We start from the raw sequence: 55,426 nt of genomic DNA, 5'->3' as shown, positions 1-55,426 counted from the left end.
GTCTTCCTCATCTTCATTGAACCTAAAAGAATTTAAAACTATAAAAATCATACGAAATAGGCAACAACACTAACACAGTAACACTCTTAACAAATTCTAATTAAATTGAGGGGAAAAGGGTTTTCAGCATAATAGCAAAGGGGAAAATATTAAAACAATTAAAAGAAAACATTCATTAAAATATTAGTAACAAAAAAGAAGTGTTAATTTACCTTTTGAAGAACTAAAATAAAAAGAGAGATTGAAGACGCAAGGAGCCAAGGAGAGATTGAAGAACCAATGATGCGGTGCAGGTGTTGTTATGAAATAAGAATCAATGACGAATTGATGATTATTGATTGACGTGGTGCAAGCTGTGAATTGTGATGCTAACTAGTCAATAGTCACTACCCAATCCTATTCCTATTGCCAGTGTTACTTGAGAATTGAGAAGGCAAGAATTGGAATGATCAAATGAGGCGCTACATTTTTTTAAAAAAAAAAAAATTCCAAAGTGATACCACATAGCAGGCCGTACCAGAAGTCCAAAAGTTGAATAAAAAAATAAATTTGGGTTATTCATTTAATTATACATATGAGTTTATATTAAAAATAGGGGGTGCCATATAGTAATATATATGTATATAAAAAAAAATTAAAATTGTTGGGGGGGGCCGTGGCACCCGTAGGTCCCCCCTTGGCTCCGTCCTTGAATATATGTGCGTGATGGATGATTTAAAAGACGTTTTTATAAAAAGACAAAGACGAAAGGACAAGCATTCGCAAAGAAAGCTGGTTGAAGCTGTCCGATCCAATGAAAGTGTGCAAATTGGGAATTATATAGTGCCATGATTCAGCATTCAACACATTAAACTAATTGTGTACAGAAAAAGAAAGGGGTAACCGGTTCAAGCTCCCTTCATCATCAAACTCAATCACTTTGTTCTTAGTCGCATTATCAACTTTCCTCCTTTTAATTTAATATTTCAATTTTATTTTTGTTTATAAAATAAATTATATTAAAAATATATATATTCACTTTATATGAAATTATAATTTTCGATACAGATTACTTTCTATTTTTAATGAAATACTCTGCATGAATACCATAATTAAAATAAAATAAAATAATTTATAATATTTTACTCGCAAAATTAATAATTTCAATGAACTCAAAACACTCCACCAGTAATATATGTCGAAACTAGTATTTTTAGTAACATTCTTTTTTCAATCACCTTTTTTTTATCAATGATTTGAAATCGAAAATTTGTTAGAAAATCAAGTTTTGTGTGACTACAACAACTTATTAATATATTATTCTATTTGATATATCATTACAAGAAAATTATCATATATTGACACGCATCCTATAGTGATACGATATGTATCACTAAAAATTACTTTTACCTACACAATAAATATAATATATGTTAGTATATTGTTAAAAAATGTGAGTATGAGATATAGTGACACAAAATATGTTGTTAAATCTTTACTATTAAAAAAATGTCATTTTCTTGCAAATTTTCCTGCAAAAAATATTCACAGAAATTTTTACGAATTTTCTTGCAAAAAAATATTCGCATAAATTTTTTGCGAATTTTCCTGTAAAAAATTATTCGTAGAAATTTTTTACAAATTTATTTACAAGAAATAATTTACAGATATTTCTTACAAACTTTGCTACAATTTTAATAATCATAGAAATTTTTTTCCATGGTAAAAATTTGCAGAAAATATTGTAAGAATTTTATTTTGTTTCTTGCAGATTTTCTTGCAAAAATAAATTCGCAAGTAATGTTTACTAAATGGTAGAAAAATTTTGCAGGTAACTTTTCCTGCAGATTTTCTTGCAAATTTTAATCCACAGGAAAAATTAAAAAAATATATATTTAAATTTATAAGTTTAATATTTAAAAAAAACTTCAAGTCCCACATTGATTGAAAAAGTAATTAAAGAGTATATAAGTTGAGACAACACTTACCTTATAAGTTGATTTGTATGGTTGAGTGTTAGACTTATAATTTACAATTTTAGAATTTAAAAGATTATGTATCACATGTTGGAGGCATGAAAATAAATGCTTCGGATGAATTCATTGTGAGCATTTGAAAGTTGAAAAATTATTGATAGATTTATAGTAATTTCTTTAATTTTTTTCGTAAAAAATATTCTTTTGCAGGAAACTTTCCTACAAATTTTTTTTGCAAGAAATTTTTTTCACAAGAAATTTCGCAGGAAAATTTCCTGCGAATTTTAAAATTCGCAAAAAAATATTATCCACGAAGGTATTACCTGCAGATAAAATTTTGTAGAAAAATTCGCAGAAAAAGTCGCATGTAATAAGAGAAATTTTAGTATAGTGCTTGTTCAAAATCAATACTAAAATTGTATGTAGTCACATGTCAAATAGATATATACCTACATATATTGTACCTATATGTTACTGTATGTAACATTTCTTGTAGTAGTGTATATTTAATATATTTGATATATTTAAATCAAATTCAGTTATATTTACATTTAATGTTTTTTATAAATCTTATATTAAAAATAAATAATTTAATGTATTGTGAATATAAAATGAATTTAATATTTATATCATATAAAATAATAATAATGTAATAAGTAAATTTATTCTTATATTTATCTGTGGACAAATAGATATTATAGTTTTTGTCATTCCATATTTTTAATCTTTTGTAATTGTCCAATTGATGTGACTTTTTCTTATAAATACTACTTATATGAGAAATTGAAATTTGATAATAAAGTGATTTGTAATAATAACCGTGTTGGTACAGTAGTGAGTGGTTTTGTAGGTTGGTTAAATAGGGTGGATGAGTTCTTTTATAGTGAGTGATTTTCTTATTAAATGATCTTCATTTATGATAAAATGCATGAAAACATGACTAGAGAGTGTAGTTGGTTAAATAGGGTGGATGAGTTGTTTTAAATCTTTTAGTATAAAATTAAAATTTGATGGATAAAAAAAATTATAAAAACCTGAATTTTTATAGCCAAGATTAATATTTTGTTTAAGAGAGATGATTTAGTAGGAATTTGAGAGAAAAAATGAAAGGATTAACTAAAACTTGAAAACATGTTTAAAAGAGAGAAGCTAAGTAACTTAAAAGAATATATGATTGCACGCTCTAATGAGATTTAATTCCCTTCTCTTCATGTTGAATTTGTTAGAAATAACTTAACTAAAGCTTCTTAAGACACTTGTTCTTTAGACTCTTATGTCTATAATTTTCTTCTCTATATGTCAAATTTGCGTGGAATTATTTTACAAAAGGTTCTTGAGACAAATTTTCTTTTGTGATTGTTTTGTTTTTATTTTCTTTTTTACATGTCAAATTTTGTGAAAGTTTCTGAAAATAAACTGTTTTAATGACCGTTTTATCTGTGACAGCAATAAAGGATGAAACACTTATATTTGACTATGAATTTTTTTAGTTTTGAATCATAACCAATTACAGAAAAAATACCAACTTTTTTGAACAATTAGATCTATATTAAAATATATTTTATGTAAATTTTAATTATAATTTTTGAATAAATATTTATACAATTATTAATAAAATAGTTATTTTAAATAATTAATTATATAAGCACATGATTACATATTATGATAAAGCATAATTATACAATTGCTTACATATTATCTATATTTAACTATTTTTAAATATAATTTCTATGAGAATATCTCGATAAAAAAAAAAAGCTATGATTTATTATTAATGTGAAGTGAAATATTAGTAATTCTATCTACTTTTTTTATTATTAAAATTCATAGTAAAATTTCTATTACTAAATTTTAAAAAATTATTAAAATGAGACATGAGACTTATTAAAATTTATAATTTATAAAAAATATTTAATAATTAAAAAAATACTAACATTTTTTTACTTGTAAAATTTATAAGTATGAGAACTTAAAATTATATAAATAATATTCACTTACTACTAACATTTCTTATCACGTGAATTATTTATATTTATTATAAAAAAAATATTAATATGTGTAAATATGTGTAACTATTTTTTATCTTTATACTTTTGTGGATTATAACATCCTTTAAATATAAGAAGGTAACAATTATGGTATTCTCTTCTTTTTAGATAATTGCTCACAGTGGTCTATTTTATTTTATAAGAATTTAAGAGACATGACTTGTGTACATAAAAGAAATTATGTTTTTGGAGGAAAGAAGCGAGTGTGGTTGTATCGTAGTTAATATATGTTATGTGTCACGTTGTGATTCCATCACGTGTAGTGTGAGTTGATTGACACGTGTGCATGGAAACTCGCAAAAGCATGCTTCCGAATCCCATCCCATCTCCAAAAGCAAAACAAGAGAAACGCATAAACAGAGAGCGCCACGTGTCCCTACATTCTCCCTCCTCCCTCCACGTGTCGCCCCCTTATCCCGCAGCCCAGTCTCGTCATTTCCACCCCCATTCTCGCCCTTTTATTATCTGAAAAATCCCCTTTTCCCTTTTTTCTCTCTCCACCCTCTGCAACAAAACTACCTCATGTGGAACTAAAATAAAACCTATGGGTTTCTTGAGCAACTGCCAAGTCATGACCACCAAATATCTTCCCTTACTCCCACCACCCTGACCCTCCCAATCTCTTTATTACTACTTCCTTCCAATGGCACAAGTTCAAGACACAGACAATCACCGCATTTCCTCGCCAACGCAAGTTCCCATGGCCGATTTCCCGCGAGATCTGTTGAGAACCTTCATGGGAGTCAACAGGCATCACAATTTGCCTCTTCCCGTCGACGATCACCACGTCCACGAGGAACTCGAGCTCAGCCTGGGGCTCTCTCTCAACGGTCGATTCGGGGTGGACCCCACCGCCAAGAAGATAAAGCGAACCACCTCCATTCCCGAGTTCGTTAGAGACGAGGATCCCGGGTACGCTGCCGTGGGGTGCACGCCGCCTCTCGTGAGGACGTGCTCCCTGCCCACCGAGACCGAGGAGGAGTGGCGCAAGCGGAAGGAGCTGCAGACGCTGCGCCGGATGGAGGCGCGCCGGAAGCGCTCCGAGAAGCAGAGGAACTTGAAGGCTATGAGGGAACAACAACAACAACAACAACCACCACCCAATCCGGTGGAGCAAGGTGCAGGGGGATTCGGTGAGGCTCCCTTGGGTAGAACCGTCTCGTTGACCACGCGGGTCAGTGGACTCGGCTTGAACGGGGATAACGACAGAGAGAAGATGGTGTTGGCAGTCACACCTCCCTCGCCTTCGCAGGCTTCCGTTGCTTCTTCCGCAACCTCAGAAGCTGAGTCTCACCAAGGTCAAGGTAAATAAATTATAATTACTATTTTACTATTTTATTTTACCCTTTTCCCTTTTTCCTTTTTAGCCCCTTATTTATTTGCTTTTTAGTCCTTTTCATTCTTTTTTTCATTTTAGGATATTATATTAGTCATCAATCAATTCCCAATATTCCCTTTTTTTCTTTTTCAATTTGGAGTTTTTTATTTAAAAGAAAATAAGTGTTAATTTGTTGCATGAGTCGATAAAGATAAGTTTTTGGAATATGTAGATGCTAATTTGTTGCATGAATTGATGAAGATGGGTTTTTGGATTTTATTGTATGGGTCACATGGGAGCAATCACCGACCCTGGGATTCACTGTCGAGGGTGTCAGATCATGTCTGCGCCTCTCAAAATTAATCAGAATTTTGTCATGGATCAATTTGGCAATTACTCGGTCATTTCATTTTTCAAGCAACCCGATGATTCACCTAAGAGTATTATTTGAGCTGAATTTGCTGTTTAATTTGAGATGAAGATCTTGGATTGGTAATTGTTTACGTTCTTGGTGTTGTCATAGGATGCCTAAGAAAACTGTTTGCAGATTCCTAAGACGCTATAGAACCTTTTATACGGCTTTGAGTTTCTGGCATTTTATTAGGTAATTGGTATTAAATGCTACTGGTATGTCTCACGTGAAAAAATAAGATAAAAAAAAATAAAAGCCTCATTCCCGGCAGATTCTTATTATGTTGAAGAAGTCTAAAAGCTGGACCTAGAATATATTGATAAACATAATACTGGAGTTGAACACACTTATTCCTTTGCTAACAGGATTAGTATACTGATGTTTAGAACATTATTTGTCATTTAGGGTCCAATGTTAACTAGTACAATAATCAAAATAATTTTGAAGGAGAACTAGTTTACAGAATCTATTATTTACATGATTGAGAGTTAGGAATTCTCACTAAGCTTGTTGGTATTAACTAGAGCTAGGTTGAGACTGAGAGTAGTTTCAACTCAATAGTTATCACGGATACTTACTTTTGCATAGTTGTGTCAAAGAAAGTAAGAGAAAATAATGTTAAAAAATTTGTTTAAATTTACCTTTTCTTTGTTCTGTAATGTTCATTGAAACAAGTTTTATTTTTAATTTTTTTTTGGCTGGATTTGGGCCTCAAAATCATTGTTAAATGAGCAGATTTTTTTATACTAATGACTATAGGCAAACAAACTTATGAATATTCCTTTGGAAAGTAATGATGCAAGTTTATTGAAGAGTTCTTTAAATTGTATTTATTTTGAAGGGCACAACAATATCTTCTAAGTATTTCTAGAGAAGATTTCAAAAAGGTTTGTTCCAATTAGAAAAATATTATAATTCATAAAATGCTTTGTCCTCAAGTAACTATGCTATAGAGGTTGATTAATCTAGATTGTTATGCTCTAATTACTATTCTGCCTCCAAATTTCTAACAACTACTTTCTACCTAGTATATATGTATGTATTTTATGGTATTTTTTGCCAACCTGTTTATGCAGGAACAACACCAGCGGATGCTAGAAGCCCTACTAGTGTTAACTTGTTGACAGATAGTGAAATGAAATCACCAATCATCTCAAGAGCCATGGTTAGAGAGAACAGAGAGATTGCTGCAGTCTCAATGACGAGAAGTCAGTCTAACAAGCATTCACCACCACACAACAGAACCAAAGACATTGTGAGGAACTTGTTGGAAGACATGCCCTCTGTATCCACAAAAGGAGAGGGCCCTAATGGAAAAAGAATTGAAGGTTTTCTTTATAGGTATGGGAAAGGTGAGGAAGTGAGAATAGTGTGTGTTTGCCATGGCAGTTTTCTCACCCCTTCTGAGTTTGTTAAGCATGCTGGTGGTGGTGACGTGGCAAACCCATTGAAGCATATTGTTGTTAGTCCAACCTTTTTGTGAGGCTAGAGAAAGAACCAATCATGAGTGATCTAATTTTTACTCTATTGATTCCTATGTTCACTCTTATACTCACATTTACTTCTAATCTGTCTGTTATGTTCAAGTTCTGTTTTCATTTGAAATCATAGATAATATATTATTATGGAAGAATCTGATTTCTTATTCAAGTATTCCTCCTCTTTGTTCTTATGAGGCATTAGAATATGAGAGGACAATGATACTTTGTTACTTAGTTTTTTTGGTTAGATGTTAGATTTCTTGAAGTTAATTTAGGTCTTCATTTTTTGTTTCTTCCGTTGTAGTAAAGTGATGTTACATATATTATTTTAAGCTAAAATTAGTGCATGCACTTTAACAAAATCTAGTAAAAGACCTGTTTTATAGTGATTTTTTTTTTTTTTTGTTTAAAGATAGAAGACAATCCAATTTAGGGAAAAAAGACTTATTCCCAAGTTTGTAATAGGCCCTATTCAGAATAATTAGAATTTTCGTGAGATGATGATCATACTCAACGCATAATCTCTTTAACATTTATGGCACTACTTGTACATTACTTTTTTAATACAATTAAACAATATAAATTCATGTTACTCCAACTTTGATCTAAAGTTATATATGTTGATGTACACTCACGCACGTACAAATCATAAATTAATAAACTTATGATAAAAAAAATTATATAAAAAATTAAATATTAATAATTTATTTTTTATAAACTTATTTATTTATTTATATTCTTCATTATATATATATATATATATATATATATATTAATTTTTTATTGTATTATACAAATAAATAAGTTACTCTTTAAGTCTAATAAATTTTTTTATAAATCTAAACTTATCTTTTTTATACAAATAAACTTTTTTAAAAATTTAAATTTAATTTTTTAATTAAACAGGTTAGATCATATCAAACTTAAAAAAAAAACTGAATCATAAACTTTTATTTAAGGTATAACTTATTTCTATCTCTAATCAAAATAAGTCGAGTACATTAAAATTGAAATGTGTATGCAGTTAAAAATAAAAATATAATTGGTCGAGTTCATCAAATAATGCTATGTGCATTCAGTTGGGAACAAAAATTTAATGGATAAAAAAGTCTTACATTTAGAAATAAAAACCTAATGGATAATGTTTGTCTATTATTGTTGCAACATACCAATTTGCTAAAATAAACTCGCCCCTAAAATTTTGTTTCTCGTGCATGGCATAAACTAAGGTAAAGCATAGAAGACAAGACAGAATAAGATGTGAAGTGTAAACACCTATGTTGGTCCTAAATTGTTGTATTAGTTTTTAAAATTAATTTGTCAAATAAATTTTGAAAATATTAAAAAAATAATATTTAATTACTTATCATTATTATTATTTTCAAATATATATCAATATTATTATTTTAATTAATTTTAAATTTTAAATTAATGTCATTATCAATTTGTTTTATTAAGAACTTATTTTATAATTTCTTTATTTTAAGAATTAATATGATAATATAGTTTGAAATTAAAATGAATGTTTACTTAAATGGGTATATTATTCATAGCAATGACTTGGGCTACGATTAATTTTTACTGTCTTTTTCTGACAAAGAAGATAATTAAAGAGAAAGCAATGGCTGATGGCCAACATACATCTGCTGTTGAAGTATGTCTTGCCAATTTCCTCTTCTGATGCAGTCTTCAATTGGGATAAAACAACCATACGATCGAAGGTATATCAAAGTATATTATGATCTCATTCAAATAGTTTTATATCACCAAAATCCTTTTGTTCTACTTCTTTGCTCATACATCATGTTTGTGGTTACTAATATTCTAGAATTTAGAAATGTTTGTTGTCACTTTAACTGAAGTGTCTGATGATGCATGTTTGGTTTTTTACTTCAGGTTGGGAATTGTGTATGAGCTAGTAATATTTTGGCCATATTCACATCCCTGGATTTTCAGGGAAAAGGTTGCTGAGATTGGGAACTCTGTTGATGGTGCCAAAATATCTAGAACTATATATTTTAGCCTTAAATATGTTTTTCCCATGGAGAATGCCTCTGCTTATAAATAGTCATGTAGATGCTTAGGCTATGCCTTAAAATATGTTGTTCCCATGCATATTTGGAGTGGTTGTGAGTTGAGTTAGAATCGATTAGGATAAGTTTTTTTCAAAAATACTTATAGATGATAAATTTTTTTTTAAAAAAATCATAAATTAAAATTAACTTATGGATAAATATATTTTTTTTAAAAAGCTAATCAAAGAAAAATTGGACAAATTAAATAATTTAAAAAAAAAACTAATCAAAGAAAATTTTGACAAATCAGTTTATATTTAAATTAGTTTTAACTTATAAAAATATTTATTTCATTTTTATTTTTAAATTTTTTAACTTGAAAGTATTTTTGAAAAAATTTACCCAAATTAGTGTACTCTTATTCTCTCAGTAGAAGTAGTTGGTTTGTGAATATTCTTCCAGTGGAAGTAGTGGCCTTATGAATACTGTGACTACAATTTTCATAATATGCCAAGCTTCATGATATATACACCTCTTTTTATTTTATTTTATAAGTACACTTCTTTTTTTAAAAAAAAATAATTAAATTTCTAAAATATTTTTAATTTTTAATTTTTTAATTTTATATCCACAATATTTAATTTAGTACTTTTTTTCGCACACCTTCTCTCATTTTTTAAATTTTTATATACACTTTTTTACCTTTCCTTCATCCACTTATTTTGGTAGAATGTAAAAACTAAAATAAAAAAAATAAAAAATAAAAAAAAAAAAAAAAAAAATAAAAAACATGTGAAAAAAGAGAAAAAAGTAACGAATTGAAAGTTGGAGGTATAAAATTAAAAAAAATTAAAAAAATCTACAATATTTTATAATTTTGTTTAAAACATAAAAGAGGTGTACCTATAAAAAAAAGAAATGTATATATCATGAGCCATATGCCAATGTGATAATGTTTAATGGGCATGTACGTATAGTTGTGGGGCTCATTCAGGTTTTAGGCCCACATTCGATGTATTTGAACATTTGACACTTATTAGAAATGGCCCAATGAAAATATATTGATGAGTAGAACTACCCTCAAATAATTCTAGAAGCATCAGTTAGTCTACTTAGTTAATATATAAAGAAATATTAATGATACACATTATTATAACAACATATATTTTAACAAAATACTCTTAATTAAAAGAATTAGAAAGTAAATATAATTTCATTTAGGTATTTAGGTCAGACACCAATGAATGAGAATATTATTAAAAATGATATTTTTTACTTCCTAAAATAAAAAACATTTTTAAAGTTGAAGTATACTTTTCATTACTTATTTTATTTTTTATATTTATTTAAATATTTATTTTAATTTTTTATATTTTATATTTTGATCAATTTTCCTTTTAAAATAATTATCATTTTCAAATTTTTGATGCAATTTTAAAATAATTTTTGACTGTTTTAAGACATGAAACTTATTATATTAAATTTACTTATATAAAAATCATGAAATACATTAACATTCAAATTTTGAAAAGATTATAAACATAGTAAAAGTTATATAAAAAAATATATCACACAAACAATTAAAACATAGTATGAAATTATATTATTTTTTTTAAATTCAATTTTTATCCTGTATGTAACACTTTTGATTTTAACTTTAATTATATTCAATTATTTTCATATAATTAAATCTAATGAAACAAAATTGAAGTCATGAATTAATTAAAAAATGATTCAAAGAGACTAAATTAACCTAAATTTAGAAAATAAATGATCAAAATGTATATTTTAAAAAATAAATAATTAAAATAAATATAAAAATAAGATAATGAACCAAAAGTATAATTTAATTTATCTTTAAATAAATTAAAACACTTAAAGTGACATATAACATATAAAATGAAGCAAGTAAAAACTTATATAACTCATCTTAGTCTTTAATTAACATGAGTATCTCACAAATATAAAAATAACTCATCTAAAATAATAATGATTAAACCAAAGCATTTTTAATTCGTTGGTTTAGTATGAAGAGTTTGTATAACTCATCTTAGTCTTTGATTAACATAAGTATCTGATAAATATAAAAGTCACTCATATAGAATAATGATTAAATCAAAGCATTTTTAATTCGTTGATTTAGTATGAAGAGTTTAGATAATTTGCACATCTTAGAATTTATTCTTGTTGTTATTATTTTACATAAAAGTTCAATACTATTTAAATATTTTAAAAGTAAAATTCAATTAAATTATTTAGTAATTTTAAAATTTTAAAATTAGCTTAATGAAAATAAATTATATTGTAAAAATATTTTCTTTAAATTTCTTATAAATACCTCCTTAATTGTTTGAATTAAAAAGAACCTAACATTAGTTGTTGCTTGTAATTGTATAATACCTTATTTATTCTTTTGACAATTTTGCATGTTCAAAATAAAGCCCTCAATTATAATATTTTAAGATTTCAATTTTTTATATTTTCTAAACGTAAAAGTTTAATATTATAAATTAATTAAATTATATTAAATGTGATTTTAAAAATAATTATTAAAATAATATATTTAATACTTTTTAATTAAATAATAACTATGTAAAAATAATTCCAAACAATAAATTTTAATTAATTTTTTTTTTATATATTATTCTCCCTCTCTCTCATTTCATATCCCTTTCCTCTTTATCATCCTATTACTTCTTCATATTAAAATTAGGAATGACAAAACGAGTCTATACTAGCCAATTGACCTAAGAAAATTGACATATCAAATTAAGTATATTTAGCCACTAGCTCACCTAGCATATCTTGCCTAACTTGTTAACCCATCGGATCAAATGGTGCATTAGGACAAATTGGTTCATTAACCCGTCTAATTATTATTATTATTATTATTATTATTGTTGTTGTTGTTGTTGTTGTTGTTGTTGTTTTTGTTGTTATTATTTTAATGTTAAATTGTTAAGTATTTGATTTATTTTATTATATATATTTTAGTATTTTTTTATAACAAATTTGTTGAAAGAGTTATTATTATAATAATTACATATTTATTTTATTATACAACAAATATAAAATTTGTTATGCGTTAAATTTAAATCAAGTTTGTTATAATTTAAGATTTATTTTATTATTTAAGTATACTAATTTGTATGAAAAAAATATGTTGAAGAAAATATAAAAATAAATATAATTTTTGTTCTTTTTTATTTTTTGACGAGTTGACCCATCAACTCATCCTTAATCAAGATGAATTAAGATAGAACATTGTTACAACGTTTGAAATGAAGGCCAAATTTTTGTACAAATTTTTAAAAAATTATTATTTTTAATAAATTTATTATAAAATAATTATTTTATAATAAATATATTAAAAAATAATAATTTTTTAAAAATTCGGACGAAATTTCAGCTTTCATTTCGAAAAATACAACATTTTTCATTAAAATATCTAACTCGTTTTTACTTGACACATCAATTCAATGTAACTTGATTTTAATTAATTAGCTGTATGGATCGGCTCAGTCAATCCATTTTGTCGTGTTTACTTAAAATCTACTTACAAGAAGAAAATCATATATTTTACTCTAATTAAAAAGACAACTTTTTAAAAAGAAAATTTCTTTTGTTTTAATACTTTCTTTAAACTTTTAAACTTTTTGACCTCTTCCTTAACGCGTAAAGTGTCCAAACGCAGCAACGATATAAACAAATCTCACACACACCACATTGCAACTTAACATTTCCAGTATCTGCACCTTAAATCAAAGAAGACTCAAATCAAAATTATCAAGGTGAATTTCTTTTTATTTACTTTCAATTGATATGCATTTCGTAATACGCAATAGAATGAGAGTGAATTTTATTTTAATTTAATTTTTAGTTGGCGGTTCTGTTGATTTTAAGGTTCTGGTTTGTTTGGTCAGGAAGTGTTGGGCAATGGATTTTGGGTTTTTGATTTGGGAGTTTCTGAGTTTAGTAGCACGGCTTCGAGTGCTTAGAGATGCCATGTAGCACGGTAAAAAGAATTTCTGTGTGTAAAATTTCTCCGCATAATTTTCTGCAAAACAAGGAGAAAGATATTGAGGGGAAAAAGATAAATGTCTGATGAGATAAATGATGTGATAGAGGCAACATATCATTAAAAAAATGTATGACTGAAGAAATGCGTGATTGGGGAAGGAAAATGTTAAATGTGGCGTGCTATTAGGTGCCTTGGTTGGGAATGTGTCTTGTGGTGATGTTGAGGCAACGAAGTGGAATGCATAGTATACTGTATACAGTAGTATTTCTCTCTGCAAGTGTGTTTTATGCAACAGTTTTGAACTGTGAACACAAAAAAGAAAATACTTTTTCTTCTTCTAATTATGTTCCATATACAGATAGTTTTCTGTTAAAGAAGTGGACAGAAAGTGTAATATGCTAGATACTTCTGGTACTATTCTTAAATCAAAAGTGGAGTTTTACTTTGATTTCAATAACTTATATAATATAAGCTAACAATAATTGTGTGTTTGGTTTAGCATCAGATCCATCTGATCCACGTCAATCTTAACATTTACAATCGTTGCTTCTACGTCTTTTCAAAACTTGGACATGGAAATTCAATGATACGTGTGTTACCAATGCAAAACCAAACACGTGCTAGGTATCATGATAAAATTCTAATTTTGAGTGACAAGATATTACACTTATGGTATGTTTGGATGAGGAATTTATATAGGGTAATTCATTTATTTGAAGAATTTCAAATTCTTTGAGGTGAAATGCTTTGTTTGGATGAGGAATTTACAAAGAATTTGAAATTCAAGTATTTGTAAAATTCCTTAAAATAGTATAATTTCAAATTCTCCCAAAAATGGGAGAATTTGAAATTTCTCATATTTATTTTTCTTATTTCACCTATATATTTTATCTTATCTCTTCATTCTTTTGATTATTTGATATTTAAAAATATTTTTAAAATTATTAAATATTATCTTATATTAATTTTTAAAATTATTAAATATTATCTAATATTAATTTTTAAAATTTTTAAATATTTAAAAATGGATTAATATTTATTTTTATAAAATTTAATTTAAAAATCTCAACATATATATATATTTTTAAAATCAATTTTACTATGATGGAATCAAATTATCATATTCAACCTAACAATTTAAAATTTAAGAAATTTGAATTGACTCATCCAAACAAAATATTTTAAGAATGATAGAAATTGAAATCAAAGTAATTCAAATACCAAGAATTTAAAATTCCTTAAATTTGTAAAATTCCTCGTCCAAACCTTTATTCTCTTAATTTTTTCATGCAACAAGTTAATTTCAACACAATCTTATTTCTTTTTGTTCATTTGTGGTTCATCTTTCTTATCTCGTGTATCAATGATCCAACTTTGTGTTCTGTTGTATTGTACTTGGACTGAGACCAAAAAATTGTCTTACAATCATTTGATTCATTTCTTTAATGTATATTATTGGAAGCAGGCTTAAGTTGCTTTTGAAATCTATTCCTTGTTCATTGAATCTCAGTTCTGCAATCTCACCCAGATGAAGTGGCCGTGCAGGAACAATTCAATGTATTAGGCTCTCTACCACTGTTAGTGAATGAGCCAAATTCCGAAGAAATTGTTAATGTCTTTTGCTTCTACCTCGGTAATTACTCTTGCAATTTCTTCTGAAATTGAATTGAGATCAATATTACTAAATATAAATATTTTGTTTCAGTAGTTATTTTCTCAAACTCAATACCGAGTCAAGTGTTGTCTAGTGAACCTCAAAGGATCTGTGAAGAATTTTCTATGAATTGTTTAAGTTTGAGTCGAATGTTGCTTTTCTGAATACATTATTATCAGAGTTTCAGATCCTTCTAGTCACAGTGAAACCGAACGTCAAATCAATTTGGAGTTTTTAGTCAGAATAACTTACAGCAGTTTGTGTTGTACTGTTGATGTCCCTTGTTTTCTTGGGGCATCTCTGATTCCAAAAGAAAGGTCCTAATCATACTATATAGTAAACAGACAGGTACCTGACCAAAAAACAAAAGGATAGGTCATGGCAAGTTTTCTTCATAGATCCTAATGAAAAGCGGGTAAGAGTTCTTAGGGTATTTCCAATGAAAATAACTTATTTGAGTTACTTCATGCATTGGAAAATAAAAAAAGTGGTTCCAGTATGTCATATCAGCATTAAGCAACTCAAACAGAAATTTACTCCAATAATAAGAAATTTTGAGAAACTTAACTTCTAGAATTTTTTTTCAAATCATTTATGAATCAAATTAAAATTTTTATTAAAAAAGACAATTGCACTACAATAAAAGATAATAAATTATGAGAAAAAATACACAATAAGTAAATATTAAAAATAAAATAAAACAATAATAAATACATAAACATTATACGAAATTAATTTTCATCATTATTATTTCTGAAACGTTCTGAAATATGTTCAATAAGATCTGTTTGAAATTGGCAGTGTATTCGTTTGTCATGAACGTCTGCTCTCCTTTGAAGGTATGTTGTTCTAAAATTGGGATGAACACCTATAGATATTTCAGATCTTGACATGTCATCATCTACACCATCATAATCAATATAATTTTGATAGGTGTCTCGCTCGTCCTCGACAATCATTTTATGCAATATGATACATGCATAAATTATATTTTTCATTATTGCAGCATCCCAAAAACGTGTCGGACCTCGTATGATTGCGAATCAAGATTGAAGCACTCCAAATGCACGTTCTACATCCTTTCTCGTTGATTCCTGTTGTTGGGCAAATAATTTCCTTTTTTCCCCCTGTGGCATAGAGATGGTCTTGACAAATGTAGCAAAGTCTGGATATATGCCATCTGCTAGATAGTAACCCATATTATATTGGGTTCTATTCACGGTGTATTGCACTGTCGGAGCAATTCCTAAAAGAACTTTGTTAAATACATTAGATGCATTTAACACAGTAATATCATTATTCGAACCTGTAGTCCCAAAAAATGCATGCCAAATCCACAAGTCTTGCGATGCAACAGCTTCAAGAATGATTGTTGCGTTGGCATGATCACCTCGACAAAATTGACCTTTCCACGCAACTGGACAATTCTTCCATTCTCAATGCATACAGTCAATTGAACCTAGCATTCCAGGAAACCCATGTGCCTCTCCCATCTGTAGTAGTCGTTAAATGTCTTCGTTATTAGGGCGTCTCAGATACTCACCCCTAAATATTTCACAAATTCCTTTCACAAATCTTTGTAAGTATTCCACTGCAGTGGTTTCACCAATTCTAATATACTTGTCCACAAAGTCAGCAGGTGTCCCATAAGCCAGCATACGAAGAGCAGTTGTGCACTTTTGCAACGGTGATAGGCCCCTTCTACGTGTTGCATCGAGTCTCATTCGAAAGTACTCATCATGATTGCTTATGGAATCTACAACTCGGAGAAATACATGTCGTCGCATGTGAAACCGTCTTCAGAACTGAGTTGTGTATACTGGATTTTCAGAGAAATAGTCATTAAACAATCGTTCATGACCTTCCTCACGATTTCGATGAACTACCCTCCTTGTTTGGTTTGACCTTATGGTGTTGGGAAGTTGTTGTTGATAGGTTTGTATCATCAACTGGATCAATTCTTCGTCGGTGTTGTCGTGTAGTTCCTCATCTATGAATTGATCCAAAAGATCATCTAAATTGATGTTTGGATCATCTAAATTGTTGTTTCGATCCATCACGTATCAATCTAAAAATCGAAGAAAAATAGATGGAGATTTTGTGTGAGAGAAGATGTGAGAATGAGTAGGATTAGATGACAAAGTCTACATATAAATAATTTTATAACGGCTAGTTTTATAACAGCTAGTTTTACAACGGCTAGTTTTATAACGACTAGTTTTACAACGACTAGTTTTATTTTTTATTTTTTATTTCTTTAAAACGTCTCTTTTTCTTCTTCTTCCTAAGAGGTTTTTTTCATTTTTCTTCACCCTTCCTTTTCTTCCAACTGCACCTTCAAACTCCGTCTACCGCCACCGTCCCCGCCGTGCGCAGGTCCAGCCAGAACGTCCACTCGCGCAAAGCTCAGGAACGTCCACCTGCACGCCTCCGTTGTCCAACCGCGCGCCTCAGCCATCCAACCGCGCGCCTCCGCCGTCCACCCGCGCGCCTTCGCTGTCCAACCGCGTGCCTCTGCCGTCCAACTGCGCGCCTCCGCCGTCCAAACCCTCACCTCCGCCATCCAACCACCGCCTCACCACCGCGCCTCCTTCAATTCACAAAAGTAAGCAATCGTTGCTTCACTAAGCAACCCTCTCTCCTCTACAAGAAACTCTTGCTGTCATGTCACATCTCTCCAATAGTAAGAAACTGATGTTGAAGTTGCTTGATGAGTCAAGCAACTCCCATTAAAGTTGCTCTTAGAACACTTATGCTTCTAAGGCCCATTTTATATTTGATATAAATCTTCTCACAGGTCACAACCCACAAGGATTCTGCTTTTCTTGTAGAAAGGTGAAACTTACATGGATATAGGCTTGGATTTTGGTTTTCAGGTTATCTTGTCATTTCATAATTCATAGCCTTTCTCAATCAACCCTTTTTGACATATTATTGTTGGTTAATAAAACTCAAGTGAAATCGATTAAATGAGATGAGTCACAGTTTATATAGTGAGTTCTAATTCTAATTTAGTGGATCTCACTTAATTCGTTATTTATAAGTGTTATTATGATGTTGGCTTATCATTCATATTGGCCTACTAAATTAACCTAGAAAACTCTTGCAAAAATAATATCGTAAACTACTCATTTCTCATTACAAAACGTGTGTTATGAAACCACTTACGCTTGGGTAGTTTTGTACCTTCGTTATTTCAATAAGCTTGAGCATCATTTGTTGATCTGATTTCACTTGTCTCTAACACCGCTTGACAACAAACATAAACAAAGCAAGTTTTGTTTGCGCTAGAAACGTTGTAAAATTACAGGGAATTGAACTTCTAAATTCAAATACAGTAGAAACTAGAAAATCTGTTAAACTGCAAAATTTATTAATTTTTTACAAAAAATCCCAAATTTACCCCCCCCCCCCCCCCCCCACCACATTCATTAACAATAACTGATAGACGTAGAATTTCATAAATTACAAAAAATAAAAAACGATGATATGGATCAAATTGAAAACTAAGATTGCAAGAACATGTCCTAAATCTTATTTGCACCACACCTCATCTACTGTGAATCCACCATAGGAGATTACTGAACGAGTTTCCATCATCAAAACCTTTCAACATTCTTATCTTCTTCAATGCTGTATTTTTATCATAAATCCCTTGCAAGGCATAGGTAAATCCCTTCCAGCCTTCTACATTTGTTTTATTCTTCAAAGAAGGCAGTGTCCACTCCACAAGCTCCTTCGCATAGACAGCATCAGAGAACAAGGTCTCAGTAACAGGCAACAAGGGTAGAACTTGGATACTAAGCCTACATTCTCTACACTCAGCAGGAGCCCACCATAGCTTACTGTCCCTCTTGTTAGCCCACAGAACACCGACTATCCTGTTATCTTTTGCAAAATCTTCTTCGTACAAGTTGTCTCCAACTTTTACATGCCACCATGTTTGTGCAGCACGAATTTCCAATGCTAAGAGGGTTGATCCAGTGGCAACAAGATCGGTATCACGATAAGCTAGACCCATCAACCCTGCTGCATAGTATGCATTCACAGCTTCACTTGTACTTTCCTGATTCCTTCCGTCTTCAAACTCAGTCACCCCTGATGCCCAAGAGTGTAACTTGTAAAGGTCAAAATTCCTTAGGCGTGGATAATCTGAGTTATATCTTTGGTCCAAGTTCATAAAATCTGTCACAAGTGAATAAGCTTGTGATTTGTATTTTTGGCCCCAGACAGGGTCAATCTTTGCAAGAACTGCAATTCCATAAAGGAAGTACCCCAAATGAAAATGGTGATCGTTATAAATTCCAAACCCAAAATCAGCAGTTGAATCCGTAGAGCCTTGTTCAGTAACAAGTCCACGCCATTTACTTTCATATAGAAAACCATTCCCTTTGAAAGTTCCATCCAACCAGGGCTCAATAGTCTCCTTCAGAAACTTCCTAACCTTGGGAATCACTTTTGGAAAAGACACTTCTTCTGCTATCAATGCCAACCTTGCAGCCCTTCCAACAAGCTTCCCATAGAAATAAGATGAATTTGTTGTTATTGCAGAAGAATTTAGCTCCTTTACATCTTTAACAAGCGCTGAGACAATCTCACCATATGACTCCTTTTTGATACCTTTGTTAGAATGCCATGTTACAGGAATAGGATCTGTTTCCAACACCCATGAATCTCCAACAACACCAATAAGATCACCATCGACACTTCTATACTTAAAATCGTGCAGAACAGTAACCTCACGATCATATGATAGAAGCTTAGCATGAAGAGGGTGAGCTAGCATGAGCAAGTCCCCAGACTGCTTCTTTTGCCATTTGTACACCACACGGAATGGTTTCTTGAGTGTTGCATCACCCGACACGGGGTAACAAGAGCTGAACTTGTCAAGAATTTCCACATTCTTGGGGTTGGAATCAGGCAACGCTGCTATACGAATTATGCCAGAAAATGGCTTGGATGTGACCTCAGAAGGAACATGATTCAAATAAATTGGTGAGGAGGTGTATATGAGCCATGTCTGAGTGTTGTTGAGCTGAAGGGTGTGCTTAGTGTTGTCATTAGTGGAAGTCAAAGAAACAATGGTTTGATTTGTTGTGATGGATAGAGATGTTGGCTTTGTCACAGAAGCAGTTATGAAAGGGCTTCCTCTGACAAGAAAGAACCTTAAGTTGGAAGAGGGAATGTCCAAAGTGACACCAAGGTCACTATAGGATGAAACTACACGGTTTTGTTTATTTGAATATGTCCGAGAGGCAGAGATTGTGAGATCAGGCACAAAAACCTGGTACAATATTGCTGCAGTGAAGAATAGAAATGGGTAGGAGGCAGAGAGGGAGGTGTTTGAGGATTTGATGAGGTAAGGGTGAATGTACTCAGGCTGTGACCCATTTGGAATAACAAAGTTTTGGAAGAAAGAGTTTGTGGGGAGTGGAGAAGAAAGAAGGTTTGGGGAGAAGTAGGTTGAAGGGTCAGGGAGGACTGTGGATTGTGTTTGAGGGAAGAGAAAAGAAGGAGACATTGTTTATGACGGCTGCCAAAGGGGAAGAAGAGAAGGGGGATGGCAGTTGTGGTGTGGTTGCTTAATGCAATGTTTGTGCCCTCTTAAATGAACTAAGAGATTTTTTGGCCCTGCAAGTTGACTTTAGAATAATGCTTCCTCATATTGTATCTTCCCTCACAATCCTTGCATTTGATGGTTAGGTAGCGAAGGAATATTTATCTTCTCACACGTTTCTTATACTCCTTTGGTAGTGAAAATGAGAATACTAAATGGTGCAATCAATTGAATCAAGTGTTTACTAATTAAATGTTTATTATACATTGTTTTTCATTTATTAACTTTGTTATTGCTGGCAGTTAAAAACTCGGGGATATCGAAGATTGATTGCTTATATATTTTAGATTTAAATGTTTTTTTTATAATAACTGTATTACCTTTTAGTTTTTTAATAGTTAAAAACAAAAGGTAATAAATCTCTAAATATCATTTTGTTAGTCTATGTCGTTTATTATTTTAGAACTAAAAGAAAATAAAAATAGTATATATAAAAATTGAAATAGTATATTTTTAATAAGAATTGAAAAATATAGTTTATAAAATTATAAAGAAAAAGTATTTAAATCTATACTTTATTACCAAAACTTCTTATACGAAGGAGACAGTCTGGCGGAGCATGTGAATTGTAGACTTCCGAGGCATGTCAGGAACTTTTTCGTTGTTTTGCCGATGTCTTCTTTTTCCAGTGATTTGTATAACGTTTAAAAATAGTATCCTTTGAAGAGCTTTTGTTGGATTGCACGATAAATTCTTATCTGACACGTGATATCATGTTGCCATATAGAATGATTATTAATTTATTATGGTAAATTAAAATTTATTATATCTAAAAATTAACATGAATCCAATTTGTTGAGAATATTGCCGTTGCACACAAGTATTTTTTGGATTATATGTAGACAAATTATGCCAGCTTCCGTTATGTTCTAATTTAATTTGGAAGGGGAAAGGTACGTTAGTGCTTGCAAGTCATGATCTCTGTAGTGTAGCACTACAGCTTGAGGAATGATAAATGTACAATAAATTGTAGAACATCATCTTTTTCTATCTCTCTAATAAGTAAATTCACATATATTGATTGGTATTGTGAAAATAAAAAAGTCAGGTGGGCTGAAATCTCAGACTAAAAGTTATATGTTGAATTAGATAATACGAATAAAAACAAATGATTGTCTAATTTTGCAACTGCATATCTCTTTCTAATTTGAAAACAGGTAGGATGCATTAAGTAAATGGTGTTTATCTATGTTTAATTTGAGGACTCTAGTTCTAGTTTTAATAATAAATATGTAATTGTATTAAATACTTTAAAAAAAATTCGTAACCATAATAAGATTGTCTCATCAAAAATAGTTGTGATCTATAATATAAAAAAAATCAAAATTTTATATGTTTTTTAATGTTATGCATTGTATAACAGGTTTTATTAAGCAAAGTCTTGGATTTAAATATTGTATATGAAAAAAAAGTGATTGGAATGAGAAACTTCATTAAAGGTTGTAACATTATAAGTCGTGAAGTGTTATAATTATTCTAAGTTGTTTCATGTCGATAAGTTGAACAGTTAATCAATGTTGAGAGGCTTTGTAGTTTGAGGATCCCTTGAGAGTTTCAGTGTTGGGAGTTTATTTCAGCAAAGAGTTGGTTGATCCTAAGAGAAAAAGTATATTATATTTTTGTTTTAAATAAAGTCTTATAAACTCTTTTTCTCATAAGTCTAGAGAAAGGATTCTAGAGAGAAAGACTTTAGTCCATGAGCATCTCTTTTCTCTCAATCTTTTTCTCCTCCTTCTTTGATTCTCATTGTGTAGTCTTGTTGGTGAATTCAGGTGCTTAGGAGCCTTGAATTGAGTTGTAGATTCATTGTTAGAGTTGTGTTGTGGGTCGTTCAAGATTTCCTTCTTCTCCTTCCCCAATTCTCTCCGATTCTGAGGTAAGGGAAGCTAGAAAATTTTTAGTATAGTAAAGTTGTTGCATTGTCATGGTTGATGTTAATTCGAGTTACTAATGAGTTCCATATTTTAAGTACAATGACCTAAGTTGGGATTGGGGTTTTCGAAGCATGTTGGTTTGAATATGGCAAAATAAATTAGTTATTGCATGTTGAATTGAAGTACATTTTTTTGTTGGTTGTCATGTATATAGTTGGTTTATAGTGTTGCATGTGTTGAATCTTTGTTGAGTTTTAGGTTGTTACTTAAAATTGGTTTCTCCAAGTGAAGAATTCTGATATCATGTCGAGCGTCATTCTTATTTGAGGCTCTCTATCTCGACCAGGTTAGGTGCAATATCTGTAACGTGGTTAAAAAAAATAGCTAATTTAGTAGCCCGGAACGGGCCGTTCCCAATCTGGAACGGGCCGTTCTGGGCGTGGTTTTTGTGCGTGAATTAGGAGTTCGGAACGGGCCGTTCCGAACTCGGTACGGGCCGTTCTGGGGAAGTCCGAAAATCTATAAATAGGGGTTAGGGGCCTTCAGGAAAATGTGAGTTTTTAGAGAGAAGTTTTAGAGAGAAGGTCTCTGGGTCAGTGAGCTTCTTTCTCTCCCAAATTTCTCTATTTGACTCCTTTTCTCCTCTAGACCACTAATGCCTTCTGGCTTTTCTTGAAATTCAGATTAGAAAGCTTGTTTTGGGATGATTGAAGTTCCGGGTTGAGCTTTGGAAGGGGATTCTATTTCGTCACAGTTGTTGGCTATTCTGAGCCAACCTTCAGGTAAGGGAAGCTAGAATGTTTGTTGTGTAGGTTGCATGTGAGCTTAGAAACTCAATAGGTGCATGAATGTTGAGAATCCATAGATGGATTGAAGAAAATCTCATCTTTTGGGGTTTTGAGAAAAAAGAGGATTTTGATGATTTTGATGCATAGGTTGGATGCATGTGAGATTTGAGTTTATTTTGAGTCGTATGGAGCCTATGTATTGTGTTTTGTGTTTGTATGTGGCTGGGTTTGTTGGTTTGGATGAGAGTTTCTGAACTCTCTGACTGGGATTAGGCTAGGCGCAGGTTGAACGCGCTGGGCGTGGATGAGTTTTAGGACTCTCAGGTTGGGATTAGGCTGGACGAGCTCAGGCTACGCCGAGCGTAAATATGTTTATAAATGATTATTTTAAATTGATGTTTATGCATGTTTAAAGTTGAAATGTTAGATCATATATGTGTGATATATGATGTATGGTGCGGTGTGATTCATATGTATACTTTGTGATGATACGTATGAATGTTCGAATATGAGTATGCTTATTGATCATAATGGTGGGTAGACCATGTATGATGTATGATGCATTATTGCATGTGATGTCTTATGACATATGTATGATTGTTGATCATAATGGTGGGCAGACCATATATGATGTATGATGCATGATTGCATGTGATGCCTTATGGCATGAGTCTAGCCTAGGACTTAAGGAGAGGAAAAATATTTTCGAACTGGAAGAGCTCACATAGAGTCTCTTGAGAGTGGTGCTTGGATAGGCCACTGATATATGAGAGTGGTGCTCTAGGAGGCCACTGGATTTGGGAGAGTGGTGCTCAGATAGGCCATTGGGTTGGGTGAGTCTCCTCTAATTCTTTAGCTAGTGTTGGAGCGGGGTATGAGGTCGAGGTTTATTCCCTTAACCAAGTACTCGGGAAGGTGCGTGGATCCTTGCGGATAGTCGGTGGGCGAACTCCACAATTGACTTGGTTAATGCATGCCAAGGTCGTGGTAAGCCCGTACCCAGCTGTGCTATACCTGACGGTGGATCTGGACTTCCAATTGTGTAAGTGACATCATCCGAGTAAACCCGAGTGAGGATTATATATCCTGTTTAGATGTGACCGAGCGGGCGCATTGGGCGTGAAAACGGTTGGGGTGGTTTCGGTAGGATGGAATGTCACTTATGCAACTCTATTGTTGTGGAGATCTCCTAGGTGTATGCGTGAGGACGCATTAGATGATTGATATGCATTGATATCTGCTATGAGATGCATTTATTACATGATTATTAATATGATGAAGTGTAGTGTTTGACTTCATGATCGGTGCATTGTATGTTATGCATGAGTAGTATTGGATAGAGTGTATGGTGAGACTCTATGAATATGATTGATGGTTGGATGATTGTGTAGTATAGATTATAGTTCTATACTTGTATGATTGATTCGTGAATTCTAGCTTACCCTTCTGTTTTCATGTGGTGGAACTGCGATGATCATACTTGGTATGGGAGCAGGTTAGGGCTAGCTTGGAGTTGAGGTGTCCGCTGCGGGATAGGGAGTTTTGATCCTCGTGTTGGAGTTACCATTTTGGGTAACAGTTTTGTCTGTGCTTGACCGACACTAGGGAATATTATTTTTGGGATGACTGTACATATATGGAATTTTATTTTATAACCAAAAATTTAGATAATTTATTTTTATTTGTACATGTATGTATGAGTTATCTAGCTTAATATTTCTCTTAGTTCACTAGCAGTAGTGCGATTCCACTAAGTGTAGAGACCATGGCGGGTCGTTACACTTTTATGGTATCAGAGCCGGTTGAGTCTTTTGGAATGCTCTGTGGGGAGTGATCCTTCTAGGTTTCTGTTGTGTCATATCTTTGATATGTGTTAATTTTGGTGAGTTGTAGTGGTAAAGTGTTAGTAAAAGAATGTTTGAATTCTTTTAGTATGGTGAGGCCTCAGTTTGATCAGATCACTAGGGCTATGGAGATGATGGCTATGGTGATGCAGCAGCAAAATGCTCATTTTGCTTAGATGGAGGCGGGTAGAGCTGCGGTTGAGGCAGCTAGATCGGTGGTCTCTCAGGATGAGAGAGATTTATCAGAGTTCAGGAGATGTTAGCCTCTTCAGTTCAAAGGGGGACTCAGATCCCGATGTGACAGATTTGTGATTGTGTGAGATGAGAAGATCTTCAGTGTTTTGAGATTTTCTTAGGAGAGGAAGTTGGCCTATGCAGTATACATGCTGGCGACGAGATTGTGTATTGGTGGAGAGACACCAGGAAGATGATAGAGAGCAGAGATGTGGTTGTAGATTGGGATTGCTTCAAGAGAGTTTTATTGGAGAAGTATTTCTCGGACAGCGTTAGATATGCTAAGGAAGCTGAGTTCATGAAACTGCAACAGGGGAGCATGTCTGTTCCAGATTATGCTACGAGGTTTGAGCATCTGGCTTGTTTCTACTCTCAGGCCGTATCTGAGGCTTGGAGATGTAGGAAGTTGCAGAGGGGTTGAGGCATGAGCTGAAGAAGGTCATAGTCCTTATGTTCATAATGGAGTTTTCTGCCTTGGTTAAAAAGGCAAAGACTGTTGAGAGATTGAAGGGTGGTGGTAGCAACGGTAAGGCTGCTAGAGTTCAAGAGGGGAGGTCAGCAGAGAGGGCCCTATGATAGACCTGCACAGTCTTAGAGAGGAGCTATTAGTAGGGGACCTCGTTCTGCTACTCCTTAAGGTGGAGCATAGTTGGTACAATGTTACAGATGTGGAGGAGCACATGTGGTCAAAGATTGTTCCCATCCGAGGAATGTTTGCTTTAGATGTGGTAGGTCAGGCCACATCTCTAGAGATTGTTAGACACCGCCGACTTCATCTAGGAGTGCCCCGAGGCCACCCAGACCTACAGCTGCGGGGAGAGTGTTTACATTGTCAGGTGTAGAGGCTTCCACTTCATCAGACTTGGTGAAGGGGAAGGGGAAGGCAACAAGTGAGGATGTTTTATTTTTGTTTGATTCTGGTGCCACGCATTCTTTCATTTCTGTTGATTGTGTGGAGAGATTGGGTTGTCGGTGTCTGCATGGCACGTTGATTTGTATGTATCTATTATGACTTCAATTTCTTTGGTGAAGTCGGAGATATATGTGAGATCCCCGATAGAGGTGTTTGGTAGGAGGTTCTGAGTGAACCTGATTGTGCTGCTCATGGTAGATGTTAACATAATCTTAGGGATGGATTGGTTATCTACCTATCACATCCTTATAGATTGTGCTCGAAGAGAGTTGGTATTTCCTTAGTTAGAGGATGAGGTGTTGTTGTCAGCGGGTCAGGCTGAGTAGTTGATGAGAGATGGAGTTGAGTGCTTCATGTTGTTTGTCGTTTTGAATGATTGAGACGGAGAGGGCCATCACTGGGATTGAGATTGTCAGTGAGTTTCCTGAGGTGTTTCCAGATGATGTGCCGGGATTGTCACCTATGTGTGATGTTGTATTTAGCATTGACCTGGTATTGGGTGCAAGATCGGTATCAGTGGCTTCTTATAGGATGGTTCAAGCTGAGTTGGTAAAGCTGAAGAAACAGATTGAGGATTTGTTGGAGAAATAGTAGTGAGGTCCAATGTTTCTCCTAGGGTGCCCTGGTACTGTTAGTAGAGAAAGATGGTGGGGCCGTTGTGTGATTATCGGCAACTAAATAAGTTGACAATAAGGAATGAGTATCCGCTTTTAAGAATTGATGATTTGATGGATCAGCTGAGGGAAGCTTCGATGTTTTTGATGATTGATTTGAAATCTGGATACCATCAGATCAGGGTAAAGGAGAGTGACATACCGAAGATTACTTTTAGGACTAGGTATGGTCGCTATGAGCATGTAGTGATGCGTTTCGGTGTCACTAATGTTCCAACAGTGTTCATGAATTACATGAACATGATTTTCAGGTCATTCTTGGACAGGTTTGTGGTGGTCTTCATTGATGATATATTGGTGTATTCTAGATCTTTGGAGGATCACAGTGAGCATCTGAGGTTGGTTTTAGAGGTGCTGAGGGAGAGGTAGTTGTATGCCAAGCTGTCCAAGTGTGAGTTTTGGTTGTCTGAGGTGAGATTTGGGGCATGTGATATCGACAGAGGGGATTGCAGTGGATCCAGCCAAGGTGGAGGCTGTGATTCAGTGGGAGCGTCCGAGGACTGTTACAGGGATTAGGAGTTTTGCTGGGTTAACGGGTTACTATCAGAGATTCATGAAGAGTTTCTCTCGAATAGTAATGCCTTTGACTTAACTGACTCGGAAAGATCAGTTTTTAGTTTGGATGGACGCTTGTGAGCAGAGTTTTCAGGAATTGAAGGGGTGATTGACTATTTCTCCAGCTTTGGTGTTACATGACACTGGTGAGTATTTTGATGTGTGTTGTGATGCTTCTCACCAGGGGTTGGGCTGTATGTTGATGCAGGAAGGGAGAGTAGTAGCGTATGCTTCGAGGCAACTTAAGACTCATGAGAGGAATTATCCTACTCATGATTTGGGAGCTTGTAGCTGCGGTGTTTGCCTTGAAGTCATGGAGGCACTATCTATATGGTGCGAGATTCAGTGTATTTAGTTATCTGAAGGAGTTGAATATGAGGCAGAGAAGGTGGATGGAATTTCTAAAGGACTTTGATTTTTAGTTGATGTATCATCTTAGGAAGGTAAGTGTGGTAGCATATGTATTGATTAAAAAATTCATTCACATGTCGGTTATGATAATTAGGAAGTCGGAGCTGATTGAGCAGTTCAGAGATTTGAGACTACATGTGGAGGTTGTTCAAGATCACATTAGTTGTGGTATGATCACCATAACTAATTAGTTCTTGAGATAGGTGGGAACTAAGCAATTACATGATTTTGAGCTTAGTGTTGATGGAGATTCTCGAGTGGAAGTGTGATAATGTCACTAAGGACTTTGTGGTTGGGTTTCCAAAGACAGCTAGGAACAGTGACTCTATCTGAGTGATTGTTGATAGGTTGACAAAGTGTGCGCACTTTCTTCCTGTCAAGAGGTGGTCATTAGAGAGGCTTGCACAGTTGTATATCAGAGAGATAGTACGGTTGCATGGAGTGCCTTCCAGTATTATCTCTGACAAAGATCCAAGGTTTACTTCCAGGTTGGCAGACTCTACATCAGGCTTTGGGGACAAGGTTGAGGTTGAGCTCCGTTTATCATCCACAGACAGATGGTCAGTCGGAGAGCACAATTCAGTCAATGGAGGATCTCTTGAGAGCTTGTGTGTTGGATCATCTAGGTAGCTGGGAAGAGGTGTTACCATTGGTAAAGTTTATTTATAATAACAATTATCACTTGATTATTGGCATGACACCTTTTAAGGCTTTGTATGGTAGGAGGTGTAGGACTCCATTATGTTGGTATCAGGAGGGTGAGTCAGTAGTGGTTGGTCCAGAGTTAGTTCTTCAGACTATTGAGATGGTGAGATAGATTCAGGAAAGGTTGAGGGCTACCCAGAGTTGATGAAAGTCCTATGCTGATAGGAGGAGGAGACCTCTAGAATTTGAAGAGGGAGAGCATGTGTTTCACGTTTCACAGTTGAGGAACTACACCAGAGACCCGAGTCAAGTAGTAGAGATGGATGAGGTGCAAGTTAGACAAAACTTGACCTATGAGAAGAGACTAGTAGCTGTGGTTGATCACAAGTTGAAGAAGTTTCGTGGCAAGTCCATCAGCTTGGTGAGGATTGTTTGGGATGCAGCTACTGGTGAGGTTACCTAGGAGGTGGAGAGTCAGTTCAAGAAACAGTATCCATTCCTCTTTTCAGGTAGATCTATTTTCGGGGACGAAAATTCTTGTTGTTGGGGAGTATTGTAACGTGGTTAAAAAAATGGCTAATTTAGTAGCCCGGAACGGGCCGTTCCCAATCTGGAACGGGCCGTTCCAAGCTATTAAATTAAACTGAAATTTGTGGTTGGGAACGGGCAGTTCCGGAGGGGAGAACGGGTCGTTCCAAATTCCAGAACGGGCCGTTCTGGTTGGAGAACGGGCCGTTCCGGAAGGAGAACAGGCCGTTCTGGAGGGAGAAGCGGGCCGTTCATGATGAGTCCCGGAACGGGCCGTTCTGATTTCAGAATGGGCCGTTCTAGGCGTGGTTTTTGAGCGTGAATTGGGAGTTCGGAACGGACCATTCCGAACTCGGTACGGGTCATTCTAGGGAAGTCCGAAAATCTATAAATAGGGGTTAGGGGCCTTCAGGAAAATGTGAGTTTTTAGAGAGAAGTTTTAGAGAGAAGGTCTCTGGGTCAGTGAGCTCCTTTCTCTCCCAAATTTCTCTGTTTGACTCCTTTTCTCCTCTAGACCACTAATGCCTTCTGGCTTTTCTTGAAATTCAGATTAGAAAGCTTTCTTTGGGATGATTGAAGTTCCAGGTTGAGCTTTGGAAGGGGATTCTATTTCGTCACAGTTGTTGGCTATTCTGAGCCAACCTTCAGGTAAGGGAAGCTAGAATGTTTGTTGTGTAGGTTGCATATGAGCTTAGAAACTCAATAGGTGCATGAATGTTGAGAATCCATAGATGGATTGAAGAAAATCTCATCTTTTGGGGTTTTGAGAAAAAAAGGGATTTTGATGATTTTGATGCATAGGTTGGATGCATGTGAGATTTGAGTTTATTTTGAGTCGTATGGAGCCTATGTATTGTGTTTTGTGTTTGCATGTGGCTGGGTTTGTTGGTTTGGATGAGAGTTTCTGAACTCTCTGACTGGGATTAGGCTAGGCGCAGGTTGAACGCACTGGGCGTGGATGAGTTTTAGGACTCTTAGGTTGGGATTAGGCTGGGCGAGCTCAGGCTACGCCGAGCGTAAATATGTTTATAAATAATTATTTTAAATTGATGCTTATGCATGTTTAAAGTTGAAATGTTAGATCATATATGTGTGATATATGGTGTATGGTGCGGTGTGATTCATATGTATGCTTTGTGATGATACGTATGAATGTTCGAATATGAGTATGCTTATTGATCATAATGGTGGGTAGACCATGTATGATGTATGATGCATTATTGCATGTGATGTCTTATGACATATGTATGACTGTTGATCATGATGGTGGGCAGACCATATATGATGTATGATGCATGATTGCATGTGATGCCTTATGGCATGAGTCTAGCCTAGGACTTGAGGAGAGGAAAAATATTTTCGAACTGGAAGAGCTCACATAGAGTCTCTTGAGAGTGGTGCTTGGATAGACCACTGATATATGAGAGTGGTGCTCTGGGAGGCCACTGGATTTGGGAGAGTCGTGCTCAGATAGGCCACTGGGTTGGGTGAGTCTCCTCTAAGTCCTTAGCTAGTGTTGGAGCGGGGTATGAGGTCGAGGGTTATTCCCTTAACCAAGTACTCGGGAAGGTGCGTGGATCCTTGCGGATAGTCGATGGGCGAACTCCACAATTGACTTGGTTAATGCATGCCAAGGTCGTGGTAAGCCCGTACCCAGCTGTGCTATACCTGACGGTGGATCTGGACTTCCAATTGTGTAAGTGACATCATCCGAGTAAACCCGAGTGAGGATTATATATCCTGTTTAGCTGTGACCGAGCGGGCGCATTGGGCGTGAAAACGGTTGGGGTGGTTTCGGTAGGATGGAATGTCACTTATACAGCTCTATTGTTGTGGAGATCTCCTAGGTGTATGCGTGAGGACGCATTAGATGATTAATATGCATTGATATCTGCCATGAGATGCATTTATTGCATGATTATTAATATGATGAAGTGTAGTGTTTGACTTCATGATCGGTGCATTGTATGTTATGCATGAGTAGTATTGGATAGAGTGTATGGTGAGACTCTATGAATATGATTGATGGTTGGATGATTGTGTAGTATAGATTATAGTTCTATACTTGTATGATTGATTCGTGAATTCTAGCTTACCCTTCTGTTTTCATGTGGTGGAACTGCGATGATCATACTTGGTATGGGAGCAGGTTAGGGCTAGCTTGGAGTTGAGGTGTCCGCTGCGAGATGGAGAGTTTTGATCCTCATGTTGGAGTTACCATTTTGGGTAACGATTTTGTCTGTGCTTGACCGGCACTAAGAAATATTATTTTTGGGATGACTGTACATATATGGAATTTTATTTTATAACCAAAAATTTAGATAATTTATTTTTATTTGTACATGTATGTATGAGTTATCCAGCTTAATATTTCTCTTAGTTCACTAGCAGTAGTGCGATTCCACTAAGTTTAGAGACCATGGCGGGTCGTTACAATATCGATGGCATTGGGCATGAGGAAAGAAACTCATCTCAAGTTGGAATGTAATCGGGCATGAGAATGTTGGGAGGTCTCTATCTTGGTGACGTCAGACCCAAAGTTGAGTGGTGTCCTGCGTGGCCAAGCTATATCTACCTAGATGACATTGGGTGTAAGTAAGGTGAAGACTCTATGCCTAAAATGAGGTCAGGCGTGGGACTTTTCCATGTCGGGCGCGAGGTCTCAAGGGCCTTTGCCTTAGCCATGTTAGGCACAGGTTGTATAGCATCAGACATGAACGAGGCGAGAAAGCTTCTTGCCTAGAGGGCACCGAGTGTTGATGGCTAAAAGAAAATGTGTTGTTTGATTAAATGAATTGTTGCATATTATTGATTGAGTTGTTAGTTGAAAGTTTAGATGAGTAACAAGTTGTTTAGTTGTGTTGGAATTTTTATATGCATGATGTTGTTGTGTTGTTGAGATGAATGACGGTTGAGAAGTAGAATATGAGTAGTGATGATTATGTTATGAGATGTAGAGTTGTATGTTGATTATGTTGCTGTGTTGAATATGTAAGAGTTTTTTATGTTGTTGAGTTGTGATAACTAGCCTAGGATTAGATGAGAGATTTTTTTAAGTTGCATATTCTATTGTGTGGATATCGTGCTATGGTGTTTTGAGAGCACAACCTTATTGAAAATCCTTTTTGGGAAGTTGACCCTTGAAGTGGATAATTGTCTTGAATTTCCTTTAGGACTTTGCTGGTATTGTGTGTGGGAAGATCCAGTCACACATGTATAAAGCGACTACAGTATAAGGGGCAGGTTAAGTTATGCTAAATACAAATGACCAATCAAATAAAGTATGAAGTCGAAAACTTAGTTTCTAATTGATTATTGGAGGGACGTAGTATTTGGAGGTAGTCAATGGATTAATCTAATAGAAGACTTAATTAAGCTAGCTAATGTCGTGGTAGACCCTTATCTAGTTATTTTACCCAAATAATAGCACTAAACTTCCTTGTTTAAGTGACGACATCTAAGAAACCAAGTTATTGTGTTATGAATTTATATTCAATTTGTTGTCGATATATCAAGCTCCAAAAAGATCGCCCTATGTTGTTGGTTTGGTAACTCATCTTATGTTGTAGGAGATCTCCTAGTTGAAATGGGTGATGACGTATGTAATTGTTATGTCGTAAATATTGTGTTGTTGTGATGATCAATTTGTGTTGAAAATACTATAATATTGAGTTCGTATTATGTTGTAGTAGAATGAGTTGTTTGTGTTAGACGTGTTGAAACTAGGTCGTTATGTTGATATATGTTGTTATAGTGTGATTTCTTATGTTATTAGCAGTGTTTAAAAACCCGGATCGAACTGGTCGGTCGGACCGGTTGGACCGGGAACCGGTGGTCCAGCCAGTCCGAACCTTAAGTTGAATCGGTTATGCAGTCGACCCGTTTCAAACCGGATTGAACCAGTCAATTTTCCGGTTCAACCGGTGAACCGGTGGGTCAAACCGGTTCAACCACTTTTTTTTCTTATTTTTTTTTAATTTTTTTAAGGGACCATAAACCATAAAAATAATAATGAAAATTGAATCTCTTAATGGAAGAACAAAGATTCTTATTAAATATAACAATGATTACTTGTTCTAATGTATTTGTTTATATAATATACAACTTAAATAACTTTTATAGTATATTATTAATTTTATATTATATATTTAATAATATAATATATATGTAGATATTACATATATTATTTTGTGATATCAATTGTAAGCATATTATATATGTACATATTATTTATATTTTTAATTTGTATTAATATACAGTTTAATATGTAATTTTTTTTTTATATTTTGTTACAAAATAAAAATAAAAATAATTTAAATAAGATAGAAAAATTGAAATTTAAAATAAGATATGAATTTATTAAAATTTATAAGTATAAAATATATTTAATATGAATATTTTTTAATAAAAATAAATAAAAATCGAGTCATGCGGTTCAACTAGTGACCCACCGGTTCAACCTTTGACCCACTGACCCAGAACCTTAACCGATTCAATGACCGATCCAGTTTTTAAAACTATGGTTATTAGTATTGAAGATGAGATGATGATGTAATGATGTATTTACGGTTGTTCATGTTTTTATATTGTATATACGTTATTATTTATATTATCATTTTATTGAATTTTTATTGTAATATTTTAAACTATATATTTGTTAACTTATTCAAAAGTTCACTTTTATGATTTCTTTTGACTACAGTCTACATTGGATAAATTTTTTTTACATATACTTAAAAAATTATAAAACAATAAATAAGGAGTGAAAATAAAAAGAATGATGTTATTTTCTCCAAAGATTATAATTGAAATATTTTCCGAACAGTAAAAAATAATTTATATTTAAATTATTAATTAATATATTGGGTCAAAATATATTTCGAATAATCCTTTGGAAGGATGTATCATTTTTCAAATAAAAATTACTTCTTGACAACACGATTTGATTGAACTTCTTTTCTATTTTATCCTTTTGAAGAATTTTAAGAATTTTTTGATTCAACTCTTTTGGTTAATAAATTCGATTTGACTTTTTTTTCAATGAACTCTGTTGTCAGCGGAGTTGCAGCAACATCTAGATGATGACCGTTGAAATAATTGAATCTAATTTCATATAATCATGAACGTTATATAAATTGTTAAATTATAATATAGTAGTAATATCTAAAATTTAAATAAATAAATAAAAAAGTACTTTTACTTTACGAAATCAAATCTGAATGGAATCCGTTATGTGATCGGCTACACGCTCCCGCATAGATGACGTAGCATCTGACCGTTACACAGTGCATCTTGCAATTTCAACATTTCTAAAGCAAAATAAAAAGGAGAAAAAAGAAAAATTCGTCGTTGGACTTGCTTTATTTTTTTTTTTTAGGGGAATAAACTTAACTGATATCATTCAAAATAAGAGGTGTAATATATGTTGGGATAAAATCATAAACGTGAGAGCTAGCATAATATCTTGACGCCCTAGCTAAGGAATGAGCGACATGATTTGCTTGTCTCCGGATGAACCTGACCAATAGATTTGGATTAGAGTTGAGTAGAGAACGACATCTATGTAGAGTGTGACCATATTCTGAATAATAGATGTTGGAGTTTTGGATCAACTTGTTTGAAATCTAATTCTAGTATGACGTGGGTATAACCTTGATCACACACCCACCGGATGGATTCTAGGAGAGCCATGGCTTCTGCTTCGTGGGACGGGACTACTCCGAAGAACCAGCCTGACTTGCTTTATTATTAAAACACTATCTTTATTATTATTTTTTATTATTATTTAAAGATAAGTAATATCTTTAAAAAACATTGAAATCGACCGATTTAACCAAAGATTCACATGATTGATTCAGAAATTAATTGTACAAACTGGTGGTGCCCATGAAGTTTTAAGGCTAAAATTTTAAACTTGTGACTTGAATATAATACATCTGTTTCTATTATTATTATTATTACTACCAAGTACCAACAATTTAATTATGTATTTATTAGTTAACCTAATGACATAATAGATGATACGGTACTTTGATCGAAATGAATTTAATAACAATGCAAAAACATGAGGGGGTTTATTAATTATTATGGAGTGAACTAGCAGAACAGGTTTCTTATAATATATAAAAATGATTCTATTATTATTTTTAAATTTATATAAACAATAGTGTCAATTCCTTTCGTGGCTTAGTAGTTTGTAGTTTTGTACACGTCTTCTCAAACCACTGAAACGTTGAGTTTGAACGTGACATCAAATAAAACTAAATTTTTATATACTATTTATTTTAAGAGTTTAATTTCTATATGTTAAAAATATATTAAAAAAATTATATTATCAATTAATAAAAAATAGTAAGTGTAACTTTTAAGTTTATTATTATAAAAATAAACTTGCCATAATAATTTATAAATTTTTTTATATAAACTATGTATATCATTCATAAGAGAAAATCTTGTTTAAATTCAATAGGATCACAAAGATCTTATGTCATATATTAAGACTTGAATTCAAAATCATTAATTAATTAAGTCAAAATAATTATGTACTAGTTGATTCATGTATTTTATAATCAATGACAATTTGTATTTGAATGATCTTATAAATTTTCTTTATATTATTGATGCATAAGTTATTTATTCTTATTTTAAAAGTTATTATTCTTAAATTGCTTGTAATTATGTCCTTTGATATATGTTTATTAATTTATTTTATTTTAATCCATTGGATAGACATTTCGATAAAAGAAAAACAATAAGTCTTGCTATTTAATAAACATTGATATGTAAAGAGAAAAGTTTTTTTTTCCGTTTAATATATATATAAAAGAAGAGACATGTTTACTCTAAGAGAAAATTTAGTTAGATTTATTTCGTTCAATAACTCATATTTTATATCAAATTTCAATGATTCAACCGTTGAATTTAAAGTTCTTAATGCATAGATAAAATTTATAAATTTTTTAAAAATTTGAAAATTACTTGATATTTCGTTTTATTAATTCAAGTTGACGAATAATTATAAAAGTATTTTATATATTGATTTGAATTAATGAAATGAAGTATCAAATGATTTTCAATTTTTTTTAAAACTTTGTAGACTTAATCTATGCATTAAAAACTTTAAATTTAATGATTAAATTATTAAAATTTGGTATAGAATATGAATTATTAAATGAAATAAGTATATATATAAATACAAATATAAATATAAATATAAGTTCTTGGGATTCACGAAAAGGTGGACATAAGTCAAGGTTAATTAACAATACATTCATCAGCCATTTTTTACCTAACAATAGATTATATACCAATAGGAGATTTATAAGAGAAACAACTATGGGAATAGAATGATCCAACCATGTGGTTATGGAATTAAATACTTATGTTGTTAATGACTTATGTCGTGTCTTTTAGATGATTGATTATGTTTTGGGATCTCTTGCACATTGTGTACTTAAATTCCTGTATGCTTATTTTTCCGTCCTCGTGTAAGGGATGGTCAGAGTTAGATCTATTCTTATCAATTAATTGTGTTCGGATCTCTTAAAATATTTTAACACAATTTCTCTCATGTTAATATAGAAATTTAATTATAGACAGATGATTGTTCTATGGATCTTGCACTATAATGTGTTCACTTTGGTCGGGTTTCATTTCAGGAATGCTATCATCAAAATAGGAAGAAGAAAATATTAATTGTTTATGATAATGGACCATAATCGGGTGAAGTTAATCTCATATAGCTGGCCTATCATAATAAGCCCGACTAAGCAATTAAAAGGCTCCATGAATCTACCCATAATATATGAGGGCAACTCTATTAATTTAGTTTACCTTAATTCATTACATATGTTGTTTATCTCTTTGCCTCCATCAATGACAAATTAATTGACTCTAAACAACTTATTAAAGGCAAGCTTATGTTTTTATTGATTGTTGATGAAATAAATTAAAACAAACTAAATTTAATTGTGCTAATTTTGTATCTCAAGAAAAAAATTCTTAAATTGTGCTAATTTTGAATCTCAAGAATTTTGTATCTCTATGTCTTTAAATTGTGCTAATTTTGAATCTCAAGAAAAAAATTCTTACAAGATCTTCACAAACAAAATTCAAATTAATAAGTAAAAAATCTTATTACAATAACAACCAAAATTATACCTTTTTTTTCAACTTAATTTAAAAATTTTAAAAATCTTTAATTAAAACAATACATTTTAAGAATTGTCATTTAAAGGTGAATTTATCACGTGCTATGTAATACAAGAGACAAGACAAACACAATACAAAAATTAAGTCACATGTATTAATAGTAAATGTGTCTCATGTTTCTTCTTACTCGAGCATTTGAGAAATTGTTATGCAATATATAGTGTAACATCTTTCTTTGGTCAATAAAAAGGAAGTCGTCACATGTTAATGCATACATCTTATTACAATTTAAAATAATTTTATGCAATTATCATGTATTTTGTTAGTGTATGACACCTTTTTCACTTAAGTTCATAAAAAGAAAAAAAAATAATGTGTTAATGTATTTTTTTGTGTAGTTAGCCGTTAAAAATATAATACTTTTTCTTTAAAATCATTGTGGATACAATGAAAGTGCAGTTTAAGGGTGTGGATTAGGTATAGAAATAATAGACCACACTCTCTTTAGAATAATCCTTTAAGTAGGTTCTTTTATTCTCTTTCAAGATAGATGTTAAACCCAAAGGATTACATGGGTAATGTCTAACACATTAGGGGTGAAGTAGTAGCAATGGAAATAGGGGTTTCAAGAATGAAAATTGGTCTTGGAAGCAATCATGTGGATTCTTTGTTCATGATGCACATTATGTTGTTATTTAGACTTTTTAAATGTAATTAATTCCAAATAGTTGGTCATCTTTTTACAAAACATAAATTCAATATTCATTAGTACAAAAATTACTTTTAAAATTGGTTAAGAGGAAACCAATTTTAAAAGTAATATGATAACATTCATGATAACATTTTTGTAAATAATGCCATCACTTTTAAAATTGATTAAAATTTAACCATTTTAAATGTGTTTTTTTAAAATTGATTAACCTTTAATCGATTTTAAAAGGTTTATCTAATACTACTTTTAAGATTGGTTATTTAAGAACCAATTTTGTATGTAGTATATAAAATTGGTCATACAAAGTCAATTCTTAAATACCCAATCTTAAAAGGTTTGTTTCCTTGTGTATTTCACAATCTCCTTTGCTTTAATCCCTAATCCCCACTCCAAAATGAGCTTACCTAAAAGGATATGATTATACTTGTTATGCGAGCAGGGCAAGATTAAGTAGGAGGATGAGTTAGTTTTGAGAGTTATGTTAGAAGATGACAGTATTGCCCTAGTGTAGTTAGTTTTGTGACAGTTACTTGACCAACAATCTAAGTTTATACTTTTAGTTCTAGATTACTATATTTATATACATGTACAATTATAGATGTAGTCTCATTGAGAGATTTACTCTATTGTCTCAGTTGTTGATGAACTTTCTATACATATATTTATTGCTACATGTATATCCATGGATTATTTTTATTTACATATTAACTCTAAGTAATTAGATTTATGTTTTTCACTATTATAATTATTGAGTTATAAAGTGTAAAGACATGTTAAGTCATTACAATTAGATGAATGGATGATAATGTAACCCTACTAATTTACTTTGATTAATTTCTTTAGTACATAATAATAGTAATAATAAATTAAAAGCCACTAGTCATTGGGCCTTTAGCTTATCTGGAAGGCAAAAAGAAAGCCAACCCCACAATACATTTTGGGCTGGTGATAAACACACCTCCACTCTCATATAAACACACCCCCTTTTTAAAAAAAAAAATATAAAATGTCTAAATTACCCTTTAAAAAAATGAAATTCTTAAATTTACACCTCCCTTCCCCCACCCTCCTTCCCCGCACCCCACATTTCACACCCCTCTTCTTCCCAAAGCCTCTTTCCGCTCAATGTTATTAAGCAATATACTTTTACAGTCATTCTGAATAGAAAAAAAGGACTAGTCCCACCATAATCAGCATAAGAAAGGTTCTTTGACAGTCATAGCATTTCGAAAAGTACTTTTACAGTCATTAGCATTCCGGAAAGTACTTTTCAGAATAGAAATTATTGTTCATATAATTCCGGAAAGAACTTTCCGTAATAGTAACTTTAATATTATGGAAAATACTTTCTGGGATTATATAACAAAATATTTCCGGAAAATACTTTCCGGAATAAGAATTTAATATTATGGAAAGTATTTTCCGGAACATTTTTATATAATTCCGGAAAGAACTTTTCGTAACAGTAAGAAGAAGAAGAAGAGGAGTGCCAGAAAGAGAAAGAAGAGGGGTGCGCAATGTCGGCAAGTGATTTTGTATGAGAAAGACTCTTACTTGTTCTATGAAAAGAAAGATTAGTACAAAAATAACTTTTAAAATCGGGGTTTTAAAATCAGTCATAAGGTAGCCATTTTAAAAGTGACGCGGTGGCCTGTACTGCAACAGAACGGCCCCAGAACGGCCCTTGCTGCAAGCAGAACGGCCCTTGCTGCAAGCAGAACGGCCTGTACTGCTTGCAGAACGGGCCGTACTGATTGAAGAACGTGACGTACTGCTTGCAGAACGAGGCGTACTGAAAACAGTACGGCCCGTTTTGCTGCAGAACGGCCAGCACTGAAAACAGAACGGGCCGTATTGCAAGCAGTACGGGCCGTTCTGCTTGCAGTACGGCCCGTTCTGCTTGCGGGGAAGGGGGTGTGAGGAAGGGGATGCGAGGAAGGAGGGGTGTAAATTTAGGAATTTTTTTTTTTAAGGGTAATTTAGATATTTTATATATATATATTTTTAAAAGGGGGTGTGCTTATAGGAGAGTGGAGGTGTGTTTATCACGAGCCTACATTTTGGAATATTTAGCCCACATGGGGTGGTTTGGGCCAGCCACCTGTACAACTTTATGTATATTCCGTTAAACCTAATAACCTCCAAAGAACCATCTATTTTATTATGTGCGTTCTTCGTTTCTTCACCCTTTCTAGTTTCTAGGTCTCTAACGACACGCCACTGCCCAATCCAATCCCCGAAACAAATATAACATTTTTTTTATATTAAATTCAATTTATTTGTTAAGGAATGAATGGATGCAAAATAATTGATAAATGAATGTATGAATTCAAATACTCATAAATGATACATTAAATTCAGTATATTTAATAATAAGTGTGCATTTAAATTCTACTATATATTAAATGATCATCAATTAATATAATTCATTAAATAAATAAAGATTCATAAGTTTTTACTCTCTCTCGTCCTTTTTATTAGTATTTTAGACCTTTTCTTTTGTTTCAATTTTTTTTTATACATTTCAAATAATATTGATTAACTTTCTTCACATATATCTTTATTAACAACTGTTATTCTTACCAGTTTTTATTAAAGATATTAAATAAGAATGTTTTACACTTATAATATTAGTATTACATATTTTCTAAAACATGTGTGAAAACTTCAAACATGAAATAATTATGGTTCGAAGAGCGTAGTTTTTAAGATTTTATTCAAAACGTTTAAATGCTTTAAAAGTTTATTATTTGACATTATTATTTGACAAAACGTTTTAACGCATTTAAAACTTAAAATTACTCCCTCCATATTGGTATTTGAAAAATGTTTTAGAATGACGGATGTTTTTAGTTTTTAATGTAATATTAATTTTTTTAAAAATTTTTCTCCTCATAATTTCTTCAACTACAACAATTAATAATATTGTATTTATTGTGATAGTAAAACTGTTGTAGTAATGTGTTATTAATATTTTTAATCTATGTGTAAAAACTTTAAATTGGAGTCATTTTGAGATAGAAAAAATATTTATTAGCTTTTAAGTTACGTAAATGTACTTTTGTTTCACAATGGCAATTGCAATATTTGTAAAATGTCCAAAAATAAATGATGTTTCTACTTTTCAATGTTGTATTAATTAATTTTTTAATAATTTTCTTTTTTATAGATTATTCAACAAAAAGTAATGCATGTTTTTAGAGGTTAGACTATTTTAATAAGATTGTATAAAAAAGTATTATATTTATTGTTATTATTCTTAATTTATGTATAAAAATCTTAAAATGTGGTCATTGTGGGATGAAGAGAGTATATAATATTACATTCATTTTTATATATAAAATCGAATTATTTAATATTCGATAAAAATAAATTTATCATGTTTATATATTTTTTCTTAAATTATTATTATATTATTTCTCTTTTCTAATTAATACTCATGTATATCTTATAATTAATTAAAGTACATATTTTATATTATTTTTTTGACTTAATTAATACTCATATTTTTCCTAACTAATTATAGTACATGTTCTTAAAAATAAAATTATAATTAAAATATTTTACCACATTAAGAGAATACTTTAATTAGGAATATTTTAGTTTAAAAATAATTAATAAAAAATATATAAATTGAGTCTAATATAAAGAAATAAATAATTATTCTATTTTAGATATTATAAATAAAAATATAGGATATCATACATAATAATAAATGTTGAAAATTTAGTCAATGAAATATTTAATACGTAACGTATTACTATTTTATCACCCCATTAAATGATACTCCTTGAAATCTCTCTTAAAATAAAGAAGAGAGATAGTGCTCTTTAATTCCATCCTATAATAAGTGTTTTATGAATACCAAGAAAAGTTAATAAATAAATAAATATAATAATAATAATTTTATAAAACTAATCTTATAATTAATTTTTTTTATTAAAAATTATGTGAACACAACAATCACTTTTTACATAATATTATTAGAAATATAAATGAAAAATAATTAATTAATACTTCATTAAAAATGAACATAACTTTTATTTTGAATATTTTTTTCACACTTATTATGGGAAAAAAAACATTAATAAAATTAGTAGAAATTAACTAGTTTTCTTAATTAGCGCATTAGATACTTAAAATTTTCTTATCAATTAGTCCAAAGAGAATATAAAATAAATAAGTTTTGTTGTATTCTTTCTAACCCAAACTAAAAACCATTTTTTTTTACCGAAACTAAAAACCTTTATTTATTTAATGAATGACTTATATTAATTGGTGACAAATTGAATACTTAGTGAATTTTAAATATACATTTATTATTAGATATAATGGATTTTAATGGTGTTACTAATGAATTTTGAATTCAGGCATTCATTCATTAATTATTTTACATTCATCTATCATACTATTATTTATGAATTTTAATTTTTAAAAATAAAATACCAGATTTGAAAAATAAAGACTAGTAAATGAAAAAAAATGTTGTATAAATTATTATATGTTTTTAAAAAGGAAATGTAGTATTTTTTATACATTAACATCCCATCACAAAATATATTATATGATAATTTTATTGACACTGTAGTTAATAACTCTAAAAATCACATTAAAATCAATATTTAATTAATTGATAGTGTGAACTATTTATGTAAAATTGTTAAACTCTTAAAGATATATTATAAATGATTAATATTGAATACTTAGCCAATGAAATATTTAATGAGTAACTCGCGAACGTATCACTCGCGTCTACTATAAAATATATTTTTAATACATATTCATGAATACATGGTAAGTCAATTAAATATATTTTATTAATCATTTTGTTTTTCAATTTTTTTTGTAATTTATTAACATATGTCTAAGAAAAAAATACTAAATGGGAAAAAAGCACATATATAAGAATACATGTACACATTGGAAAAAAAACATTTTATTACCTACAAATATTTAGTGAATTTACAAAATTATGTGGATTTTACCTTTATTCAATAACATACCATCAATATCTTTTTTTTTTTTTTTTTTTTTTTTACAGATCGAACATCAATGTCTTTAAAATACACATTAAGGAAAAAATTCAGTTCATTGTTTGACTTTATTAATTACTATATTCAAACCATAATAATTAAGAAATTAAATAAAATATAAAAACTTAATGTACTTAAAACTTTAAAAAAAAGTATTACTTTTAAGTGCATAAAATAGAATTAAAAAAAATATGTACTAATTATTTTTTTACATTATTATCCTATTACAAATCACCCTGTTAAGTTTATTAATTTTTACAATATAATTACATTGAAAATTACAGCAACACTGATTTTTAATTGAATGATAAAGTCATTTTTTTTATATTCATCAAACTCTTTAAAATATATAGGTAATGTATTCTAATATATGTTGAAAATTAATTCAATAATGTAAGTTACTTTTTTATTTTACAGCAATGAGTAACCTCAATAAATATCATTTTTTTAATGCTTATCCATGAGTTAAATATATTTTATTAATAATTTTTATATATCATTATAAAGATTATATATTTTAATATATTCAGTGTTTTATCAATAAAAATATTTATTTGTATATGTCAAAAAAGTATATTTATTTATAACTTATTAGTATATGTGTGACACTCATCTACCCTCAAGAGAGATATCAATTAAATATATATGTAACTTGTAAATTTTGAAATCATCCTCATTTAAAGTCATAAAGAAAATAATTAGGTAATCTGAAAATTAAATAACAATTACATATTTAATGTACTTGAACTAAAACAAAAACAGTTAACATAATTTCCTAACTATTCTAAATATCCAGTGTCACATTAACATCAGAGTCTCCACATACACACCTAGATCTCTTCCTGCTCCTCCCAAAATTGAGGAATATTGTCTGCAAAACATACAAAAGACATGTTAACAACAAACAGGGAGAGAGAACAATCTCACTTTATAGGGAATGGACCGCAACTCTCGACATCTCATCCCTTCATAATAAACAAATACGATAACAATAATTAATACTTGAAATATAATAACAACAATTCATACTTCAACTATAATATCAAACATTTCATATTTCAACTTCACTTATAAATACCAACCATTCCATTCACAAACACATATATAGAAATGCAATGCGATGTACACTTACATCTAAATGCATGGGGTACCTAATCATCATCATCAAGAACATACAGTTGGTACCAAAGTCTCGAGCTAACCCTAGGCTACTAACACATAAGTGTTCCCACCAAGACACCAACAGATTCCCACTAGAATCACAAAATCATGCAAATATCATGTATGTCACCACCAAGCAAATGCTTTTACATCAATACATAATGAACATCTTATGATTCATCATTTCACCAACATCTATATTCATCCACGCCAAATGTCATCCATTAACATAAAAATCATCATTCATCATGGATATATATATATATATATATATATATATATATATATATATATATATGTTTACATTCCTCGTTATATAATCAATCATAAACATCATAATGACATCATTTTAAAACATCAAAGAGGGTCTCCTGACAATTCGCATTGGGCTTGGAAACCCACACTCGACTTTAAGCCAAGACAAAGAGCACCCAGACTCTCTTGCGGCCGACTTCCTAAAGTTGCGCTTGGCTTTAAGTTGAGGTAGGGAGCACCATAATCCTCTTGTGCTTGGTGTGGACATTTTCCCACCTAGTGCCAACTAGTATGGACAATGCCTTCATGCACGCCCAACATCGAGCACCTAAGCTCGGTGCCGCGTGCGATCCAACACCCAAACACATCCACATTGGAACAAAATCTTGAAACAAACATAACCCAATCAATCATACAAGTTATAATTACTCAGAACATGTTTTACATCCATAAAATTCACAAATTTCAGTGTCTACAACTTTTATCCCTAAACTCTTAAAATTACATTAAACTCTTAAAATATATAATTAATATATTATAATATCTTTTTTTTTAATTTGGTCAATGAAATGTTTAATGAGTAGCTCACTAACTGTGTCTACTAATAAATATGATACGTTCAATTGTTCATAAAAATATTTAAGTTATACCATTTTTAAATAATATTTAATTATTTTATATTTCAATTATTCAATGTACCAAATATTTATACCATTTTTTAAACCATCAAATTCTGTAAAAAAAAATTATCAATAGAAATATTTATTTGTAACTTATATTAACCTATGTTTAAAGATATAATTTATAATTAATAAATTATTAATATGGGTAGTATTAAATTTAATTTTCTTAACGACACCAAAAAAAAGCTTAATTTTCTTAAAGAAATATTTTTGAGTATTGTGAATAAAAAAATATATAATTAAAAAAAAAGCGAAAAGTCCACTAAAAATATACAGTTAATTAAATAAAATGTTATTTGTTGAAAAATCTAAAATAACACTTTTTAATTAACAAGTTACAATGAAAAAGTATATTTTTCATTAACACTTTTTAAATAACACTTTCGTTCAAAATATTTTTTTTAATTTATATGTAGAAAGAATCTTCTCACCATATAAATAAAAATTAACAAGTCATAATGAAAAAGTATATAAAATATGAAAACCCAATTTATTTAAAACTAAACAATTATTTATAACTCTTTTTAGTGTTTTTACCAAATAAAAGAAAAAAGAACATGTATTATTATTTTTATATCTTTTATTATATATGTAAATCAAATTAATCAACTAAAACAAGAGTGCATTGTTTTTTGGAATTATTATTTAACGAAACATATTTAGTTTTTTTTTAACAAGAGTATTTTAAGACTTTTTACAAATCTCTTTTCTATTTTAATCTATTATTTTTATTTTTAAATTAAATTATTAGTTGTTAAAATAATTCATATTAAAATATAACTTATTTATTATAAATTAAAAATATAAATTATATAATAAAATTATTTATTTTATAAATTTAAATTATTATATAATTTAATATTCTAAACTGTTTATATATTACAAGTTTCAATCATATAAAACAAAATTTTACCTTCTACATTGCAGTAGCAATCATACCAGTTATGGTTCAATTATTAAACATATTGACTTTAATAATTCTAATAATTATTTACTAATAAAATATTAGAAAGTTGTTATAATTATTTAAAAATAATTTAAGATTTTTTTTATATATAGAAATATAATGTTCCATTAAAAAATAGAGATAAAAAAACAATTATATCTCCTATATTTCCTTTATAATAATTATAGATTACTTTAAAAGTTACATAAAAAATAATTAATATTTTTAATTAAGAAATAAAAAAGGAAAAATAAGTAAAATATAAAACCTTGATATATAAGTTATATTTAAATACCAAAATACTACCGCAAGTAATAATAAAAAAGTTAATGATACCTTTTTTATATATGTAGTTTTATTTAATTTACTTTTTATTTCTATAATTTAAAATATTTTAAATTTTTTATATTTATATTTTTAATTCTTATAATTTAAGATAGAGTTTTGTTCTTATTTTTTTTATAATATTATATTTTTTATATTGACGTGATAAATATATTAATTTAATATTATATATTTAATATTAAATTTATTTTATTAAGAATTATTTTAAATTATTATTATTAAGAATTTTTTTAGTGACCTTGACATCAGACAATAAAAATTAATAAGATTAAAAAATAATAAATATAAAGGCTAAAAAAATTATTTTAAATTATAAAATAAAATAAAAATTAAAGTAAAATTATAAAAATTTAAAAAATGTTTTAAACATAGCAAAAATATTATGCTTATTATTACTTTGACTAATGAACTTAATATACGCATTGACTATTAACTGTACTTAACAGTTACTACTGGATAGTGGATACTTTCATAACTCATTGTATTAAAAAGCCTAAAACATTTATGAAGAACATTTACTCCCAATTAATGCCATAAATGAAGCAAATTAAAATATTTTCTTACATCTTTTCCATTAAATAAAATCACAAAACCTTCTTTTCCATCCCCAACATAAAATAAAAGAGAGAGAGAGAAAAAAAAAGAAAAAGAAGAGAATGGAAGAAGAAAAACGCGTATTCTGAAAAAGAAACCAGCCACCTCAATCTTTTCTCTCTTCACCGCTTCTCTCTCTCTGATAATTTTTTCCCCAATTTCACAAGCAGCGAAAATTAGGGTTAGGGTTTTCCGAAAACCCTTTCGTTTCGCTCGCTGCAACTGAAAGGGTTCTCACAAGCTCTCTGCGATGTTTTCTTCTTCCTCAGTCATCAAATGGAGGTTCCACCACAAGCCCATGACGCTCCTGCGGCTATGCACACTCTCTTTGCTTCTCCTCTTCCTTTCGCTCGACGGCGTCGTTTCCTCGGATTCCGACAAATCAGTGCTCCTCCAGCTCAAGCACTCGCTCTCCGACCCTTCGGGCCTGCTTGCCACGTGGCAGCCTTCCACTCCCAACCACTGCGAGTGGTCCGGCGTGCTCTGCGACGACTCCGCCGCGCGCCGCCGCGTCGTGGCGATCAACGTCACCGGAAACGGAGGTAACCGGAAACCCCCTCCCCTGTGCTCCGATTTTGCTGAATTTCCCCTCTACGGGTTCGGAATCAGAAGGAGCTGCGAGGGTTTGGGTGGTGCATTGTTCGGGAAAGTTTCCCCTCTTTTAGGTAAACTCACCGAGCTTAGGGTTTTGTCCCTTCCCTTCAACGGCCTCGAGGGCGAGGTTCCGGAGGAAATTTGGGCCATGGAGAAGCTGGAGGTGCTTGATCTCGAGGGGAATTTGATAAGTGGGGTTCTCCCTGTGAAGTTGAAAAATCTGAGGGTTCTTAATCTAGGGTTTAATAGGGTTGTTGGCGAGATTCCGAGTTCGTGGTCTAGTGTTAAGAGTTTGGAGGTTTTGAATTTGGCTGGGAATGGGATTAACGGGTCTGTTCCGAGTTTTGTGGGGAGGTTGCGAGCGGTGTATTTATCTTTTAACTTGCTGGGTGGGGCTATTCCTTCGGAGATCGGAGAACATTGTGGTGGGAGGTTGGAGCATCTTGATTTGTCTGGCAATTTGCTTGTTGGGGGGATTCCGGGGAGTTTGGGGAATTGTAGTGAGTTGAGGACGGTTTTGTTGTATTCCAATGTGTTGGAGGATGTTATTCCGGGTGAGCTTGGGAGGCTTAGGAATCTTGAGGTGTTGGATGTGTCGAGGAACACGCTTGGCGGGCCGGTGCCGAGGGAGCTTGGCAATTGTTCTGAGTTGTCTGTGCTGGTTTTGTCTAATCTTTTCAGTCCGATTCCGGATGTGAATGGTACCGTGAGGGACTTGGGGGCGGAGCAGATGGTTTCGATGAATAGTGATGAGTTTAATTACTTCGAAGGTACGGTTCCGGTGGAGATTATGAGCCTTCCTAAGCTGAGAGTCCTGTGGGCGCCCAGGGCGAATATGGAAGGCAGTTTAATGAGCAGTTGGGGGACGTGTGGTAACTTGGAGATGCTCAATTTGGCTCAGAATGATTTCAATGGGGATTTTCCTAATCAGATTAGTAGCTGCAAGAGGCTCCATTTTCTTGATTTGAGCTCGAATAACCTTACTGGTGAGCTGGCTAAAGAACTTCCTGTGCCTTGTATGACTGTGTTTGATGTTAGTGGGAATGTATTGTCTGGCAAGATTCCTGAATTCTCTATTGGTGCTTGTCCGTCCCTTCCTTCCTGGAGCGGAAATCTGTTTGAAAATGACGATCGAGCCCTTCCATACAAATCCTTTTTTATGTCTAAGGTTCTTGGAGGGCCCCTTTTGTCAGCCGTAGGAGAAGTTGGCCGTTTCGTTTTTCACAACTTTGGCCAGAACAACTTTGCTGGCATGGAGTCATTGCCGATAGCACGTGACAGGCTGGGGAAGGGGTTGGTTTACGTAATCCTCGTTGGAGAAAACAAGTTGCCAGGACCGTTTCCTACTAATTTATTTGAGAAATGTGATGGGTTAAAGGCGCTGCTTTTGAATGTCAGTTATACTATGTTATCTGGTCAGATTCCTTCCAAGTTTGGTAGATTGTGCGGGTCATTGAAATTATTGGATGCATCTGGTAATCAGATTACAGGGCCAATCCCCGCTGGTTTGGGGGATATGATCTCTCTTGTTTCTCTGAACCTAAGTCGGAACCATTTACAAGGTCAGATTCCCATCAGCCTTGGCCAGTTGAAGGATCTGAAGTTTCTCTCTTTGGCTGACAATAACTTAAGTGGCTCCATCCCTACCAGCCTTGGGCAATTGTACTCTTTACAAGTCCTGGACCTTTCTTCAAATTCTCTTACTGGTGAAATCCCAAAAGGTATTGAGAACTTAAGAGATCTGACTGATATTTTGCTCAATAATAACAAACTTTCTGGACAGATTCCTGCTGGTTTGGCAAATGTCAGTACACTGTCAGCATTCAATGTGTCGTTCAATAACTTATCTGGATCCTTGCCTTCAAATAGTAACTCAATAAAATGCAGCAGTGCTGTTGGGAATCCATTTTTGCGCTCTTGCAATGAAGTTTCTTTAACTGTGCCATCATCAGACCAAGGGCTGGTTGATAATTCTAGTTCTTATACTGCTGCACCACCAGAAGCTACGAGCAAGAAGGGTGGGAATGGTTTCAATTCTATTGAAATAGCATCTATAACTTCTGCATCAGCCATTGTTTCTGTTCTTCTAGCCCTGATCATCCTTTTTATTTATACACGGAAGTGGAACCCTAAGTCCAGGGTTGTTGGGTCTACAAGAAAAGAAGTTACAGTGTTTACTGATATTGGGGTTCCATTGACATTTGAAAATGTTGTCCGTGCCACAGGAAATTTCAATGCTGGCAACTGCATTGGGAATGGGGGATTTGGAGCAACCTATAAGGCTGAGATAGTACCTGGAAACCTAGTGGCAATAAAACGTCTTGCAGTTGGACGATTCCAGGGTGTTCAACAATTCCATGCAGAGATTAAGACCCTCGGAAGGCTTCGCCATCCAAATCTCGTCACTTTGATTGGTTATCATGCCAGTGAGACAGAGATGTTTCTCATATACAACTATTTGCCAGGTGGTAATCTGGAGAAGTTTATTCAAGAGAGGTCCTCCAGGGCTGTGGATTGGAGGATTCTTCACAAGATTGCATTGGATATAGCTCGTGCACTTGCATACCTGCACGATCAGTGTGTACCTCGTGTTCTTCATCGTGATGTCAAGCCCAGTAATATCTTGCTAGATGATGATTATAATGCTTATCTATCTGACTTTGGATTGGCTAGACTTCTGGGAACCTCAGAAACTCATGCTACCACTGGCGTAGCAGGAACATTTGGCTATGTTGCTCCTGAATATGCCATGACTTGTCGTGTTTCCGACAAGGCTGATGTGTATAGCTATGGTGTAGTGCTTCTGGAGTTGCTCTCAGACAAGAAGGCATTGGATCCTTCATTTTCTTCATTTGGGAATGGCTTTAACATAGTAGCATGGGCATGCATGCTACTGCGACAAGGCCAGGCAAAGGACTTCTTCGCCGCCGGCTTATGGGATGCTGGACCTGAAGATGATTTGGTAGAGGTCCTACACTTGGCTGTTGGTTGCACGGTTGACTCTCTCTCAACCAGACCTTCAATGAAACATGTTGTGCGGCGGCTGAAGCAACTTCAACCCCCATCATGCTAGCCATTCGATCATCCTGATGAGGCTGTGATAGTTTGATTGACATAGTAATCTTAGAAATATTGTAATTTGTGATTTAGCATCGAGTCCTTTTTTGTGGGACTGCTCTTAGGTTGAGTTGGAAATTGTACTTAATCCCCTTCCCCCTCCTTCCCTGTACATTGTAATATAGTTGTGCCCCCAATTTTCGATGCTCCTTTCCTGATTAGGTTAGGGGGCTTGGTGATGTTTCTGCAGAAGAATGCAGAGAATTTGATGTCCAATGCCATACTTGTCTATTCCAGTTTGATTTGTTCAATAAAATCATAGAATAGAATCAAGTTTTCGGAAAGAAGTCTTTATTGCTTTCTCCTGGTGATGTTTTATTTTATTTGGTTGATGATGTTTTTGAAGAAAAAAAATGTCTACTAGTCCCTGCAAGCAGTGTGTATTTTTGGGTATAATGGTGGTAACGAGGTTTGAGTTTATTTATTACCCTGTATATACTGTTTAAACCACTAACTATTAATTTTAACTGCATCTATAATCTATGGCAGATTACGTGAGCTGATGGGATTTTCCAAAAATACTAGATTTAAGTGTAAAAGAATTAATAAATATAATATAATAACTTTAAGGCCTTTTTAATGGTAAACATTGTTTCTTAATATATTTTCTTCTTTGAACTAAGTTTTTACTTTTTACATTAAACTATGATGTGGCATCATCATCATATTATAATTTATCTGTATATTACAAAATTAGCCTTAAAAAAAGTACTATCACATTGACAACAAAAAATAAAAAATTTTCCATTTAATTCCACTGTTTTATTAATGGGATATCATTATAGCCCATGCATGTAAGTTTTATTGTTTTTTTGGACAAATATTTATGGTTTATTCTTATAATTGAGATTCAAAATGAAAATCTGATTTACTAAAATATCAATCTTTTAGCCGCAATAAACGAATCTCGTCAATCTTTGATAAGAATCTCGCTAATAGGGTCTCGAGCTCTAAAAGCTGGAGTCGTATGTTCACAAATGATCAAATCCTGATAACTCTTTAACCATTAGATCAATATTTATTTATTCAATTACGTGTACATTTTTTTTATAGCCTTTTGCGATAAAGATGAGTTTAATTTATTGCAATACTTTTGACACACTCACTCAATCATAAAATAATTATAAAAGGTTTTGGTCGAATATCAAAGGTTTATTATGAGTTGGATTTTTATGAGTTTATTTTCATAGACTTTTTTGATGATGAGATAATACATAATTAGGTGCCAAAGTAGATCAGAGTTGGTGAGACTTTATCTTACAGAAATTTGTCTCATTTTTTAAGGGAGACTTCATCGTTACTCTTTAGAGCAACTCCAAAAAGAATTGTTTGTCTTATGAAGTAACTCAAGTACCGGTTTCTTACTATTGGAGGACTTTGACGTGGCAACATGAGTTGCTTGAGGAAGCAAACTTGAAGAAGAGAGAGAATTGTTTCCTCAAACAACCGTTCCTTACCAGATTTTAAGCAAATCTTATTAAATATATTTAGAAACGTTTCGAAAATAATAATGATGAAAATTAATTTCGTATAATATTTATGTATTTATTATTGTTTTATTTTATTTTTAATATCTACTTATTGTGTATTTTTTCTTGTAATTTATTTTCTTTCATTGTAGTGCAATTATCCTTTTTAATAAAAATTTAAATTTGGTTCATAAATGATTAGAAAAAAAATTCAAAAAATTGAATTTCTTAAAGTTTCTTACTATTGAAGTAAATTTGTGTTTGAGTTGCTTAATGCTGGTATGACACACTAAGAACCACTTTTTTCATTTTTCAATGTATGAAGCAACTCAAATGAGTTGCTTCTATTGGAGATGCCCTTATTATCGATTGTCAATTCTTTTCGACTACTCTTATTTTTGTTTACTTAAGATGCCTTGATTGAAATATTATGTTATATTCATATTATATCCTATAACCACTCCTACACCTTAAATATATAATTAATATTAAATATGAAAATTAATTGTAATTGATTTTCTATATCTTTATTCAATTTTTACGTGTCCTAAAAAAGGAAACATTTTTACCTCATGACAGTAGGAAACTTTTACAATAACACTATCTCTTTAATTTCTAAAATTGTAACATAATGTTACTTCACTTTTTAAAATCGAAATTCAATGTCACTTTAATTTCTAAATATTATCATAATTATATTTTAGTTAAGTAATTATGACTTGATTATTTTTATAATTAAATAAATAATTAAATTAATATTATGAATATGATGATAAATATTAAAATTTTAGTATTTAATATTATATATATCAACCTCCTTATATAAAATACAAATGATTATATGTTATATCTCTTTTCTAATTATCAATTTTTTCCCTCATTCATCTATTTTTTATAAAATTAATAAATAAAAATAGTTTCTAATTTTTCAATATTTATATTTTATTTTCATAATTAATTTTATTATATAAATTATTTCTTATTTTTCTATTGCGAAAAATATCTTTCAATTGTAATTTTTTTTATCTTTGATATTCTATTTTTTATTAGAATAATATATATATATATATATACTGAATTTTTTATATTTATATATTATAAAATAAAGTGAATAAAAAAGAATAAAAATTTAACAATTGAAAGATGAGATATAAACACACTTAAAAGTTCCCGAATTTATTTTATTTTATAATACATAAAAAAATTCTAATATATATATATATATACTATTTTATTTTCATAATTAATTCACTTATCAATCATTTTTCTATTATGAAAAACATTTTTTTATAAAAAAATACAGTGTTCTAGTTTTAATTTGAATAAATAATTAAATTAATATTATTTATAGAAAGATTAATATATTTAATAACATATTATAATAGTGGCACATAATATTCATATTTATTTTAATTTTTTATCATTTAATTGATTAGTTTGATGGCCATCTAATACCCACTTAATTATTTATTTATTATGTAAATATTCAAGTCATAATTACTTGATTAAAATAAAATTAAGATAATATTTAGGGACTAAAGTGACATCGAATTAAAAATTTAAGGACTAAAGTGACATTAAGTTACAATTTCAAAGACTTAAGTGACATTGTGTTACAATTTTCGAAATTAAAATAATATTGCATTATAACCATATATCATATTGTACATATACATCATGTGGCACACTCATGTGACACGTGCCACTCTATGTACCATGTGTATGTCACATGACATTACCATGACATGTAGATATTTTTATTTAAGAAAATAATTTATTTAATAGAGAGACTCAAATGAGTAACGAATTACATATTCAGAGACTTTTTTTTGAGTTTCATCAGAATTAGGGATTAAATTAAGAGACATAAAATTTGAGAGACTAATTCATCATTTACTCTAAAATTATGTACTTGTATTTAATGTGAATTTCATTAATAGACATTTATATATATCATTAAAGTAAAATTTTAACTCTGAATAAAGAACAATATAATCATATCTAAAAAAATTGTACTTAGGTTTTGTTTATTTAAAAGTTCTATTAAGTATTATTTTTCAGATTTATTGTTATTGAAAAAGAAATAAAAATAATACTAACATATGTTAAAAGTAACATCAAACGGGAGAAATGTAAATGATATATTATAAAAAATTAATATAAACAAATATATTAATTATTTTTTTAATCTTTGTATTTGTAGACCGTAGTCTTAATAATGATAAATAAAAAAGAATGAAGAAACACTACTATAATTTCTTTTACTATATGTGATTTTTTTTGCGAATTTTTATGAAAAATTCGCAGGAAACGTTGTTTCTACAAATTTTTTTGCGAAATTTTATCTGCATGTAATACCTTCGTGGATAATACATTTTTACGAATTTTAAAATTCGCAAGAAATTTTCCTGTGAAATTTCTTGCGAAAAAAATTTGTAGGAAAGTTTTCTGCAAAAAAAATTCTCAAGAAAATTTCTTGCGAATTTTTTCGCAAGAAATTCTGCAGAAATATTTTTTACGAAAAAAATTGAAGAAATTACTATAAATTCTATCAATAATTCTTCAACTTTCAAATGTTTACAATGAATTCATCCGTAGCATTTGTTTCCATGCCTCCAACATGTGATACATAATCCTTTAATTCTAAGATTGTAAATTATAAACCTAACACTCAACCATATAAATCAACTTGTAAGGCAAGTGTTGCCCCAACTTATATACTCTTTAATTGTTTTATTTTCAATCGATGTGGGACTTGAAGTTTTTATAAAATATTAAACTTATAAATTTAAATATTTTTTATTTTTCCTGCGGATTAAAATTTGCAGGAAAATTCACAAGAAAAGTTACCTGTAAAATTTTTCTACCATTTAATAAATATTACTTGCGAATTTATTTTTGCAAGAAACAAAATAAAATTCTTACAATATTTTCTGCAAATTTTTACCATGGAAAAAAATTTCTATGATCATTAAAATTGTAGCAAAATTTGTAAGAAATATCTGTAAATTATTTTTCGCAAATAAATTCGCAAAAAAATTTTGCGAATATTTTTTTGCAGGAAAATTCGTAAAAAAAATTTGCAAATATTTTTTTTAGGAAAATTCGCAGGAAAATGACACTTTTCTAGTAGTGAAAATATTTCAGACGTATTTATGAAACTAATAATTTATTATAAAAAAATGTTTTATATCAATGCATTTTCATTGTAAAAACTATTTTTCTATATCATGTTCATTTATATATATGCATATATATATATATATTTGTATCTTATAATGCATTAAATTACAGTTTATTTTATTATTGTGATACAAGCATGAACTATTTACTAAATTTATTGATGAATATTTTTCATCAAAAAATTTCTTTATCATTT

At 31.4% G+C, this 55,426-nt stretch overlaps 3 protein-coding genes across 3 annotated transcripts; 2 read left to right on the top strand and 1 right to left on the bottom strand.

The window, feature by feature from the left end:
* The first annotated feature begins 4,482 nt into the window (after window positions 1-4,482).
* AFP3 (ABI five binding protein 3) lies at window positions 4,483-7,383 on the top strand. The gene is made up of 2 exons (XM_020364425.3): window positions 4,483-5,307; window positions 6,810-7,383. Exons 1-2 carry the CDS (start codon window positions 4,647-4,649, stop codon window positions 7,214-7,216), a joined length of 1,068 nt encoding a protein of 355 aa, XP_020220014.1. The 5' UTR covers window positions 4,483-4,646; the 3' UTR covers window positions 7,217-7,383.
* A 10,952-nt stretch (window positions 7,384-18,335) lies between these two features.
* Window positions 18,336-20,613, bottom strand: LOC109802146 (glucan endo-1,3-beta-D-glucosidase). The gene has a single exon (XM_020363378.3). It carries the CDS (start codon window positions 20,423-20,425, stop codon window positions 18,455-18,457), a length of 1,971 nt encoding a protein of 656 aa, XP_020218967.1. The 5' UTR covers window positions 20,426-20,613; the 3' UTR covers window positions 18,336-18,454.
* Window positions 20,614-46,871: 26,258 nt separating this feature from the next.
* On the top strand, window positions 46,872-50,865 carry LOC109802051 (LRR receptor-like serine/threonine-protein kinase RPK2). The gene has a single exon (XM_083073084.1). The coding sequence runs from the start codon at window positions 47,118-47,120 to the stop codon at window positions 50,532-50,534; it is 3,417 nt and encodes a 1,138-aa protein (XP_082929210.1). The 5' UTR covers window positions 46,872-47,117; the 3' UTR covers window positions 50,535-50,865.
* The last annotated feature ends 4,561 nt before the right edge of the window (window positions 50,866-55,426 follow it).

Source organism: Cajanus cajan, chromosome 4, assembly GCF_000230855.2.
Source record: "Cajanus cajan strain Asha chromosome 4, NIPB_CcT2T_4, whole genome shotgun sequence".
Classification (NCBI taxonomy): domain Eukaryota; kingdom Viridiplantae; phylum Streptophyta; class Magnoliopsida; order Fabales; family Fabaceae; genus Cajanus; species Cajanus cajan.
Note: the sequence above shows the minus strand (reverse complement) of the source record. Positions and strands in the feature narration are given on the sequence as shown.

Coding starts and splice junctions, on each gene's coding strand:
- AFP3 (XM_020364425.3), top strand. CDS start 4,647: ATGGCACAAGTTCAAGACACAGACAATCACCGCATTTCCTCGCCAACG. Junction 5,308..6,809: donor TGAGTCTCACCAAGGTCAAG/GTAAATAAATTA, acceptor CTGTTTATGCAG/GAACAACACCAGCGGATGCT.
- LOC109802146 (XM_020363378.3), bottom strand. CDS start 20,425: ATGTCTCCTTCTTTTCTCTTCCCTCAAACACAATCCACAGTCCTCCCT.
- LOC109802051 (XM_083073084.1), top strand. CDS start 47,118: ATGTTTTCTTCTTCCTCAGTCATCAAATGGAGGTTCCACCACAAGCCC.